This window comes from Ixodes scapularis, unplaced genomic scaffold, assembly GCF_016920785.2.
Source record: "Ixodes scapularis isolate PalLabHiFi unplaced genomic scaffold, ASM1692078v2 PGA_scaffold5__190_contigs__length_132052651, whole genome shotgun sequence".
NCBI classification, from domain to species: domain Eukaryota; kingdom Metazoa; phylum Arthropoda; class Arachnida; order Ixodida; family Ixodidae; genus Ixodes; species Ixodes scapularis.
Window position 1 is genome coordinate 33,989,035 of NW_024609880.1, and position 72,089 is coordinate 34,061,123.

The 72,089-nt window shown below is 46.5% G+C and overlaps 1 protein-coding gene and 1 pseudogene across 1 annotated transcript in view; one reads left to right on the forward strand and one right to left on the reverse strand.

Moving 5' to 3' along the window:
- The window catches only part of LOC8037764 (leucine-rich repeat-containing protein 4B), a 305,952-nt gene extending 305,373 nt beyond the window's left edge, over nucleotides 1-579 (forward strand). Inside the window, exon 4 of the mRNA XM_042294355.1 lies at nucleotides 1-579. This exon is cut by the window's left edge and continues 2,206 nt beyond it. The gene's annotated coding sequence lies outside the window, so the exon portion shown is untranslated.
- A 16,104-nt stretch (nucleotides 580-16,683) lies between these two features.
- Nucleotides 16,684-44,091, reverse strand: LOC115329130 (annotated as a pseudogene).
- Between the last annotated feature and the right edge of the window lie 27,998 nt (nucleotides 44,092-72,089).

Consider the following 72,089-nt stretch of genomic DNA (forward strand, 5'->3'; position numbering starts at 1 on the left):
TTTTATTTCTTTTTCACTTTCTCTTTTTTATTTTTAGATGGCCGAACTTGAGTGCAAAATGAGGTAGCTCGGTGATTGCCCCTTTTCTACCCATAAAGCTTTAGACTTTCACGAGAAAAGAATACCGCCACCGTACTGGGCTCTCATCTGTCTTTGTTCTATACCGTGGTGTCACTTTAATTTTTTTTTGTGCACTTCCATCGTACAAATGTCCACAGGAGGGATCGTTGCCAAAATTTAGCACTTCGGAAGAAACCGCTTGCCAACCTTGTACGAAACTTGCAAAAAGAACCTAGCAAGAACATTCCTTGACATGTTTTTACCCTGTGTGTACTTGTCGTCTTTTTTGTTTTTCTTTTTCGTAAATGTTGGTTTTATTTTAAATGCGCTTTCTTTGTAAGGCAGCTACTATTTCTTTCGCGTTTTTTTTTTTCCTCAAAGGAACTTTAGAGTCTATTGTTAATAAAGTACGCGAGTGTGAACTTTAGTTTGCGAGAACAAAACTCTCCCAACGAGTGTACTTTTTGTTGTTTCTTTTTCTTCGGAACGATATGCAATGAATAAATTTTTGAACGAAAATACTCGTTTGGAATTCTTCGCGTCTCCTGCGATCCTCTATGTTTAAAGACCAGGTTCTTCTTTTTTTCGTCTAATTCTGTTTGTGTCTATCGGCTCCTAATTTCTGTTTAAGTAATGTCGGTTTAATTGTCAATAATGTTTACCTTCGTTCTTTTTTATGCGTGCTTAGCATTTAAAACTGGGGCATTTTGAAGTATTTGGCTTCAAGTGGCATCTGGACCAAGTGTGAAGCCGTTTTGCCGCTAAACGTTGAGACCGACGTACAGTATAGCGTGCAAACGTGTTCGCCATCATCGCGTAATTCACTCCGCAAGTCAGGGTGGTCGTTAACATGACCGGCAGCGCCATCAGCTCCGCTTCATGAACGCCAGATCGTCAATTCATTTTTGTAATATTTAAAACAGCTGTACACGTAATTCATAACTGGTGACACTCAGTCGTCGAAAGCGGCAAAAATAAGTAGCCGACCTCTGCTACGTAAGCTCGTTTTAAAAATCCCTACTCGATTAGCATATTTCTTATTACTTATATCAAAGGTAGCCAATATGGGAGGTGATTTTTTTTTTTCTTTTTCTAAGAATGAAATTTGGGCTAGCACACGCAGATGCATGATGGGAAACCACTCTGTTGATAGCTTTTTCCCATCTATTCAACGAATTCAAAAGTCACATTACGGCACTTTGTAAGTTCGAGAAGTCGTAAACGCGTTCAACGAAGTGTCCTCACAACACGTGACCATCTGAGCCCCTCCTGGACATTTGGCTCATGTTCATGAGGAAACTAAGTACTTAATATCGTCCACGTAACTCATTACCAAATATCGTTCAAGCGTCTCATTCCTAGCTGAGTGATTCAGAAAGTGCGGCACCCTATTTCTTCATCCATATTAAAAATAGCACAAGAAAGACGGGACAAAAGGGCGAAGAAGCACACAGGACAAGCGCTATTTCTTCCTCTGTAATTTCAATGTATCGCGGCACTGCGGAAATTAAGCTTGTTTCGATCATTCTGATAAACATTTCGAGTACAGCATCTGTGGTACGTGCGGGACGCGTCAGTGAGGATCTGTCTTGCTTGTTTAGGGAAAACGTTGAATGTTTTCGAATGCGTTGCACACATGACACAACAAATACAAATTTTATAAGAACTATCAAGATGAGCGTGAATTCACTCGGCAGTTGCGCATGTGAGGAGTTATCCTTTCATGAGAAAGTTTCCATGGCTTCTTCTACCGACCGTGCGTGTAATGCCTTGAGTTATTAGCGCTCTTGAATTGCGAGCTTGTTAGCTGAAGTAGTCGCAAGGGGAATAAACCTATCTAAAGTCCGTGGATAAATTCACTTTTCGCGTTTCTTTCTCGTACCTTCAACCATTTTTGCGCGAACGCGCCGAACATGTGCCGGGAGCGAGTTCTGCGCCGCCCTCTTCTTCCAAGGGCCCCTCATTTCTGTGCTTTGCCTCCATTTGCTTCGAAGAAGTGCACGAGGCGGTGCCACCGCTTTTTGGCGCAATTGACGCTTCTTGCAAGACAGACACGAACATATCAAGAGTCTACATGAGTATCGTGCCCGCTACGCTATTTATTTGCTGTGTGAAGTCATGACGTCACAGGCCCTCTGAGCCAATATTATTAGATTAGGCCAGTTGTGGAACTCCCGTGGGGTAGAGTAACCCCCTCACTCACTTCAGTCTCCCTACCGTAAAGCCCCTTGATAAAGGCGTGTTTTACGAGCACCGCCAATCATTGTTGTGGAAACGCGCAAGACGCGTGCCACGAGCGCTTGCTCCGCCGCCATTTGCTCCCAAGGGCCGCTCGAGACTCGGGCCTCGTGCACTGGCGCGTTCGACATTACTTGGAAGGCAAACACACACACATCGTGGTGCTTTAACCTCCCGGAGAGCCGTATAGACCTTTTCCACAAGGGCGCCGCCATCTTGAATTGTCGTCACTTCCAGTATGGGCGACGAAAAAAAAGTAAAACGTTTCAACCTGTAACCAGTCAAAAAAATAGAGTGGAGCCAAAACGAGAATGTGTGACGGTTAGGCTTATATCCTAAATGTCTTCTATTGGCGTGGCAACGGCAAAGTTACGTTTTCGCCCATACTGGAAGTGACGTCAATTCAAGATGGCGGCGCCCTTGTGGAAAAGGTCTATATTGGGAGAGTTTTGGCCAAGAGGCAGAGTAAAGGTCGGCGCCAGCGCCGAATATTCTCCCCGCGGTTAGAGCGTTAACTAAATATGCGACAACGCGTCGACCAATCAGCGAACCGCGGCGCCGCAATATTGGAAACGACATTTAAATCGTGAAAGGGAATAGTTCTATCTCGGCGTCTCTGAAAATGCGTCGATAGCAAATCTGCAGCAATGACCGTTGGGTGACCAAGGCGTGGAGGCGTTGACTGTTGCTACCAAGGAACTATTCAAATCGAGCTAATAATTGAAACGATAATCCCGGTTCCGCGTTTTTTTTTTTTTTTTTTTTTTTTTTTTTTTTTTTTATGGTTAAAAACATGACTGGTGAGTGAGCGCCAATCGGATCGAAGAGAGAAGACCTCGGGATCTGCACTGACACAGAACGGCTCTGCGCTCACACCCGGTTTCGCAGAGCACAATGAAACAATATTCAGAATCCTCAAGTCACAGGTGTCATGCATTCCTGCGAGCACGAGCACACGGGTTCCTGCTCCACCTCTCGAGTGTTCGTACTGGGGAAGAATCTTTCGAAGCTACCAGCTCGCCCTTGTAGCCTCTGCGTTTAGCCCATGTTTGGTCGAAGTATAAATAGCACTTCCCCGTGTTCCGCGATTGTCTTGCTTGCCGAAGTGGCAAACGAAGGAACAGCGAGCTAGGAACCGTGCGAACTCTTTGGCTTGTGTGTGTGGCGCACGAGGAGATGTCTACCACGGAATTTGTTGGCGCACTGATGAGTGGTACCAGAAAGAGCCACATAAAGAGTCGGGCTCTAGTCGGGCTCTGCACCGCAACCACGCAGTTTGCTCTGGTTTGAAATGCGCATGCGCCAAGTTTTCAGACACCAAGACTTCAGGGACGCTAAAACGGCTTAAATTAGTCGTGTCGCATTTTTAGAGCTCACGGCCACAGCTAAGGGCTATTTCGCGGCCTGTGGTTGGCCACGAGATGCTTGCCCATTCAATCCAATTAATGACCAAACGCTCCCAATAAACCGCTCTGCCCTCCAGTCGTTTGAAACGCCATCTAGATTGTTTTTGCAAAAGGTGTGCCTTCGATGGAGTAACTGATCTAATCTAGTAACGTTGCGTTGAGCCAACTCGATTAGATTGGCTAAATTACGGCTCTGCCCGTAGAGGCTGCATCCGCAAGCAGTGCCCCCCTCTTCCCTCACGGATCACCTCCGGTCGTTCGACGCGCCACCGCTTTGGGAGCGACGACTGCGACGGTAACTGCAGTGTATCCTACGGAATGCGTATACTTCGAAGCGCAATGTCTAGATGGCATTTCACCGTACTCTATAATAGCGATCCTCGATATGCTCCCGCGAAGGGGGAGCAGAGTTGCTCATTTGTTTTCCCCACGCCGCCACGCCGCTATTCGCCAAGATCCATCACGTGAGGAGCAAAGCATCCACCGCTACGGTCGTTCCCTCGACGTTGCACGCGCACCGGCGTATGTTCCCCTGCTTTCGGCTCCTGCTCCTTTTCTGTTTTTCATGCGCGGCTGCGCGCGTGTCAGCGCTATTCGCCACATTCAGTCACGTGACGAGCAAAGCATCCACGACCGTGCAGGAAAGCCGGCTCAACGGCCATCCGCCGAGGCTGAGTGCGCAACTCTGCTACCGTAGGTAGCTAATAGCTATATACAGGAACTCTACACTGTGTAACACCCAGTTTCGGAACGAAAGTCTAGATTTCGATTCTAACGACGGGAGGCGGATTGAAGGGAGTAAGGAGTGTACACCCCTTCGGGAGAGTTCCTCAACTGAGGTAATCTTGTAACGTTGCGCTGAGCTACCCGTCAGTGCATTATGATCCGCCCCATGTCGACGCGAGATCACGTAGGGCGCTACGCTTCGTCATTAGGAAGTCATCTGCGAGTGCTAACGGTAACCTGCCACCGCAAGCGCCGTGAGACATCCTTGGTCCTTTCATTTCCTCACTGTAGCACCGAGCCAAGGCTGCAGATCACAAGGTCAGAAGTTTGTTTCCCGCTGAGCCGCGTGGTAAAGATCCCTTGTTACAAGCAAATTACGCCAAATTATGTTTACGCATGGTTATTAACGACTGAGAATATTTTCTGTGTGAATGAGTATGCATAGCCTGCTATGAGCCAAGTATGTTTATGTTTATTCTTATTTTCAGTGACCCACCAACAGCTTGACGCCTCCTTAGTGGTGCACTTATTCCTTCAGAAATGCAACGCTAAACAGGATAAAGCGAAACGTTAGGAAAAAAACAATAGCCTCAACACACTGTCGAAATTTACGCTTTTCATCAAATATACCAAGGCTAGCAGTCGCACAAATCTGTTCTAAATGGTTATAAGTCAGTTGTAGGCGTATCATGTGTGCAGCATAGTAAAAGTTGATAGGATAAAACAAAGTATAAACTCTACAAGACTGACCAGGAACGTGCAAATAGATTTGACTGAGTACCTCTGGGGAATCAATTATACCATTTACAATATTATACAAATATGTCAGTTCACGAATCGTTCTCCTGTTGTGCAACGAGTCTAACTTCACGAGGTCACAAATCCTCACATAACTATAGAAATAATTCGGTTGAAAATAACGATAAAAAAAAACACGAACAAACCTACGTTGAACACTCTCAAAAATAAAAATTTATGTTGCCTCGTTATGTGTGTAACGACTTGCCGTCACACAGGGACGTGACGCTTTTACCATGAAATTCAGCGCAGAAACACATTCCCTGTTGTAATCAAAGCAAATTGGTCATTAGTGTTTAGACAGCGTGAGGTTGGCTTGGCCGTTATGACGACACTGCTTGACGCTGTAGATAAGAAAATTAGCCAGTGCAGTACGACTGCTAATGTAAGGTCTTGCATCTCGCAATAGTGACACGCAACGAACTTTTTACAGCGGAGCTGTTAAGGGCTAGTTTCCCGAGGATCGTGTCCCCCACTAAGAAATGTCGACAAAAAACTGTGGTTGCCGCCGTCGCTCATAGATGGCTGTAGCTGTCCAGAGTGTTGTGTTTGCCGGTTGTCCGCTTGCCTCCGTCGCTCATAGACCGCGGCGACATTTCTTCGAGGGAAGAAGCGCGGGAACGGAATGAGCGGCGAAGTGCGCAGCAGCCCGAATGGTTTCGTAATTGCCGCGAGGCCGCTATCGCCTAAAGCTACACTGCGTCGAGCGCTTCATATTCCCTTGCGAAAGCGGAGCAGATCGCTCGCCTGGAAAGCCACCGCCGAGAACACGAGTTACAGCTCCGCTGCTCTTCCTTCTGCACCAAAATGGAAAGGCTAAAAAATTTTTTTAATGTTAATTCGGGAGGGAATCAGGAAAACATCGAGTATCGTGTTATCCTACTACGTTCTTAAGTTAAGATTAAACGCATCAAGAGCAGAAAACTAGTGATCGGCATCGAAAAAGACTATATCCTCTTCCCTTCTCTATCGTTTACCGAACCACTACGTGAGCTTAGCGCATTTGTTTTTTGGCGGAGCATATCGTACCGGCCTGCGATCGTTGAGCACCACTGCTTGCTGCAGGTTAAAGGGTAACTGCAAAGAAAAAAAGTTTTTTTTTAAACAGCCTAATTGGGACAAGCATGTCACAAAAAAAATCTTCCGCGCAAAAAATAAATAAATAAATTAGCGATATTTTCGCCACAAGTCACAACCTCTCCCCGTTTGAAACTTTTGCTCTATCAACCCGCGTGGACAGGTATGTCCAAGGAGCTTATAAGTACTTAATAAGTACTAGGAACGGGCACGTTGCAATATTAGTCAAGCCTAGTCATAAAAAGTTTAAACGATGTTGTGGCCAACGTGACCGTAGATCTCTCTGGCAATTGGTGCGCGTGGCATGTCACATGTGAGATGGATGTCTGATTGTTGAAGGATTTTTTGCAGGCTTGCGCGCGCTCCGTCCGGTAGGTTTTATCCGATCGAAGGCTAGACGAAGGCTAGCTGCGGTCACGTGATTTGGTCACGTTGACCTGGTAAGTGAGGAGTCGGAGGAGAGTGAGGAGGAAAATGAGAAAGAGGCGAGGCGTCAAGGGAGCATGGCTAGGGAGGCTACGCGGCTGACGTCATGCCCTCTCCTACCCTTCTATCCTCCTTAGGTACGCTCCGTCCTTCGCTCTTAGATTTGCTCTTGGATTGACATAACTGCGGAGTTGAACGACGTACGCAGCTTCTCGACTTCCGGTGTGTCTTCTCAAGCATACGCCGCGGAGGACAGCTGCATGCCAGCAACGAATACGGCGCACCGCCTAAGCCTCCCGAGCCTTAGGCGCGGTTGGACGACACCCTCTGGTAATTGAACTCTAGCTGTTCGTTAGCTGGGAAAAAGGACCGCGTCGCTGCTGCCTTTTCGCGCGAGACGCCGCACGCTTCGACGAATCGGCCACTGAATGGCTCGGGTGTTACCCAACTGTCTCGATTTATCAAGAGTGAAAGAAAGACGTTAGTGTACAGTTTCTATCGACTCTTGCGATATTATACATGCAACCAGGTGCCGCTGCGGCCGCTGCCAGGCAATGCCGACGGCCCGCGAGTGCGTCTGCTGCCTGGAGGTTCCGGAGGTCGCCTCCAAGACCGCTGCATCACGAATCACGCCGACTTTTTCGGTGGCATCCTAAACCCAGTCGTGCTCCGGATCGCCTACCGGATGAGGTTGATGGAGCTAAACGACATAGAGATTGCGTGAAACTTGTTTTATTGACAAAACTCAATAACTTAATAAGAGCAATCAGCTGATTCTTGTTTCTTGCTTATCCTTTGGAAACTAAGACTGCTTGGACGATTATATTGATTAGGCCAGTGATAACCTTGCTCAAGGAAAAAATTTGGCGACTTTGAGACTCGTGGTTGATATGTTTAGTTATCAACGAAAATAAAATCGCAGGCTTCATTCAATAGGAATTTCGCTTTTTCTTGGGGGTCGGATTTTTTTTTTTTTTTTGTAATACCCTGGCTGTGTTAGGCTCTCATTTTGGGCACTCAGGTGCTAGGCCGCCACCGTAACTTGACAAGAAACTTGTTATATTAAACAAAGGTGGCATCGGAGTAAAAGGTGGAAATTTCATTTTGCACCGTAACTCAATGGGAAAAAAGTTTGGACGTCGCAGGCTCTAGATAGAATATCACTCGTCGTGGGAGGTTGACACTTTACAGGTAGGAAGAAACCCGTACACTACACAATCAATTCAAACAATTTTACGCAAGATGATTCGGAAGCCAAAATTTGTCGGCTAACGCAGAATTGGGACGTCCGAAGGCTTTGCGGACAGCTGTCACGTGAAAATGTGGCTGTGCCAGCTTTTTTACGTCACAGCTGTGTCTCATTCGCGGACGTTCGGTGCACCTGGTGCGAATCTCGAAGGCCTCCGGAGCAAAATGGCGAGAACATACCCGGACAGGTTTATGGCTACGCGAACGCCCGATTGCCTCCAGCCAAATAGCATTCAGCTTGTCATCTTTCGGGCGACATGGCTGTTGGAAGACCCGCTGTCGCGATCATTTATCTAGCAGCACTTTACAGAGTAACAGCGCCGCTTTACACGAACCGACATCTCCAAAAAATCGGCATTTGCACGCGCAAGCAAAAAAAAAAAGAAAGCATGCTAATAACGCAAGGAGCAGCATTAAACTGCGCTACGAAAGCCAAAGCCCCGCGTCGCATTGCCATCACTAACACCTGCGACAGCTGCTAAACACCCGCTACTTCACTTCAGGAATTCTCACTCCAGCACCTGGGTCAACACGAAACACTGATCACTTCGGCGAAACGACCAGTCGAGGTAGGCGAGACAGGCGGGAGCAGAGACTTCGGCCGCCATGAAAAGAATGGCGAAGCTTTTGCTTGTTATGGGTATGAATCCAAACGGAAATGCCTGTCTTGTAAACCTTTTGTAAAGAATAATAACTTTCATTACATGGGTCATTCTTTAAACGTATAAATATGCCGCTCAAAAGGAAATTACAACATATCACAAAAGGTTTGAAAATCAAGGTCTAAGCTGCCAATCAATCTCTTAGCCAGTGAGAAGAGTTCCTAGCGCACGTCACTCCGTGACGTATAACAGCCAGTCCGTGAAGTATAATTCGAACTTTGTGGCGCGCGATTTAAAATGGACGAAATAGCCGCAAAGTAAAATCAGACTCGCGCTAAATTTTTTATTTTTTTTTCAAAATTTTTTTTCGCGGGAATCTTTTTTGTGACATTCTTGTTCCAATTAAGCTGTTAAAAAAAATATTTTTTTTTGCAGTTACCTTTTAAAGACCCCAGGCTAGCAGTCGCACTGGACTGGCTCAATCGATCATCTACAGTGGGTTACCATACTGTGGCAGACTAAACTCCAGGGTCGCTAAACTCGTGGAACGAGGGATTCTTTGCTTTCTGACGCAGCCGGAGGAGTGACCGAAAGAACGCCGCGAAGTTTCTTCCTCCCTGCGCGCGCTCAACTTCGCAACTTTTGAACTTGGAGGGACGGAAAATCCCCCGCGATCCCTAGGCGGTGCACGAGAGCACGAGACAGCGCGAGGGGACGAGCGTTCACGTCGCTCGCTCTGCGTTGTCTTGCGTTGTCTTTGGGCGCTGTATCGCCGTCGCGCCAAAATGCAATCCCGTCACGCCTCGCTCAGGCGCTCGGAGCGAGAGCAGGCGACGGGAGTTCGTCTGCTCCGATGCGGCATTCACACAGCGAAACTGAAAGGAAAAGTAGATTTTCTGCTAGAAATCGCGTCCTGCGGACCACCAACTTAAACGCGAGCTTCAATTGTAAGCGTCTGATATTTCACAAAAGAAAGAATCGACGACCCGTGCTTTATTTGCAAAATTTGAGTCGCTATTTGCCGTACGGACGCTGAAAACTACCAGAGAGCAATGAAGGGCTCACGACAAACACATCAGAGGCCGCGAGATCTCATATAATCCGTGTGCGGGTCAAAATTTGTGTGTGTATATTTATACAACAGGAAGTTAGTCTGCCTCAGTGGGCGTCTGGTGTCTCAGCTGTAGATGAGCAATTTAGCCAGTGCGGTACAACCGCTAACCTGGGGTATTTAACGTGCACCACGCAGTAGTGATACACGACCGCACGCCGGTACGATGCTCATCCAGATCGAAACGGGCAGGGGCGAGGATTGAACCCAGGATCCCTGGGTTCTGCAGCGCGAGCTTTCATGCCACGTACTCCGAGCTGGTGTGCGTCAGACCACTCGGCCATGACAGTTGGTGGGCCAATAGTTTGCACGTCCTAGCCGCTAATAGAGTTGCCAAAATTATATCGGCCACCGGCTGGAGAGGCCCTTCAAACTGGGCCATCAACCTCGACAACATTCGGGAACCACCCGAGCCCAGTCGATGAGCCGGATGACGAGGCTGGAGTCAAGTGTTTCTTTAAATGACCCTGAATTTGTTGGTATTAATTAGATATACAAACCGCGCATCTCTGAATTTGTTTCACAGTTTAATCTTAATTAGAGAACCTGATATGATAATTCGATAATAATTTTCCTTAACAGGGGTTCCCGGCCCAACTCGACGCCCAGTATGTGGTGCCTGTAGTCTCCGCTATCACCTTACCTGGTCCAGAGAGGAGTCAGGCGAGCTTCTCGTGGCCAGGCCGACCTAGTGACCCAGGTCACGCGGCTCGTTCAAGCGGTTCACCAGCAGGTCGAGGTAGTTACAAAGAAAATGCATTAAGTAAACCAGAAACTTTTAAGCTGCACGCAGCGAGTTTACTCAAGAATCAAGAACGTGCACCATTGGACCCACATCTTTATAAAGTGCAGATGCAGTTAATAATAAAGAAATTACACTTGTTTAAACATTGTCTGAAAGAAATGGAACAGTGGACAACCATAAAATGCAAATATTTAGTGACCACTTTCCACATTACGCATCCAGTGCAATAGGTTGGTCATATTTCTGACAATTGCAAACCACGTAGTACACATACTGCGTAAACCCTTGCGATGGATGTACCAAACCCATCTCCTTTCTATTAGCTAGGTGGCTCTAATCACTTATTTTATTGGGCAGATATGCTTCAATTTAGGCAAGCTTACCCCTTGGTTCCATTAACCTGGTCCTATGAGTACATATTTTTGTCACAAATAAATTAAATGTGAAGCTCCGATACATTATTATTTATTATCCTATTACCACAGAGCGGCAATCAGCATATTAGTGATACGCTGTGCAAAGCGGCAGTGGACAAGCAGGACATAGTTCCCCATTACATGTGCAACGTTTTAGCTGATAAGCTAGCCATTTGCAGTAGTTGCAAACAAAGAGGACGCAAGAAATTTATACAGATTTTGCATTAAATGTGATGGTGCTGTGTGCATTTGCTATAAATAAACATTTCTTTATATTTGTGTTACCCTGAGATATACAGTAATGTGAGTGATCCTTAGTGATATATGATGCATTGCTTTGTAAACATCTACTAAAAAGCATAAGGTGCTGCTCGACCCAAGTTGCGTTGCAAAGTCCTTGCTGTCGACCCTGCAACTTTGGAGGGAGTACGAGCATGTCAATGCTGAGTACGTGGACGATGAGCATGTCGACGATGAGTATGTCGATGCAGGAAAACCCTGCCACCAGTTAACGCAGCTGAACATTCACCACCGATCGATGCAGTCCAAAGCCGACAACCATTGACGACTTCAACAATGACATTCCTCTCGACAACCTAGAGGAAGCAAATAGCAATGGTAGCCGGAAAAATAAAACACCCGCGATCGACAACAACCTACCACACGAAACTCAAGCTGCTGTCACCGCCCCTGTGCCCCCAAACCACGTTATACCAACGGAACCGCCCGGCTTCGTTGTGGGCCTCACACAACGAAGAGTATCGTGCTATGAACTATAACCACGAGACTCTGAGCTGCACGGTGCTCTGAGTAAACACCTCGCGGGGGATAAATTAAAATCAGACGGCAATAGTTTTGATTGGGAGGATGGTGGAATGGTGCTTGCAAACTGAGAAGGATGAAGTACGACGGTTGAATGAAGAAAAAAAAGTCTTTGGCCCGTTAACATGTTACTAAGAGCACAATCTTAGGCAGTGATCAAAAGTTGTGTAAGAAAGTGTAATAAAATCATCAAATATTGCACTCTGTAGAATTATTTATTAAAGTTATACAAAAGCTTTTGTCTCAAACAGGTCACAAACGAGCTGGTACGTGTAGGCACGCAGGCCACGGGGCTCCTGTGTCTGACTGCCCTCCGGGCGATTCAACACCCAGAAGGTGGCCATGGACTTGATTAGGGACGCACCTGACTAATAACGACGTTGGTTTCCTTTCCTTCGGCACTTCTTTTAGCTCTTACGGTAAACCTTATACTTTCTGTTTACTTTTCAGGACAAGGACCTCTCGACCACAACAGGAAGAGCTGCGTGTATTTATAAACGTACCTTTTTACATGATTAAACTTCTAATTTATGATTGTCGGGATGTGCAAAACGTGTAAACAGTTTATTGCTCTCTTCGATTGATTTCCACACAGGTGACTGTGGATGGGAAATTGCCTGTAAATATTTTTGGCATCTTCCCCTGAACGACTTCCCCACATGAAGCCATGATTGAGAAAAGTCTTGTAAATACAGCAGAACGTCAAGCTGGGCCTGCAATGTTATGCTGGAAATGTCCACACACATCGCTAGTCAAGTATTATCTTGAATGCTATATAGGAAGTAAGTATATCACTAAACAAAATTCCGAACCACTGTTGTTGGGCACATTTGAAAAGATGTATCAAAATTCGTAATACCAGGACTATTGAGTATTTTTATTTGCTTACCCAGCAAAGCAATTAATGAAAATAGATTCACAACAAATTGTAGTGGCCAATAATCAGATAAATAGCAAAGCAGATAAATACGCACCTTATGCTTGATCAACGTATGTGGACGTCTCTAACAGGAGATTAAACGCAGCCCTGCCTTAAATAATATGGAAGTAGTTTTAGAAAATGTATTAGAGATGTATCACCCTACACATATACTATTCCTGCAATGGCTGATCAGTGTAGTGCAGCCAAATTTAACGTGCCTACCATTAAATCGTCCTTACAAAGCATTTATATGGATGTAGCATATGTATGGGGTTCAATAAAAAAGGATCCTGTCTCCTAGAGAGCTTCAACCACAGTCTTCCAATATGGCCTAGAGCACATGTGTTGTCAAACTAGCAGAGCTAGTATAAAATGTATCTCCTTGCACATCAGCATCTTCAAGATGGAAAAAATGGTGTAGGCACTAGCTACAGGGCAATAACTATAACAAAGCTTTTTATTAGGGCCCCTAACAGGGGCTTATTAAAAGGGTGCAGTATTTTCTAATTTAAAAATAATCCAGTGTAATAGAAGCCCAGACATATCTGAGGAACTGAATGTTTAGTGCGGCTGATTTACAGTTTAATTAAGCTTTTATATCTTCGTCATAGTCGTTCACAACTTCAGCCCAAAGTAGAAAGTGCAATAATAAATTGACTGCAAAATATCCAACTAAAATTGAACATTAACACTTGTGGGAACAGTTGTCACCATGTGAGCTATAGGAGCAAAGACTGATGGTTGGTCGAGCATGAGACAAATTATCCCGGATGTTGTAAATATAATAGGCCGTAATTATAACTAAGTTGAATGATGCCTGTCTCGAAATAAGTACAGGACACTCCCACTAATTCAAACTCCAGAAAGCCTCAAATTTTGTTTGAACTATCAAAACTTCATCTAAATATTATGCAAGATAAAATTATGATTAGTAATATGAATGGCTACACATAGAAAGCAGATATTTGATGATTTCCTCTACGTACCCTACTGTTTATAGGCAGGTATGCCACATATGAAACATTTTTGAAATGCATGGCATAAGTTTATTTATCGCTCAAAAATGTTGTTTATCATGGACAGTTTGACAGCAAATGACAACTGAAACAAAATGAAGTTCATCAGGCCAAGAGGGGGTCTAACGTGGACTGTTATGCAGGGGACACAGGAACGATGAGAACGGGCACCGCGCAGTAGTTTTCATAGCAACTTGTGCGGACGGTGTGACGTGAACCTATGCCATGCCGCCACGTCGCAACGTCTGCGCAAGTTGCTATGGAAATTTTTACGTGGTGCCCGTTTTCATACCTCACGAGCCCTGCATATCCGCGGATACCCGCAGTAAACTGGCGGATTCGGATAGAAATGTAGCAGATTTGGCGGATTGCGGATCGGATGCGGATGCCAAAGGATGCGGATGCGGATCGGATGCGGATATCCGCGAGTTCAGATATCCGCATCCGCAATGAGTGAGTGATAATATGAATTGTTTCATATAACGCATTAAAGGGGCAAACTACACTCTTAGATGAAATGTGCCAATCGGGGGGAAAATCGATATTTACGTCAATAAAGATTTGAGTCTCACTAAAGATTGCTTTAGAACTTTCTATCTCGCCAAAAATATTGTTCCTGAAAAAAAAACAAAGAATGCAGGAGTGTCAGTCGTCGCTAGTAGGATACCATCATTTTTTTTAAGTTTTAATAATGCTTGATTTTATTATGTATAATGAATGCGCGGATAGAGAGTCGGATACGGTTCCGAATTTTGCGGATGCAGTTCGGATACGGATACAAATTCTGCAGATGCGGATCGGATGCGGATACAATTATTTAAGAGCATTGCGGATGCGGATCGCATGCGGATACAAAGTCTGCGGATGCGGATCGGATGCGGATGGTCAAGCTGTTATCTGAGCAGGGCTCTACGCGGAGCGGAGTTACGTGTGCCCGCTCCAGCACCATTGAGTGCGCTTCTCACCAAGCACCGGTGCACTGCGGAAAAGCAACACTTACGCAAGTAAGCTTTGCGAGTGTTGCCTCTCTGCAGTGCACTGGTGCTCGAAAAGAAGCGCACTCAACGGTCCCGCGAAAACAAAAAGTATGACATTCATGAAAACGCCGTGCAGGGGAAGCGGCTTATGAAGATATTAGAAATATCGCGGGACAGCCGAAATTCTAAAGTTTGTTAGAATTAATCGGGAGTAAAAAAATCCGAGTCCGATTTATCACTAGCCTACTATATAAAAAAAAAAAAACGAAAAACTTGTAGAAGTGGTTTTGGTGTTACCATTTTTTTTCATTTGGCATGCTACTTGTTTGTTTACACGGAGAGGACATATTACAATCTATTGGTGCATATAAGTACACAAAAAACTTCACCATTCATTTCCAGAGTTCTTTGTGTACAATACCTCCATTCAATTTAAGTTGTTTTGCTTCATCTCTTGTGAGAACTGGGCAATCACTACAGCTGTGGCCAAGAAGCAAATAATAGTGATTAAGTGGTTTTGTCATTGGAGGAATTACACCACCACACTGAAGGAAGAAATCTAAGTCATGCTGACCGAGGTCCCCCCAAATACACTCACGGGTTTCCGAAGCTTTTAAATTTCCTTGCCGTTTTTAGCCTCCAAGTATTTTTTTTTCAGTTTAGGCTTGTAAAGTTCATGTCTTGTTTTCACGTGATGCGAAGTCCCTCATTGTCTTCGGGGTCTGTGCTGACGTTGTCGTCGCCGATTGCCTGCCAAGGATCTCTTCTCTCGGTTTTAAGTGATGCCGGGATCGTTAGACTTTAGGGTTTAAAACTTGGTTTAATATACACAAAAACTGCAACATAGTTCAAACTTCGCTCGTTCGCAAAACTCGATGGCCTCTGCCGTTTTACTAATAAAAGACACCTCTGCCCTTTTTCCACTCGATTCCTCCGCGTTGCCCTTGATAGGTCTTCGATCTCAACTCGTGTGCATCTCTCTCTAAACTCTCACTTCGTTCAAATCCTCCTGCATCGCTCTCGATGCGTCTCCTCCCAAATCTCTTAGTCGACTCCCGATATGTCTTCGATCTCAACTCGTGCGGATCTCTCTCTAAACTCCAACTCCGTTCCAATCCTTCTGCATCTCTCTCGATGCATCTCCTCTCGAATCCCTTAGTCGACCCCACCCCCCTTCTTCTCAATTGTCATGCTCTCAGCATAGCTACCCTCATCTCTTCCTCTCTCCCTCTAACATGCATTGTCATCTTCGAAGGATGCCGACACAGGTGCCGACAATCAAAGTCGAATAACAAGTCAAGTTGGCGCCACCTAAACAAACGGTATTCCGCCGCCGACACTATATACATTCCACTTATCGCTAGACTCCTGCGACTCTGAGGTTCCAGCATGTACAGGTTGCGTACAAAATTACACAACAAGGCACTATTCCAGAAGAATTCGGCTACTCACTGATTTATAGCTATAAACGGAGCACTCCCTGTATGCACACGATAGGTTACCAGGTGTGTAGGATGCTGCAATGCTTTATCGCATCAGTGACGAGACCGGGAGGGGTTCCTCAGCTGTCATTCAGGGCAGGCAGATATAGGTTCTGCTACGTTTGCATACATAATTTACTAGTTACGAAGTTGAACAGTGCCATTGCTTATTGGTAATTGCATTGTTTTCGTTTGTGCCACTGCCCACAACACTACATTAACCATGACCTGCAGCTATAACAATACTCCAAGGGACAGAAGACAGCAAGGAACTAGCTGTCAGACGAGATGTACATAATAGGTGCGTCGAAAACTCTGAGAACTCCGACAAAGAGCAGTATGTATGCCTCTCTACCTGCATCTTGCTGATCTGATATGGTAACTTCTTTCGGCTGAGACGGAACTTAGAAAAGTAAAGGCAGCACACTTTACAGGCCTTTTTTTTTAAAGTTTACATTGAATACACTAAACCACACACAGAAAGTTGCTTCCACAAAATATTGAATCTTTGCGTCCCTAGTGCTTAAATACAGTAAATTATATGAAAGGAAAAGGTAAATTGAAATACGAAGAAAGATAATTAAAAAAATAGTAACACAGACAGTTCGGTCGTTACTGTCCACGATATGAAGGCCGCTGTCGGGTTGGACGGGCCTGCCGTCGTCGTGCCTGAGGGAAGTGCGCGATTAGGGCGTTCCTCGTCGCGTAGATGTACCGCTCGTGTGGTGTAGCTACAGCAGCTCCGTCCTGTGAGTCACGACAAAATCGCTTTGTGCTAAAACCATAGATTGCATGGTCAAGAAGACATGTTGGTAACAGAGTGGCATGGCATCAAGAAACAATCCACTGTACACGGATTCATGCCTCGGATGCGTAAATACCTTGTGGGGATTGGAAAACACAACCAAGAAATGCCACACCGAGGACTTTCTTTATATAAAAACAAGAAATGAGGTGAGTGTGGGGGACAGAGTGAGCCTGCAAGGGTGCTGTATCGCCATGACAACATAGGTAGCCCAACGTCGCTTTAAGTAATTGGTACACTGACGACTTCTGCCTTCCGTCTGGGTGAGAGGTGAACTAGAATACAACCAACAGCACTGGTGGAATTGGTATAAGTCATTTTGGAGCACGTTTGGAGCAGAACAAACACTTTTGGACCATAAGCAAAACTTTCATTCTTATTCAATCGACTGCAAAATGCTATGTTAAGATTCATGTGTTGGCCTGCATAAATAAAATACAACGCTTTTGTGGCTCGTGCGCTGAAAAATATGACAAGCACGTAAGATTCAACGCGTTCGGTTCCGGCCAAGATTTGAAGCTGCTGGTCTTTCCTCACCTGAAACTTGTACACTTCTTTGTCTTTTTCCTTCTGTAGAGCCACTTCCTAGCATAAATAAATTTCAGAAATATATCTTACATGTAGAGACTCACTGTAGGGTAAAGAAAGCATGTGCAAAATAAATAACCATTTAAAAAGTTCAGCCTGTAGTTGTTGATGTTATTCCCGAGCATTCATTTAGCTGCCGACTATATCCACAAAAAGATCTGTGTTAACTAAACGTAAAAAAAGTGTTAACTAAACATGACAAATAAACCTGAAGAGCAGCCCGGCCACGTTTGGTGAATGTGAATGTTCAACCCTTTCCAGATACCCAAGTGTGAAGTATCCTCGCTTAAAATTTGAATTTGAACGAAAGAAAAAATACCCAAGTGTGAAGTATCCTCGCTTAAAATTTGAATTTGAACGAAAGAAAGAAACATGACTGTGACCAGCGATACGTGGAAGTTGTCATGATGCTCCGGTTTAGCAGATAAACTAATACCTCAGTTTAATTTTAAGAATTTTACTGCCGCATTAATGTTGTCAATCAGCATTCACCCGAAATTTTTTTTCCTTTTTTCTTTCATGCCCACACTTGACCTGCAGTTGAGAACCATTCCACCCTGAAGGGGTGTTTCATCCCTTAACTTCAGGCTGCACTGCAGCAAAGCAAGATTCTCGAAATTGCGATGTTCGCGCTGCAGGCGTAACACCTGCGCAGTGCATCACTGAACGGTGAGAGGTTACTGAATGGAGGTATTTAAACTGCCCAAGCACACCACGAACAATGAGCGATGTCCCGAAATTTCTGAGAACCAAGTCACGTTCGATACGAAAGTCGCATTAACCTACTCATTATTCTCAGCGATACCCAAAAGTTATGAAAATTCACGCATGCCTAACTTAACAATCTGGCAGTTAAGTGATGCATTAAGATACTTTCTAATTTGATAAAACGAAATGAGCTTTTGGATCATTGTTAGCACAACTTCTTCACATTAAGCTGAAAGTCAGCAGAATGTAGCAAGGTCAACACTTTTGCACAGTTGGGTGCAAAGGGTGCAGCAATCTTATCACTGCAACTGGCACCTCTGCATGCATCTTAAAGCTCTAAGCATGTCAATATACTGGCGAGACTAACAGTGAAAGAGTCTCCATATGAAGAGGGGAGATTTATCAAGATATGGCATAAAAATGACAGCAGCTATATATGGTCACTTTTCAATGTTCTCAATATGCACCCTGTGAAGCACAATATTCTCAGTGTGATTTGATTCTAGTGAAGATCTCTGAATAGGGTGTTATTGATGATTACATTAAACGGCCCAGAAGTTACTTGCCAGGGTGTTTAAACGTCGCCCACATTCGGGAGCCTTGTCGTCTCCGCAAACCTCCACCGTTTGGAGTCCTTTGGGGATCTAACGTTTGTCCTCTTTTGCTTAATATTTCTGCTAATGATCACTTTGACGGTGTTTAGTTCCCTCAATGGTCACAGTGTGCTGACGATGTAAATATACATCGCAAGGTTGAAGGAGACTGCATGGAACTGCAGTGGAATATTGCTGCAGTCAATGCATGCTGCTCCAATAATGGCCCAAGCTGAATTCGAGAAAGGCTAACGTCATCAAATTTAGTCTAAAAGAGAGTGTACACATGTCCTTCCACTCAACATATCCGAAGTAAACAAAATGTTATTCGTATATAATCCTGACATGTCATCGAACTCCGCATTTCGGATGGACTCGCACAATAATGATATGCTCGCTTCATTTCCGAGAATGCTTGGTATAGTTTCTAGAACTACCTGAGAGTTTTAAATACTCTCATCTGCTATCTCCACTCAAGTCTGGACTTCGCATCTACTGCCTAGATTTTAGTAAATTCTTCGAAACATAGTCAAGTTTAAAACATCCAGAGAAGTTACATTAGTTTTATTTATGACTGATGCATATGTTAGCATTACCATAACTGGCTATTAGGTGAACTGGGTACGGACACGCTTTCGGAAGAAGAGGACCTTCATGGTTTGTTATTTTGGCAGATTCTTTTAAATGGCATAGTGTCATGCCCAAGGCAAGAACTCGCCGTGAGCTTTTGTGTGCCTCATTCTTAAGGTGAGTGAAATTGTCCCATGTTGGTAAGTGCTTTAAGCTCTAGCCCATCACCTGAATGCGACTCATTTTATAGTGCTTTATTGTCTGTGACTAACATGTTTATGACCTTGAATAATTTAAGCAAACTTAGTGATGTTGACGCTGCCATAAAATATGTAGAAGTTTAATTTGTTAATTACATTTATGTGCATAGTGTTGTAATGTAAAATGCGTTTCTCTGTCTGTGTTTTTATGTATGTGCTGTGACAGACAACATGAGCTGACACAGTCCTTCACAATTCTTCGGCTTGCCTGCCTGTTTTTGACAGATTGATGGTGCAAACAAGGAATGGAATGCAACGTGGAGGTCCTATACTTCAAACTATTTGACAAGACTGGAGATAATAGAGTTTGTCGGGAGTGCATATGCAGAAAAAAGCCCAGGTCGGATCCTTCAGCTCGTATTGCCCACAGGGCTACTACCAGAAACGCATGTTGTTGCTGGCAGAATAGTGAACAAACCAACTGTGCAAGAGGTTGCAGTGTTCTCTGAACACTTAGTGATTTTACCCGTGGCGACCCAGTAGGCGGTTCTTGTGGCTCAGGCCCACTGTTGTCTGACTCGCCCTTTGCCTCGTCTCCTTCTTCATCTTCAGGTTCCAGCTCCCCCGCAGCGATGCAAACGTTGTGTAGAACTGCACAGGCTGGAATGATGGTGGCAGCGGTCTGCGGTTGGTGCTACAGGATCCGGTACTTGTGGAGGCAATGGAACCTCTTATTCAACAGGCCGATGCAGCGCTCCACCGCAAACCGCACGGAGGAGTGGGCCACGTTGAATCTCGCTTCCCGAGAGTTCGTCCGTAGCGCGCCGGGGGCTGGCGTAATCAGCCACGGGGCAAGGCCATGGCCACTGTCTCCTGCATGCCCAACAAGCATGCATGACATCAGACACTCAAAATAAATCAAGCGTGGTCAAATGAACCTCGGCCACCACTCACAAATGCATATATTAGGGCTGGCCAAATGCAAAACAAATGCATATATTAGGGCTGGCCGCGAGCCGCCCTTGGACCCGCGATGAGCCGCATGCGGCTCATCGCGGGTCCAAGGGCGGCTCGCGGCTTTCGGGTGAGCGTGCCCCCTTTCCCCTCCTGTGTTCCATAAACGAAACGACTTTTAGAATTTAGAAAAAAGATCACAGACTTGGAAGCCATGTACTACACTACGTATAGACAGCGGGACTGCTCTTTGACACATTTATGTGTCCAGTGAAACTGTTTCCTTTATTGTTCTAGAAAGAATTTCGAATTGTATACACGTAACGGGCGTCAGGGGCAGTGGCTCGCTCGCGAACCAGCCGATTTTTTATTTTATTTATTTATTTATTTATTTCAAAATACTGCCAATCCCCGAAGGGATTATTGCAGGCATTGGTACATAATAAAAGATACATGTGAGGCATTTAACAACGAATGAACAACACTTCTCGTCATTCAAAACACCCTATAATTACGAAAAAAGTTCATCTTCGACTGCATTGATAAATGATTCAACAGTGCTGTGACTGAACACGTGTGGATCAAGGCTATTCCAGATTCTAATGTTCATTAATGTTTGCTTGGCGGTTAAGGTAACGTTCTGCTGCTTGGTGTTATCTGTTGGAGTCAAGAATTATACTTGTCCCTTTAAAAAGCACTGTTTCCTCCATATCGTTTTTTTAAATAGCCTTCTCCCTCCTTTTTGTTTTCTTTTCCTGCGGCCCTTTGAACATTTGTTGTTTTGTCTGCGGCTCTAACCCCACGTCACTCCGGCCACCCCTGGCATATATTCTCGAGAGAACACACATCTTGCAGGCAGGGATGACAAAGGACCAATCTTCATAAAGTTTCCTATTTCGCCCCCAGATCCAGATACCTCCATCAACCTCAACCATACATGAACCATGCTAACACTTGCATAAACTGGAGCAATCCATTTATGGGACAAAAAAATATTATTTTACAATATAAAGGAAAGTTTTTACCTCAATTTTATGGCGTTTAATTTGCTGAATGTCCTTCTCAACTGGCCTATGAGGAGCTGATCACAGTAATTTGTAAAATACTCCTAGCAAATGATAAATTGCAGACCTCTTCGACAAAATTATGTTATCTGCACAGCCACTTGGAATGTTATGTTTGACCTGCATGGGATCATGTACCAGTGCATATCTCATTTTATAAGAAAAAATATTATTTTCTTTTTTTAGTTTGTCTTGTAAAAATCAAGAAAACCATCAATTCTATCGTGTTTTTTTTTTGCAATAGCTCATTTACTTCAATAATTAGAAATATGAAGAGTCGTACAGACGTACAAGGTACAGTTGTGTCACTGTTTCTCCACATACGTCCTGGTTGGCTGTTTTGGTAATTATTGCATAAGACAGAAGACCCTAATGACAAACAGTGCAGCCGCCTCATAATCCACCCCAGTGTCAAGCACAGTTGTGAAAAGTTAGTTAAATTTCATACCCAGCAGGAATTGACCAGACTGAAGGAGGCCGCTTTCCATTGCCCTTCGGAGGGATGACCGCTTCGGACATAGCTGTCATGGTCCCCATCAGGCATGCTGGGGTCTTTGTAGGTGACCGCAACACAAGTTTGTCAGATCACTCGCATGGAATTCCGACACACTGCTGTAATTAATAAAGAATCAGCAATCCATGGCTGAGCCCTTTACTTATGGTTAATTTTGCTACGCTTGGAGTAGGGAAAAATACATTTTTATTAGTGTAAGCATTGTCAGTCCATCTTAATATTCTACCTCTCACACTAAATGGCATGTGTCTTCGCCTGCATGTTTCTGCATCGCATTTGATTTGCTCTACTGTAAATGACTTCATTTTCGTGGGCTCAATATTTCGCAAATTTGGGGAACTGTGGCACTCAGGAATAGTCGGTGGGCATTAAATTTGGCAAATTGGGAGTTCTATGTATTTGTTATCACAGCGAAAAATGTTTTCAGAATCCCTATTATTTTCAATATTATTCAAGTCGCGAAGTACGCAAATATTAGGTCTCTGCAAAAATTAAGTCATTTCCAGAACTTGTTGAACAAACTTATCCTCTTAAAATGTATATCTGAGTTCAACAAGAAAGCTTCTTCGCGTCATTGTGTATAAAAATATTGAGACGACAAGTTATAAAGTACTCTGCATAGACTCAAGAACGAATGGTCTCCTTCTTGTCTGCTAGTAAAACTACAATCAGAAACGTGTTCGCAGACAAATGCAAGAACTTAAATGTACAGTTCTTCTCCAACTGACGCATAAAGAATTATATTAATGTTATCACTGCCATACACCAATCTTACCTCGACTAGCCAGAAGCCAAAACCAAAGGGATTCAGCTTCCTCTAACTGTCACTGAAGACACAAAAGATGCGCAGTACAAAATCGTTCACAAGTTTGCCTATCACACAGATGTTCAGAGAAGAATGCTTGTCCAAACTTACATAACATCGCTCTCGCGACGTAATTTATTCTCCAGTGTTCACTAGTCATACTCATAATAGGAGGACATGATCCGACACACAGTGCAGACGCATACAAGGCCGTTTTTCACTCACAAGCCGGTATTCGGGCGGCGACGACCTAGCCAAACACCACTTTTGTCGCGCCTCGAGATCGTGACTCGGTGAAATTTTTTTTTTGTATATTTTGCTATTTTAAAATGGAGTAATTGGTCCCTCAATGAACATGTGCTTGTACTGAGAACTTGACAGATAAAAGAAAAACAAATGCTGTGTCTAGAGTGCCGTCCGACGGCACTCTTGCAGAGCGTTCAAGTGCCGTCCGGAAGGAATTTGGACGGCGCGTGTATCACTGAGGAGCGCTCCGTCCGCAGAGTGATCATACCTTGCTACTCAAATCACTGCCGAATCACCGTATACACAGTTTATAAAGAAATGGGACAGCAAAAGAAATGCACAGCACTACTTACCACCATAACATTCAGTGTATAGTGGAGCTTTCGGCACCAGTAGACCGCCTTGGTGACGGTCTGCGTGTATTGCGGGCCCAGGATCATGACATCAGTCCTGTCCACTCATCCAACGACGCCGGCAAGCACGCCGTCGGCTCGGACAAAGCCGTCCTTGGTGGCGGCCTTGCCTTCTGCATGGAAGTTAATCCAACGGCTGCCGAGGCACTCGACGATGGCGGCTGCAACAACTCTGACAGCCCGGCTCACAGTCATCTGGGAGACTGATAGGTGATTTCAGTCTCCGTCATGCCTTGAAAGCTACCAGTTGCGAAGAACCGGAGCGCGCAGAGAACTTGCTCTTCCACGGTCATGGTAGACGCGATTGGCCGCCGCCTCCGGAGTCCGGGCGCCGAACGACGCTCGTCGCAGAGCCAGCGCACAACGGCTTTCGATAGCCGGTACTGTCGCCGAAAGTCGTCTTCGGGAAGTTGAGAGGCCTCCGGGTCGTCTCGGTAGCAACGCCGACGGTGGCCGAAGATAAGGTCGGCCGCAGCGTACGGCACCGCCATGTTAACAAAGTTTAGGTCCGCCTTGATCCGAAGCGAAGATTTTGGGCTTAAATCACGGCTCTCGCAAAGTTCTGAAACGTCACGTTGACGTCAGCGACAACTTCGACAAACGAGGTTTCTAATTATTTTTTTTACACAACCTTTGGAGAGATTTGGAGCGTCAACAGGTCGCCTAGGGACAATATACAACTCCTTAATTTGAGTGTGGCGTAGGGATGTAGGGACAAACGGGCGTACCGTCATTGGCACAGCCGTTTAATCAGCGCGCTCCTCGCGTCCTCCACGCGCGCCTCGGTAACTTTGCTACATTCTGCCGATGTCGAAGAAATGAGCCTTCTAGTGATCGACACTTCGCTCGGCGCGGTGTCAGCGTCGTGAGAGTCCAATTAGCGCGTTCCGCAAACTTCGGGAACAACTTCTGTTCGACAAGTTTAGCAAATTTTTTTTTCTGTTTTTTTTTAGCATTATTTAGAATAATCGAGGCATGCGAACACCCTTCTTCTCCATGCGACGCCGCCACAGACGGATGGCGCCAACTCGGCAATTGTACCCGAGCTTGATGCCGAGCGTCTTTCGACGCGCTGATTGGTTACGGGGTCCAACCGAACGCTGACGCAGCACTCGTGTCCAATCCGCGTCATTGCTCGACCTCTCTGGTGCGCAGGCTTTCATTATTCTTTTAGTCGACTTCCACCCCCCACTCCCCAGACACACAGACACACTTCGGCACAGCTTAGACAAAACAGTCGGTCAATAGACCTATTGCTAAATTAGCCAAGCATCAAGGAGAATGCAGGGATTGGTATTCCACGCGCTGCACGTGCTGGCCTCAGCAGAAGTAACTTTTCTAAAGCAAATACCTAAAACAAATGGCATCTTGCACGCCCGTTCGTCAACGCTTTATTTTGGTTATTTACTTCGAATCTTTTATACGGGAAGGCGTGCGCGCGGAACACCAATCCCTGGATTCCCTTTGATGCTTGGATAATTTAGCCATAGGTCTATTCTTTTGTCAGGCTGAGTGCGTTAGGAAGTCTTGAGAGGCTGAATAGCCATCAAGCAATCTCACAATTTACAATTTCTAAGTGAGAGCACATAAAAAAATAAAAAAAGTCTCTCAATCTGCACCGCCAAATGGCATAACAGGTTTAAAACAATCAAAAATAAATAAATAGGGTCGAATGACCCAAAAAAAAAAAAACTTGCTATTAAAGCTAATTGTATATGAAAAAAAAAACAAAAAAACTGGGGCATCAAAACCACGGGATTGGTAACGGACCCAAAAACTCATTCAGGCATGTATTATAAATTATTTAAATTGTCGCTGTTTTAGAGTCTATTGCTTTAAATATTGATTTTCTGTCATTCTTGGTCTGTGCCCTTCGGTAATCTTGGAAGAGGACGACCAGGAGGACCCTTATTTTTCCTTGGAAGTGCCCTGTTTAGGAGAAAATAATATGGAGTTAGACATTAATAATTGTTACATTTATATGATGTTTTACCGTGTTGAATATTAATATGTGAACTATGTATTTACGTAATTTTTATAGCTTATTAAATTAGGAAGGCCGAGCACCGCAATACCCAGTGAGATGTGTATGGATTCCAGGTGTACTTCGCTATCTCTATTTTCCATTTATTATAGTTTATCGTGTTTAAATTGTATACATTTTTGGTAACTAGAGATGATGTATTCCTTTATTATAAAAAAAAAAACACCTCATACTTAAACTTAGATCTAGAATTTCTCAGCCTCGGTAATCTCAGCTAGTGTATGTATGCGTACTGATATCATGATCTGATTTTTGAGTAAGGATTCAAATTTTAACTGATCGGAATATGTAAGGTCTAGAAAGGCAGTTGTATTGGTGTTAAACAAGATAGGTTAGAACAATGTTATTAATTGCAAGTTTATTGGTGTTTTATAAAGATAGCTTAAAGCCTCCTAAGAGCCATTAAGCAATCTGACAATTTACAATTTCTAAGTGAGAGCATAAAAAAACGGGTATATTCCTTTGTCATGCTTGAGTGCGCTTAGAAGCCTTGACAGGCTGAATAGCCATCAAGCAATCTGACAGTATAAAACGTACGAAACGCGTACCCGTGCCGACAAGGCGTCGAGGAAGCTTGGCGCTGTTCCATAACTTGACTACACGTACCGGCCAACTCGAATTAAATTGACCAGCGAAGGTTACAGCAACCCACGCCCTTGGAGGCACGAATACACAAACCCTCTTTGTCGTCGGCTCAGAACGCGGGCGGCCGAACATGTGTCAGATTTCGAGCGGGACGCCAGCCGTAGACAACACGGCGGCCGCGTTCGTCGACGTCCTCACCATATTGAAATTTGAAAAATCGCGAATCTCCCGGGGTTTGTAGTCGACCAGGTTTAATTTTTCCAAACTTTTAAAACAAAGTTGGAATAACTTCAAGGACTAACATTTGACTTTAACAAAAAGCTAAAAAAATCTAAAAACAAACAAACAAAAAAACAAGTAAGAGGTGAATTTTGCAGTGTTTTTATCCCGTGAATCTGAATACCACTTTAGTTTTTCCCGGAAATGTAAATAAGCGCGAGAAAACAAAATTCCTCCGACCAGTGGTTACGTCGTGCACAGATATTTCGGCCGCCAAGCGTGTCTCGCTTGTGACGACAGGGCGTGCGATTGCCAGCTTGCACTGACACCGGTCCTGACGTCTTTCTTTGGCCTTTTCGAAAATGGCAAGAGTGGGCTTACATAGCTTTTACCGCTCATTCACACTGGAGGCGGATCTGCGTCGGCAAAGCGGTAGCGTACGCGGTTGTATAAAGATTCAGTAAAATGTCACGTGTACTTGATGTCATCGAGTGCGTGTGCAATTGTACTGGATCTTTATACAACCGCGTACGCAACCGCTTTGCAAGCGCGGATCCGCTTCCAGTGTGAATGAGCGGTTATAGGCGCTGAAAATGCGCGAGCGCGGAGATTCCGAAAACTCATAATTCGCCTCAAGATTTGATCGATACGGCTGACGTGGTGAAGAGAAGAACTACGCTTTGTTTTACACTTACTTGGACCAAAACGAATGCTAGGCACGGGAGGCCGAAGCCATGGAAGGCGCCAATGCAGCGCTCACGCTCTGGAATCACCAGCTATGAGCTCGTGCTCTGTACCCCTGCCCTCATTGCCGGTAATGTCGATGCTTTGTCTCCACCCGCATGGTGGACAGCTGGAATCATCGCGTGCTTCATAGAGAACCCTAGGTAAACAAGAGCACGCTTCCACACAATTCAATTGGGTTCTCGAGGCCAAAACGACGTCACGCTCCGGGAAGGGGTACTTTGAAAAATATTTTCTGCAGCCTCCATGCACCAAACTGGGAAAATAATCTCGATATACGTGATCCTGGGGGCCAAACAAAAACGCTTTAAGTTTTTCTATTTTCCCGCAAATTTAGAACCGTTTTAGCTTTCGTCTAAAGCCCATGCGCTAAAAGCAAAAAACAAGGGCCCGACGCCATTGGGGGGAATAAAAGTTTTATATTTGTTCAGTAATATTGCTTGACTGATTCATATTAATAAACTAACTAACGCCTTAAGCATGCCCACTTATATCTTCATATTAGTTTAAACATTGATAATCATTTCAGAAAATATTAAGCAAACTACTTAACAAAATATTTCATCTTTTTTTTTCCTTTTTAATTCAAAATGCTCGCGTACAAGCCGGGAAACAATCACCATAAATCGAATATTGTCAAATTGTGTCGCAAATTCGCTAAAAGAGACGAACCACGAGGATTCGACAAAAGTTCGTCACATCTCTAATCGAAACCAGCCTTCCCCGCGAACTCCTGGCGTGCACTTCCGGCATGCCTTCCTTTCTTCTTCGGTTCGACGTAAGCCAATTATGCAACCGCTCGCGGCGCCAGTTTAGACAACAAACCCTAGGCCCTCTAACAAACTGCACCGTAGGCTATCCATAAGTGGCAGTAGATCGATCTACCCTCGGATGAGTCGCTTCTGAAGCCCTTACATGGAGGAGGCGTCCTCTTCGTCCCATGTCGCTGTGGCCCCCTTGACAAGGCAGCGAACCTAATTAGTGTACCGTTCTGCACTGTGTACCTGATGCGTGCGCCAACCGATCAAGCAAGCACACACTCCCGCGCTAATGGCTACGGATCCGGAAAGGAGCCCAATTAGGCCGTTTCACAAAATGAGCACCTACGAATCACATGAAGAAGTTGGAATGAAAATGGCGCGAATGAAGAAAGCAAAAAAAGAAATAGCTGAATGTGTTTAAACAAAGCACTCGCTGGCTAACGAAGCTCGCTCAAAAGGCAATCAGCGCCGTCAACAGGAAAGACCTCCTAATTTTCTCCTTTGAAATTAAGCTCAAATCTGTACCTTTCTTTTCAACTTTTTTGTTTAAGTTACGTTATTAGCCATGTCCTTGTTTCTTGCGAGTTGACCAATCACTAGGGCTCAGTTCGCAGATTTCTAAATATCTTGCTCTGGATCCCTGCCAAAAGATCTGGACGCGACTTGATGGAAACGAAGAGAACTGAGCAATTCGTATCATAATGTTATAAAATGGCCTCCATTTACTCTTTGGTGAGTTAAAAGTTCTCTCTGGAGGTAGGGTGAGTCCAGCGATAACTGCATTTTATGAGACGCAAATCAGGACATTGAAAACTAAGCAGGGAGACAGAATTTAAAACGAAACATTCTTTCCGCTTGCTGCCAACGGAACGTTCGATCTGATGGCATTACTGTACACCATGGGTGATTTAATGTTTAGATTCGACTGTGTTAGCGCCATCCAAAGTATTCCCCCACCAGCTCAATTTGCGTGAATGTTTGTTGTAATTTTTCTATTTAAGAGGTCAGACGTTTTTAATGTTTGTCACCACAAGTAAGTTCAAGTCATTGTAAACGGTTAAGGTAAGTGTAAAAAAATGAAGGAAGTGGAGTTTTTTATACAAATATATTCACGTGCACTATTTCCACGTTTAGCAAAATTAGCTCGGTTTGTGCATTAATAACAGAGCGACATAATGGCTAAGCATTATTTTATTATTTATTCGTAAAATGAATTTAAAGGTGATAACTTTTATATATTTTGGGTTGTTTTAAACGTTTTTTGGTAAATAATTGGTGAATCTGTCTCCACAACGTGTTTATATTACGTGTTTCGTAATTTTTTTTAAATAAAATTGTTTATTGTTGTTTTTAATATGTCTGTACAGGTCGTCAACCTTTCAATAAATGAGTAGAACAACTTATTAGTACGTGCATGCTTCGGTAAGAATAGGCGTTGTGCCAAGTATTATAGCGGAATCTTAGCAATATCCACGCCTCAAGCATCGAAATGTCACGTCTTCGGAAAAAAATAATAATTAGCTACGGCTTTGTACATAGCTGAAGGCTCCTTGCAAAAACGTGGCTATAACATATAGTTGTTACGTAACTATACAATTATGACCCGGACCATCATTGCACGATCTGACGTGGAAACACCATATTTTCAATATTCTTGAAATATGTGAGCGCATCACTGCCGGCGACTATAAAATCATCTGAGAATGCTAAGGAGAGTATCTGTGACATCTTTGCCTTTCAGTTGCGCACCAGGCTTAAATATCGTTAAAGGGGCCATGAAACGATTTTTTACACTTTCGATAAAGACTACTTAGAATCACCCCTTAACGTTAATAACCAAATACACTTTCCTTGATTTTTCTATCTAGTCAATGACAGTCGCCAAAAAACTTCGAGAATTAATGAGTATCGTTCATCCCCTCAACTCGGAGCCAGAACAAGCGGCCATGTGGCCTGGTGCCTATCCTATGCCGCCAACGTTAATCGTATCCACGCGCTGGCGTTCGCAAAGTAGAAAACGCGTGCTGAGCTCTAGACGTTGTTAGAGTTCGGCTATTCCGATCACGGCAGTGGTCGGACACGAGCCGCTACCCGCGAGTGCCCGCCAAGGCTTTGATTGTTACGAGCCTAAGTCGAATGATCACGCAGTTCTCGTGGCCAACCCATGAGCCGCGCTCGACTGTCGTCAAGCGGGTGGTTTCGATCTCACAAATCTGTCATCAAACTTTGCGAAGGCATGACTGCAAGAAATAGTTCCCTTTATCCTCGCAATTTTACAGCGACAAAGAAGCTTCTTAATGAATGGTGTTCTGAGCAAGTATACTTGGGCCCAAACTAGGACCAGCACGCCTCTTCAAAGACATGAACGTTCCCACCCGCTCTCGTTTCATGATCCCTTTAAAGGCCAGTTCAGACACTTGCGTTTGAGTGCGTTCGACTGCGTTGCGTCGAGAACCGAAAGCGAGTCACCGGCACATCTGTGCTTCGTGTGAATCGTGGAATCCAATTTAAGGAATCATCTTGGCACGCGATATAAGCAACAGGGATGTCCTGGTTTCTCGCAGCCGCACCGCAGTCAAACGCAGTCAAACACAACTGTCGGAACCAGGCTTAAGGAGGCGTTGGTCGCATTTACCATCCCTTTATTTGGGCAAATGATTTGCAACAAATGCGTTATTGATGGTATGCTTCACGCTCAAAGCAGCCTGTGTTCTTGTGTTGTCGGTACCAAATTCGCTCATTCACCGAACCGGGCAACACCCGTTGTCCAACGCAAGTGGCTGCTGTTTTTTGTTGCCGAAAGCTGTCACACGAAGGCAACACTGTCCATGTAGTCCATGTTTGCGCCGATGTTTCCACAATGTGACAGGTTTGTTGTGCAACAGAGCCAGCAACCAACCTATCTGTACCTCGGCATCCAGGAAGTTGGGTTTCATTAAAAGAAAGTTGAATGACGCTCCGACTCAGGTTAAGCTACATGCGCATTCTTCATTAGTCAGATCCAAGTTTGAGTATGCAAATATCGTTTGGGATCCAATCATTCAGAAAGATATCCGGAAGTTGGAGATGGTGCAACGTCGAGCGGTTCGGTTTATTTACGGAAAATATAGAAGGCTGGATTCACCATCTCAACTTATGCAGGCTAACGGAATACAGACTCCTCGGGCCAGAAGGAGACTAGCGCGGTTGAAATTCTTGTTTCATCTTCAGCAAGGACAGACTCACATAGACCCATTGGAATATATTTCCCCTTTAGCGTCAAGAGCTACGCGGCACAGACATCAGTTTTCACTAACACCCATTTTTGCGCGTACTAATATGTTTAAGTTTAGCTTTTTCCCTCGCACTATTAGCGACTGGAACGGTTTACCTCTCGAACTATTTATCGACACCAACTTTGTAAAAGGTCTGAGCGTCTTGATAACTAGCATGTTTTGCTTTGTACATTGCTGCACCTTCATCTTTTTCACATGGACATTAGGATTGTATAAACCTTCATACTACATCTGGATAGGTAATTTTGTATTAGTGCATGATAGAATTACATACTGCTTGATGCTTACTTTCCCCCCTCCCCTCCCCTTTTTTTAAAATAATATATCCTGTATATTTGCTAGTTAGTTGTAAACATTTTAAGGTCGTGTTATTTGCTTTCGATGTATGTGTGAATGTATATGTTGTATCCCACACCTACTTGGGCCTTCAATGGCTTGTAGTATCCTCTAAATAATAAATAAATAAACATGTTTCCCGACTGTCAATCAACAGGTTGCGTTGATATCGCCCACGTGTTTCCTGAATGAGACGGGCCTTAATAGGGCCAGCCCTAGCACTTTCGTGTCCACGGATGCAGCTAAATGTTGCCTTGACAGTGTGTGCAGCGTGGAGCGTGAAGCGTGCAGTCGGCGACTGACTGTTCCACGGAACGGAGACGTTTCTCCGTTTGCTCTCGGCGGCCACAATGCCGACTTCCCGATCCGTACTTGAAGGCTCTTTCTTGCGAGGTTTGTGAGCAACCAAAGCGGTACAGGAGCGGCAATTGCGGGGGATGGAATACGAAGGGGCAGGAGGAAATTACTCGGCTGCAAAACGAGAGTGACGAGACCAGCCGCAGCAGGGGCCCTAAACTTGTCGACCACAAAGTTGGGGCCGAAGTTCTCCGAGCACGCCGATTGGACTTTCGCGACGATGACGCAGCGCTCTTGTCGCACAAGACCAATGAACCTAGAGAGGAGGCGACCACCTCTCCAGTGTTAGCTCTGCTAAAGTGTAAAGAGGTGGGAGGAGCTTCCACTTCCTTCTTGACCTGTTACCGTCTATAGATACGGCTCCCCCAAACTCGCCTTTGTCTCCATCGTGCGTAATCTTCTGCCCCAAAGTCGACACAAAGAAACCACCTTCTCTCTGTGCTCGGCCAGAAGAAAGAGAAAGAGGGCACTAGAACCATTTACTCTCGAACCGATGTTTCTACAAAAGGCCCGAACTTTCGGGTCCATCTTTGTGTTGAACAAGTTTAGAGCACCAGGAAGCCAGTTGCCGCAATGACCGATCGCTAGTTCGAAAGTTCCAGTTCACGGGCATTCCGTTCGGTCTGGTGTGGTTCATTGGAGACAAGAGCAAAAGTGTTCTTAAGGCTAGTCACCTTTGGAAAAAAGCCAAAGATAGAACTACACTTTTTTTACTTATCGAAAGTGCGCGTGTCGTTTTAAAGCTCGTTCCGCCTCGTAAGTAATCTAAAGACTTACCAAACACTGCTGGCCATATTTCTTCAGTGAATAAATAACTGTAATCGTCGTTCCCCTTTGCTAAACAAATTAGAATTATGGCATAACATCTTACCGTTATCGCCATACATTTTTATTCTGCATTTTTTTCGCAATGGATTGTAGGCTCATGTGCATCGCTGTAAGCAGACGTCACTTGGCGAACTGCTTTTGCCCTGTGCAATCTTAAAAGGGGAACATGGGTGGTTATGTGCTGCATTCTTCCGTGTCTCTCTCAGGTGAGAAACGAAGTATAATGGCACGAGATAATGCATAATAAAGAAATGTACAGCCCGAATGGCCCTGCGTTCGAGGTGGCGCTTCGGTCGCGCAAGTTCTGCGCAAAACATCGTGGAGGCTGCACAATGTACGGCGTTACGGCGGGTGCTAAATATATACAAGTGCCGAATGTTTGAAACTCTGCATTAAGAAGGCGTATTTTTCCACGTTCCTGTCTCATTCCAAAAGCTGCTGAAGCTGCTGATGCTGCTGAAGCCACTTTGGACTAGTTCACGTGAGTGCTCAGCTGGGAGAGCCACGTTTACTCTGAGGTGGTTTCACGTGACATAATTCCTGTTCAAATTTCTCGTCCGATGCCATGCTGATACATATGCACCCCGTGTTTTCCTATGCACCCCCCCCCCCCCCCCCCCCCGCAACCAGAAGCAGTGTTTTCCAGACCGCTCGCACACTTTGGCGTCATGACAAGTCCATCCGTCGACTGCAAAATGGCCGCGGTAGACGTCGTCGAAAAGACCCCCGAAAGGAGAAAAAATAAAATAAAAAGGAGCCAAGTAAGCATGAGTTTATGCGGCCCAATTACGTCCTCGTACGTACTTACCGAGTTTTGTCGTCGACCAAATCACTCGCTCTGCTTTCGCTTTTCACCACCACCGAAAAGGTAAGCTAACGGGGAAAGTGGCGGATGGTGTTCATCATAATGGCGCAACGCTTTTCACCGGAAGTGAAAATGCGCTTCGTGAACCCGCCCCATGTGTGCCAGATAAAGAAAAAATACACATGGTTGCTCGTTCTGACGAATACAAGAAACGACATCAGCGGTTCTCTGGTGTATTCTTCGTGAGTGCACGCACTTTGTTCTCGCGGAAGAGAGCGGTTTGTGAAGCGCGTGATCCCTTGAGAGTCCTAAACTTTGGCGGACGACATAACATCGCTCGTCAAAGCTCAAGCGTACTCTCCTTGGCTATTACGACAACACAGTTGCGGAAAAGTGGCGTTTTGTTTCCTGGAGAGGATTGCCTCATTATTCACTGTCTCTGTCGAAGTCCCCGAGCTCACGAAGAGCTTGCCGGTAGTTCAAGAAAGAAGGCGACGGGAGCGCACCACCGTGACAGGAGCCCGCGTATCTAGGTCGTCGACGTTGTCGTTTCACGCGACTGACAGCGCCACCTGACGACGGCCCGACGTGTCACTCGAGTTGACACGGCCTGCGTGTCAAGTTTGTAATGATAGCCCAAGGCAGGCAGGGCCGACGCGCGGAGATGGTTGTGGCCGATACCGCCAGCCGCTGATGGGCGTCTTGCGAGGGCGTCTCGTTCGGGAATCAGCGCGGCGAAAGACAGCTGCGATGGCCGACGAGAGGTATGTAGCAGCATGCTGTACGTCGGCCGAGAAATTAAAGGGATGGGCTTTTCAGTCTAAGGAATAGGGGCGTGTCTGAACAAGCAGCTAAGGTTTGCAAGCAGAGGAAGGGCACCTGGAGGCTAGCGGAGGCATATTATTTGGTGGAAAATATATCATGCATTGGCATTTTCCATTCTTCGTTCAACCGTGCATACAGAGAAGATTGCAAGCACGGGCTAATAAGCCGGGTGGGAGTTTTTATATTACAGTGTCCACCAGGGGTTGTAAATTACCTAGGTAAAAGTAACTGCATATCAGTATCTAGGTACTTTTGTGGTACTTGAGGTACAAACGTAGGTACTTTCATTTCTCGGTATTTGTAACTGTATCTTAGGCACATTTTCCATCAACTTCTAACTAAGTGAATTTACTTTTTAGACATACTTTTTTATTTACTTTCGTAAAAATGGTAGAATATATATATTTGGAAGTGTTAACACACTAACATGTGCCGTTATTAACGTTGAGTTGGGTACGACCTGGGAGCCTAGGAGGCACTGACTTGATCGAGCGACGTTTTAGCGAACGAAGCCCCGCCCATGATGTTTTGAACGAACGACACTTTGGCGAATGGTAGGGTTCATTTCAGCGAACGGTGGATTAGCGACGTCGTTTAGCGACACCAATTTATCGAATCGCTTCGGAACTCCGTTTAGGAAAGTAGCGGCCTGCTTCCTTCATCTCAAACCGAAATCGACTTCACTGCGTGTTTGAAGCTCCTCTGAGAGCTATACAACAGGAGGATCTAACTTGAAAGATGTGCCCACTTTCTGTTGCCTGTATGCGGTCCTGGTTGTGGCTTTCTTCTGCCATAAATGCTACATAGAATTTGATTGAAAATGAAATATAATTACAATCATAAAGTAATGTAACATCACGGATACAGTTTCCACTTAATAAATCGGACTGAAATTTTGCAGTTGTCAAAACTAAGGAATATCCGAAAGAAAAAAAGCAACTTTTTCTTACGACTAACGAAAAAAAAAAAAAAAATGGAAGCTTGAAGCCGTTCATTCGTCGTCGCGAAGGTTTAGTGCATGTGCACTCGACTCATGCGTTTCTTTATGCGGCCGACGTCTTCAGCACCGGTCAACGTCAGCACCGGCTCTGAGGGCAAGAACGTCAACAAGCGAGTTTCGGCGGTTTCCACGTGACATGCTAAACAGTGGAAGCTGTGGCCTCGGTGAACCAATCGGAGCGTGGGGATAAGGCACGTGAGGACTCCACTCCGATGTGAACATTGCATTGACATCAATAAAGCGCCTTTATCGAACTCGATTTTGTGTGTATCCTTAGTATAAAGATTGACTTCCAATATATTCCGACAAATTTGGGGAAATTAATGAAGAGAGTATCTCTGAAGCTACTGTACCTGTACTTAGGTACATTTTTAGGCGAGTACTTACGAACGTACCTAGGTACCTTTTTTGTGAGTAACTACTGTATCTTAGGTACATTTTGGAAGTAACTTTTACAACCCTGGTGTCCAGCAATATAAAAGGCCCACCCCGAGCGCGAGACCGAGACGTTAGCAGGAGGGGCGAACCGGGCGTTGAGGGCAGTTCCATATTGCTCCAATGGGCGCGAAACCTGAGAACGCGTCCAAACTGAATCAGCCTGAACTGACGAAACGCCTTCCCTTTCCCTCGGAGGGACACAAGGAGCGCCGCCACCAGCCGATGTCTCGCCCACGCAGTTCGAGTTAGTCTTTCGTATTGGTACAGACTGTACAATGTACGTGTACTAGACTGTTAAATATAACGCGGGAGCGGTGGCCCGAGAGACTGCATGCGTCATCTACCTGCTCCCTCTTGCAGCTTATGCCGCTGTTGTTTTCTGGAGTACCACTCCCAGCTCTGAAACAATCACCGATAAATGACTCGGCAATAAAAAAATAAAAAAAATGTCGCTCTTTGATTTTGTTTTTGTTGTTTAACAAAGATGGCCTTTATCGGAGAAACTGCAAAATCACCGAGATATGGTAGCCCCGCATGGTAAATGCGTAGGTGTGACTAAACAGAGTGGCAAAAGCAAACAAATAAAACTTTAAAGCGTGGGTGATACAGAGAAACGACGAGGTCATGCAATAATTGTATCGGGGAGTGGCGACAATCCCAAGAAGAGCCGCCTGATTCTCTGCCGCTGCATTGATTTCATCGCTAGACAGCTCTGATATCAGTTTTAGCCACCGCTCCCGCGTTATATTTAACAGTTGAGCACACTCCTCATACGATAACGTAGTGTGGAGCACGAGAAAGAACGCGCAGCACAGCAGTTTTATCTGCGCTCTTAGAGGGGATCGGTGGCCAAGTGGGCTAGCGCTCACAAGGTGCCTCAATGTCCTTGTGTTTAGAGTGATGCCACCTTTTGCAGTACTTGAGGCCGACAGCACGCGCTGACATGTAAAATAAAAATAATCGGCGTTAACAAAATGTCGCCATAGGGAAGAAGAGGCCACCGATATGATCGGACGTGTTTTCTTAAGCTCTTGACTTTTTCGAAATTGTTCTACGCTAAGCTCAGCCCGAGCTGCCAAGCTCGGACCCCCCTTTTGGATCTTCGAGGGATTGTCTCTCAATGAAACCGGAAGATGCGGCCAGTACTTCGCGCAACACATCCAGCAGCCACGGTCAACCAGAGGCCATGGACACGATGAATGCGAGCAACGCCGGTCCCGCCGCTACCACAACGGGAGCAGCACCTGCTCCAGCCTCGATACTAAACAAATCAACGATGGGGTGCTCTTGCTCATCTACAGATGAGAAGCGAGTCGCCTGTTTAGGCAGACTAACTTCAGGCGGTATAAACATAAACACCAATTTTTTAGGGGCGAAGCTCCTTAAGGTGTATCCACACGACGGACCAAAATGCTGTTTTGGTCCGCGGGCCGCGCATCACGTGATCTTACGTCACCGCTTTTCGAGGTCCGCCGGCGGTCCGCGGCCCGCGCTTGTGAGAAATGCCAAGCGCTTTTTTCGCCCGGACCTTGGCGGCGGACCGAGGCGTTTTTAGTATAATTGAAGTGCTAAGTCTGGCAACAAGCTGACTTTTGTTGTTTGGATTGGAATCCAAATCCAAAGTCGTTTTCTTTTGGCGCCAACTGTTGAAGACGAAGAAGACAAACCTTTCGTTGTGCGACGATGGAACTTTTTACTTCATCGCGCTCGTGGAGCAATTCCCCGCTCTGTGGGACAATATTCGCGACGACTACTCAAATAATCATCTAAAGATGTCCCCGTGCCTTTTTTGCTTCACTTAAGTCCTCCTCGTTCTCAAGAGTCAACGCCAGGGCCACCGCGGCCAAACGTCTCTTTCGTTCAACCTCTATCTTGGTTCCTTACAAATAGCCTCAAAGCAGCTCGCTGCATGCGTTGGGCGGAGCTGTGAGGTCGAGGGTTAGACCGGCCCGTTCACTCTGTCGTCTGCTCTTTTGGTCCGCCGTGTGGATGCTCATTGCAGCCGGGCGGCCCGCGGGCCGCGCATCACGTGATCAATCGGACCGCGGCCCGGTCCGTCGTGTGGATACACCTTTAGGGGCTAGCCATGTCCGTATGTCCGTCCGATGTCCGGCGTGGGATGCTCGTGCTCACGAGTACGTGAGCACGTGCTCCCCGTGCTCGTGTAGGGCAAAAAAAAAAAAAAAAAAAAAAAAAAAACGCATCTCCGGGTGGTGAATGATGTTGATTGGGGCGAAGCTCTGGTGGTGCTTGTCTGCGTAGACGGTGAGCCGCAGCATGCCGAGCCTTTCGTTCGTTTTCATCCATGTCAGAAAGAGAATGTGTGGTATGGAACGTGGTTATATACGCATTTGAGCATCAGACCGCAGCCTCCCGCGAAATGTCGAATCTGTACTTGGAGAGGTCATGCAAAGGATCCTTGCCGCAAGTCACCGTCCGTGCAAGTTCGTGAAAACAGCAAAAACAACAAAAACTCTGGCTTGGGACATATGGTGTTCGTGTCGCCATCTCGTTGAACCAATTGAAAATAAATCTAGCGAAAACTGCCTTGTCAAATTTATTTACATAAATAAACAATACTAAGAGTCTTCACGTCAGGGTGTTAAAATTAAGATGGAAGGATGTTTTAGTACGTACCGCAACTGGTTGTTTTTTCACTTTTATCTTTGAAGTAATTTTAATTTCAAAATTGCCTCAAAACGCGCTCAAAACAATCAAAATGGTCATACTTCTGAACTTTTTTTAAATATCTCTAGTGCTCTCAGGGGAACATCCAAGGGTCGCGTAACCTTCATTACCTTTTATTAATGAAGCTCAAAAAGAATTAATACTGTGGTGCACTTCTGAAACTCAGGTTTGTGTAGCGAAATTCGCCCATTGAGTGACGAGCGGGTGAATCGTGGCCCAGTGGGCTGGTGATGACCAGCCCACTGGGCCAGGATGCTGGCGCCGCGTAACGTTTCCGCCATGTTGGGGTGTGCTAGAGGCACGTCAGTGAAGTGCGCGAATCTTGACTAATCAGGAAATGTAGTAAAAGCCTTGACGAGTTCTGTGACGGGTGCTTCGCGGAAGAGAAAAGTTGTCGTGGCTAAAGGCGCTCGAGGGCTGGGCCCTGCCATTCGCTGTGAGAAGCTCGCCTAGGGGCGCTTCTTTTTTCCTCACTCTGCGTAGTGCAAGCACAAACTACGCGGTTATGCTTTAATTTTCATAGAGCAAAATGCTTTTCATTGAACGTGCTTGCGCCACCAAATGAAGTTGAAGTATCCTTTGGGTTGTGAAAAAGGTTTGTGAAAAAGTTCCACCAGGCGGCGATACCCGGACTTCTCGTCTTATGTCACAATTTTTTTTTGTAAAAAAATAAAATTATTTTTGCTGATATCACGTTCTCTACTTCTGGAATTTCCGTGTCTTATGTGTGTGTGCAGCCTGTCTTGTACTTCTTGCGGGTAAGCAGTATGCATTGTTCCCCATTGACGTCAACTAGACATGCGCCTTGATAGCGGACAGGCACGTAGTCAGGGAGGGGTCCCTTTGCCCCCCCCCCCCCCCACGCTTTTTCCGAAATAAAATTCAGTTGCGTAATCACCCCCCTAAAAAAATTAAAAATAAGTAAGTAAAATGCACGTGAGTGGCCCACTCCAACGGGCTAATCTTCGTCCTACACCACGGTGCCCAAGAGAACGTCCGGAGGATTGTAGCGTGCATCCTAGAATGTAGCACAAAAGATGCAAGTCCAAAGTTACGAAATTCCGGCTCCCCAAAACAAGCTCTATTTTGTTATACGATCCCCCATGGGCCTTTTTTGTAAATGGCGCCGCGCAGTCTGTGGGGCAAGGGCGCGCACGTGTGCTTGAAGGTCACCAACATGATTCTTCATTACATTCAAGACGAGATGAGTCGCTAATCCTTCTTCCTCATAATCTTCTATCCCTCTTGTGAGACTCGTGTCAATTTCACAAATAGACTCTTCTTCCAAACCAGCAAACTTCCAAAGTGAGTGGTGCAGCAATCTTGGCTAGGGTGCCTTCACGTGGCTACGATATGTTCCGCGGAGTAAAGTGAAACGTTGCAACAAGAGTGCCATGTACGAAGACAGAGCCAGCAACGGCCCGAGGGCCTGCAAACGAGAAGAATCACACTGAAGTTGACAAGCTGCATGTCGAAAGTGCCAAAGATACGCGCGGAAGAATCGTGGATTTGGGTGTTTCTGGTTGTTATGATTTGATCCGTGGTTTATCATTGGTCGAATGGGGAAACTGGGAAGTCGTGAGTATAAAAAGGCAACTTTTTTTACAGTTAACAGGTGCACTTATTGGAGAGGCACTTACATCACAATGAAGCATACTGGATCGTAGGATCAGTTCAGTCCTCTTGTACTTTCAATGGAGAAGAATCGAAAAGTATCGTTTTTTTTTATTGTTTTCGCATTACAAGGTAAGTATTAGGATATATATGAATGATCTCACATCGTATCATAAATTTTGCAGAAACACTTCAATGATGAAAACTGGACCTAATAATGTTTGAATACAGTGCATACATTTTACATTTGGGCGGGCAGAGAGCACATCAGTGTAAGAAATTACCTGCCCCGACACCCATCCCCTCTCCTTCCTCCCCCCCCCCCCCCCCTCTCTAAAAAAAATTAAAAAAAATCATAGCTACGTGTTTGGTAGCGGACTATTTGCCATTTCGGTGGAACACTGACTGGTGGCAATGAAAGCTCATTCGTAAATGTTCTTTGAGACTTTATATATTTTTCAAATTTGTGTGGTTTGCTAGTTGTTTGGGTGCTTTATTTATTGTTTGAGCTCTCCAGCGTGAAGACCGCGCAACAGGACCAACAATCGCCCAAACCCCCAAATCTATCTTTGGTATTTTAGAAGTCAAAAACTTTAAAACTAGAAATACCTCGCAGAAACGGTTTTCAGTTTAGTACATGTGAAGAATGCCCTACATATATATTATGAGGCAGAGTCAAGAAGTAACCGCAATTTAGCTGTGAGAAAATCAAATATAGTGATAGACTGGTGCGCTGCGAATATGTTTTGACCTACCACAAGAGACAACTTGTGCACTCCGGCCTGGCGACTTGATGGGAAATGTCACGTGACCATAGCACTTTCAGTATGGCCGCCCCCTTGTTAGCATGCACCAAGGAGGATCAGCGTTCGGTCATCCGAATTTGGGGCTCAGAGGTCGAAAAACCTGCGGATATTAACCGCAGGATGCTGAAGCAGTACGGAGACGCCTGTTTATTACTTCGGCAGGTGTACGGGTGACACAAAAACGTTTCGATGTGGAGCGTCCAGAATGACGGTCGCATTGCGCTCCGGCCGGGCACACACTTCAACGACACCGGGCGCAATCTCTGCTGTGGAACGGCTCATGCACGGGAACCGGCTTGTCGCTATCGTTGAAGTGGCTAAAGATTTGAATATTAGTCACGGCTCGACGCACCATATCATTCATGATATTCTGCAGCACCACAAAGTATCCGCCAGGGGGGTACCAAAACGGACCTTAAGGAGCGGCGTGTGGATGCTTGTAAGACGCTACTGCGACGCTACGAAGCCGAGGTAGATCATTTTTTTCGACGCATTTTCACCGGTGATGAATGCTGCGTACACTACTCCCAGCCAGAGACAAAGCGAGCAAGCAAGGAGTGGCCACAAACAACGTCAGTTACGTCACCAAGGTCGAACAAGTTCAAGACGGCGCCAGCGATGGGCAAGCAATGCTCACGGTATTTTGGGACCATGATGGCTCTATAGTTGACATGACGTGCCCAAGGGACTCACTGCGAACATACGTCATAATGCGACCTGCTTGAGAACCACCTGAAGCCTGCAATCAGGACAAAGCGTCGCGGATTGCTCAGCTCAGGGGTGTTGCTGCAGCACGACAATACGTGCCCTCACACGGCACGTACGACAGCGGAAGAAATCAAAGGACTGCGGTTCCGGTGTGTTCTGTACGCACCACACACGCCAGACCTCGCACCGAGTGATTTTTACCTATTCAGACCCCTCAAAGGATATCTCGGCGGAAAGTAGTTTGAAACAGAAGATGACCTGAAAGCGGCGGTGCATTCCTGGCTCCGGTGTCAACCACAAGATTTATTTTTTCGCGGCATCGATGCTTTGGTGAAGCGTTAACACACATGTGTCGATCGAGGAGGTGACTATGTTGAAAAGTATTAAAGGGGGTTTAGGGATATCTATACTACTACGCAAATAAAAAATAAATGGGGGTTACTTTTTGACTCTGCCTCATATGTATATATGCATTGTAACGAAGACGCAGGGGCAGTGGCGTGTCTGACCATAAAGTGCAAAGCTCCGCGCGCACGGCTCGTCCTCTATAAACTCTTTCTGTCTCATTGAGTGGATGCGTCAATGTAATTTGCGGCCGGCCGCACATTTTCGTAACCACGTGTTCGTAACTATATATATATATATATATATATATATATATATATATACATATATATATATATATATATATATATATATATATATATATATATATATATATATATATATATATATACATAAGCTTTGAACTGAAATCGCCCTGAGATATGTTGTATTTCGTTGCGTCAATCGAGCGCTGTGATTGCTCTGCGACCTTAAAGGCCGACAGAAAGAATCGTCTCCTGCCGGAAAGAAATTCGCTTCCCAGTTTTGCAATCATCATTTTCTCTCGCCCTCTTCTCCCCCTCCTCTCCACAGAGGAGCGGATCTCTGAGCTGCTTTCCGCAGAAAGGAGGGTGGTCCCCCTCATTCTCAAATAGAAAGAAAGAATTAAAGGATAATTTTCTCCTTTCTGGCCGCTTGTCGGTCTCTAAGGCGCACTCGCGCCGCTCAAGCACCATACGAAAGACGCGTTTGCTTGTCAGAATTATCTTCGGATATGCCTCGAGCTTGACCGAAGCACGTTGGCTTCGTACATATCTGTAGGGTTCGAACATGTTGCCTGTAGACAAATCTGACAGGACCATCGCACAAGGCAGAAACGCGCCTCGAACGGCGTCTACAGTCTATCTTATCTTTTGTGTATTTGCAGTGTGCGACCGCGGCTCGACGCCTTTTTTTGCACCGCGTGTTCGCGTTTATGTGTATCCTAGCCTTTGACTGCACACTGCCGAACGGTAAAACCAAGCGTATTAGCGGCGCCGCGCTTGCAGCACTCCGCACCCCTCCACGAACAAACAAATAGGCTCAGGATTCAGCCCCCCCCCCCCCCCCCCCCAAAAAAAAAAAGAAAAAAAGCCCGACGTGTGTTTTGCTATACAGAGGTAGTGCACCGCGGTCCTGCGGGCAGCGAGCCTTCCGAACGCGTCGCAGCCACTGACTGACCTCCGCCGCCTCCGCAGCGTGTTCTTCGCGAAGGTCACTGCGTTGTCGCGGCTTGCCTAATGGCTGTCGTAAAAACGCTCACTCCACCTCCCCCAACTCGGCGCCCGTTTGCAATGCCTCCGGTCGGGCTAATGGCCAAGTTGGCATTCGGCGAGTTTCTCCTCTTCCTAAATGGTTGTTGTCACCGCAGGATTTCACCTAATACTTCGCCGAAAGCCGGAGGCGGAAAGGGGTTCCCACTGACTCCCATTCCTTGGACCGCACCCGACGCTACGAGCCAAAGCAGCCAATCCTATGCCGCGTGAGCGTCACTTGATCTTTTGAGACGGGCAGTGCGAACGCATGGAGCGCGGAGTCGTCTGATGTGCTCACAGCTCTCGATTGGCTGGAATGGCTCAAGGCGTTCGCTGCGCTCCATCGGAATTGGGGAGACGGAACGTAGACTCTCTTTTCAGTTTTTCGAGTGCCCCAGGGGTGCGGGGATGTCTTCACTCGGGGAGAGACAGTGCGTCGGGCGAACATGCTCGTTGCCCGATGCAGTGTTTGGGGCAGTGGTCCTTGCGCGCACCATTAGCGGACTCGTTTCTCGGCGTTACAATGACGATGCAGCACTTTCGCTTCCCCTTATCCTTATTTTCCCTTCTCTTCTCCAGAGTAGTGCTCGGAGTCGCGCAACGCCGCGAGTTGGCAGGGGGGGGGGGGGGGGGGGGGGGGACCATTCCAAAACAAAATGAGAACTAATCGACGCCCTGACGGTTGGCGGCGTTTGCCGGGAAGTGAGAGGATCGATGCTGCGTTTTGGCTTTGAGAGCACTCCGATAATTGAATCAGTTCGAGAAAAGCGGGGGAAACGTTTGCTTGGGTTTCAAAATGCGACAGCCAGTTCGAGTGCCCTTTTGGGAAAGAAGCGAAGAATAGAAAACAAAACAACAAAAAAAAAAATATGAAGACCTTCTAAACGCCGGTCTCACCGGGGTGTCATTTTCTCAATACCTAGAGAAGCTTGGAAATCCTTAGTTTTAGAGCCTTTCATGAATTTCAGTGACCGTATTGGCGACGTGCGCGACCGAAAGCGTCGCTGTGGTCGGCCTTCCACGATTGGCCGAACGCTGACTATGACGTCTGAAAGGGGATTTACCATTGACCAAATAAGAGGAACGAAAGAACTTTAATTTTGACGGTGTTGGCAATGTTCCTTTGAGAGTGCAATGATTTCACGCTTCCACCATGCTATTTACAAACACCATCGAACTTGTTGTTCGCAAGGTAATGACGTCACAAAGGGGAACCATAGGAGGGCGCCACCAAAACATCTCGCCGCTAATAGGAGTATTCAGTGCGGCCATAGCTGAGTCCGCGGCTGCTAAAGCGCGCGCTGACGGCGAGGTTTCACAGCTCTTTCAAAACGTGCATTCCACACCAGCAAGATTGTCAGTCTTAGCTAGCTGTGCGGAGAGCAAGTCGGCTACCTCTTGCGCAGGAGTTGCGGTGACGTCAGAACAACGCCGAACTCTAATTGACTGATTAAAGAATGGTGGATAGACCTCAATGCTAGAGACCTTGAGGTCTACTCACTATGTTTTCCAATCAGCCACTAAGAGCTAGACGTTCTGAAATCTTCGCAACGCCTGTACAAGAAGCAGACGAACTTGCGGTCCGCAAAAATGTTAGCTGATTGTGAGCGTGCGCAGAGGACAGCGCGCTCAAACATGGTGTCCTGTGAATACCTTCCATATAATTAACACTCTCGGCGTTCTTCCTTCCTATCATGCGGAATTCATCCACGACGCTTGGATGGTCCACCGATGCCAGACATGTACGCGTTACTTAAATAATGTAGCTAAACTCCCTTACCCGTTACTTACTAAAAAAATAACTAGATTCGTTGACAGTTTCAACCCCGGAGAGTGTGGAAAAACGGGAAAGGACATCACGAATCTAAGTACAATTACTCGTTAGTGCGATCAAAAAAAGAACGCGCTGCATCAACTTGAGAGTGACCGGTTATTTTTTTTGTCACTTCGAATATTTCGTTTTATTGAAGCAGTAGCCGCTTCCAATATTTGTCGTCGTTAATAATAGCTTCTGAACGCGCTCACTGAGAGATAATTGTAGCTATACTGACATACCTTGGACAAATATTTTTATCGTTTATCTGGAGTTTTCCGTCGTCCAAACCACAAGCGTAAGCTGTGGTGAGTGAGAGCTCAGTTGGACGCTTGTGTTGCAAACGCGCCCCACCAGAAGTGACTAAATACAGTCACTCGTGACTTCCCCAAAATGTAACGACACTACAGCGCTTATTTCTTCTCTTAAAGTTTAACGAGGTGATAACTCCGTTACTGATAAGAGTAACTAGTGACTAGTAACGCGCTACGTGTAACGTGTTGCGTACACACCTGACCGATACCACGATACCGACATCGCTGCGTACTGCAGCCGACTGTGATATGCCCCTTACACTTTCCCAGAAAAAGAAAGAACAAAAAAAAAAAACATAGAAATTTGATGCATATTGTTGGCCAAGTCGTTAAAATATGTATGTACTTTTTTAAGGTAGGCTCAAAAAAGGTGTTGGAGTAGGGCCGAGCAACAGATCGGGACTTCTTGCCCCATCGGGAGTCCCGTTTATTTGTGAGGTAGAAAACTACACGGGGGGTCGTTTCATGCCAAAGGAGACGCAGCAATTGTCTCATGTCAGGGCGAAAAAAAAAAGAAAGAACTTAAATAAAGAAACCTCCAAACTCCAAATTGTTTTTATCTTTTTCTTTTTTGTGAAAAAAATAAAATTAATTTTTGCTGATATCACGTTTTATATTTCTGGAATTTGCATAACACCCATGCAGTATAGTAAAACATGTAAAAATACGGTTTCGTACTACACGCATTTAGAAAGACGCCTAATTACTTAATAAAAGGCTCGAGGTACATTTAAGCACTTCTTACGAGTTGTGAATGCGAAAGCATGCACGTCATTCTTCCGCTCCCTTATATCGTCTGCGGCGTATTTGCGTCGACGGCAGTGTGCCGGCTTTCCTCGCCGCTCTGACCTTGGACGTTTCGTGTTAGGCCTCATTCTCACAGCCGTTTTTTCTCCCGGCCCGGAGAAAACGCCGGCCGTCTTTTGCGCCGGGGGAGAGGGTGTTGGGACCGGTTTCCGGCCGAAATCGGGGCGCCGGACCCGAAAAGGGCCCTACGAGGATGTTAAACGTCCCCGGCACCGGCGAGAGACCGGGAACGCCAGCGCCCCGCCCCATCGAGGGACGGCCATTCACAAAATAGGAAACTTTCGCTGAATCTGGCGGATTCGCAAAAGTTGGGTGACCATGGGCACCGCCGCGGGAGGGAGAGTTGACCGTACTGTTCCCTAACGCCCTAACGACGAAGCCACTGAGATCAGTGGACGAAGCCAACAAAGCTCTTTTCGGGAAGGATGGAGGCCAGCGAGACGACGGGCGCATTGTGTGATGTTTACGGCTCTTGAACAACGGGCATACAGAGATTTGAATTTACCGCTGAGCTGCTGCTCGAAGTGGTGAGACCACATCGGTTCCTTTGCGATAGACGTAAATGTGATTTTAAGGAAGAACAGCCGGAGAGAAAAAAAATAGGTCGTCGATCATCGGGGACGAAATGCGGCGCAAGGAGTGATTGATGTGAAACGTGCTCGCGGTGGGTCTTGTCGTTTTTGTTTCGAAACGCGGAGACAAATAAAATGTTTTGAAACACACAAGATCGTTATCGGCGACCCAAACGCAAGCTCCGAGGATGAAAACAGTTGGGTCGCCCGTCGACGCCGATCGTCCGCTACATTTGGTGGTCCACGCCGCCACAAAGCAGCCACAAATACGGGATTACGAGATTGGTAATAGCGATCCAGGGAAGTGTGTAATTCCGCACGAAATAATAGGTTATATCGGTTATACAGTTTTACGGGATAAAAACGTTCGAAGCAGAATTTGAAAGGTGCACAAAGATTTCTAAACTAGGTGACGCAAGCTGCCGCCCAATATAAGGGGGCACAGCCGCCAGCATCTCCGGCAGCTCCGCCGCCGCTGGTTCGAACACTACTCCGTCCCCGCACCGTCCCATTTTCGGCACGGCGCCCACGGCGCTTTCGGCGGGACGGGGCGAGACGCCGGCTGTGAGAATGAGGCCTTACCGGCGCGCTGACGGCGCGGACACGCAGCGCCATGGGGTGGCTGTCATTGAAACTGACGCGCAGCGGCCAATGGGAGCATTGTTCCTTGAAACTGTGACAGGCGCCAGCCACTGGGGCTGAAGCCGAAATCCATCAGCTTCATTCCGCTCCTTTGGGATAGGGGGAAACTAGGTGCCTTTTTGGCTAGGCTTTTCGCGTGGTTTCAAAGCTGGGAGCCGGTTTCACTCGGAGAAAGGTGCCGCTTGGCGCGGCTTCAAAGCTGATGACGTCGGCTCGCTCCATGGGACAGTTAATGGTTTCACATGAATACTCCCTAGCTTACACTAAAATGCGAACATTGAAAGAAACCAGTCTGAGTCCAAATAGGAGCTCCAAAAAAAAGCTACTTTAAGCTTTCTTCTTTTTCTTTCCTTGTCTGGCAGCTGGTCGCGCGTCGACCAGCCGGCGTTGGCTGCCTCTCGCAGCCCGACAGCTTTCGCAGTGACGAATATTCGAGCGGTGTCTCGTGCAGCAAAGTTAGGGCAGATCGTTGACTGGGTACACCTCACAATTTGGTGCCGTATCGATACTGTAACCGACGCAGCAGGGCCCCCTTGCGGGTTGCGCCTCTCCCTCATTTGCTGATCTAAGCAGTAATGGGACCAAAGTGAACCAATAGCGCTCTCGTCAAAAATAGCTGTACACGTCTCGGTGCGTAAAAGATTACGCCGAGATTTACGGACCAAAAAGCGCAGCCTGCGTATGACGATTTTGTCAGGTATGTGCAAGTACTGTCCACATTTTAGAGCGCAGCTCTTAGGGGCCCGTTTCCAGCCTGAGCGGCGTCGGCGTCGCCGTTGGCGTCGCCGTCGGCGTCGCCGTCGCCGTCGGCGTAACCGCGCCCCTCCCTCTCCTCCTCCTCCCCTCCTCCTCCTCCTTCCCCTCCTTCTCCTCCTCCTCCCCTCATTGTGTAGTATGGTCCGGGCGGGTCACGTGACCTCGGGGGGAGGGGGTCACATGACCCGTTTCCAGCCTGTGCGGCGTCGGCGTCGGCGTCGCCCCTCCCCCTCCTCCTCCTCCCCCTCCTCTCCTCCTCCTCCCCCCTCCCCCCCCCAAGGTCACGTGACCCCGGGGGGTGACTCCCCTCCCCCCGCCGAAGTCACGTGACGGCCCGCCCAAGGTCATGTGATCCCGTCCCCTCGAGGTCACGTGACCCCCCGGACCTCTGCCCTCCTCCTCCTCCCCTCATTGTCTAGTATGGTCCGGGGGGGTCACGTGACCTCGGGGGGGGGGGTTAAAGGAGAGGGAGGGGGAGCAGGAGGGGAGGAGGACTAGCAGGCATGATCACGAGGAAGGAGGAGGAATATACCCTCCACTCCTCCTCCTCAAGAGCTGCGCTCCAAATCGGCGTTACAGGAAGTTGTAAACGGCTTTCACATTTTTATAATGCCGATTTCGTGGGTTATTTCAAGTCAAGTTAGTCCTTGAAACATCGATGTTGTTGGCGAGCATGTTCACGTGGTAAACTTCTCGTAAAGCGTATCTGTCGTCGTTAGATTTGCATTTTTTTTTTTGTGGCCAGCGTGGACACTTTACTCACTTTTAAGGAGACACTGACACGCAAAAAAAATTGCTTTATTTTTTGACAGGCGATTTATTATGGTGTCAGGACACTACACCATCAATATTCTTATTCAGAGTCACGTATCTTTTAATAAAGCTAGAAACATCCGAAACCAAAACCGAAACATGAGCACGGAGATTCATGGCCGATTACGCGTACATACCGAGGAGGAAGGGGAAATGTGAAGCAGTAGGGAGTTGCCTCCACTTTTTTGGTGTGTGAAACATACGACGATGAGAAGGTTGCGTGCACCGTTTGTCATGCGATTGTTTCGCACTTATATCCATTCTGCTTGCTGTTCTGCGCTCCAAGATCGATTGAACGGCAACACGAACGACAGTTTCATAGTAGAGTGCCTTCATGTTTGCTTTGCCTAGATTGGTGCCATCCTTTGTAATACCGCTTGCCGACAAACCAATGTTGTAAGACTGGTTAGACCGCTGTTTCGTCAGCCATTTTGCAACCGGGATAATCCCCGTTAGGGCTATCTTCTTGGTTAGCAAAATGCGATCCTCGCTTATGCGAGCTTTATAGGCGCAATGCCAGCATGCTACATTCCGTTTTGTCGCGGAAGTTCCAGACATGATGCGAAGTTATACCGTTTCCCAACGCAGCCGGGACGGAGGACGGCGCGGATGTCTCGGAGCAGGAGTAGGAGCCACCTCTGCGAACGGACGAGTACCTCGCTGGTCTGCAATGTAAGTACAAATATTGCCGGTCCCGAGTGCGCGCAGTGTCGCGAAGTGATGAAAATATACTTCGTCTCAGCTTAGCATGGACCAGAGCCTTTTATTGAGAGAGTTTGGCCATACATTGGTTCGAATAGACGAGCATCTCGGGGCCAACCACAGGCCGCGAAACAGCCCCTAGCGGTGGTCGTGTGCTCTAAGAATGTGACACGACTAATCTGAGCCTTTTAAGCGTCGCTAGAGTGAAAAGGTTTAGCTCTCGGCGCCAAAAGGTGCAGTCGTAACTACGTCACCACCTGATCATGACTTATTACCCAACATAGAATCCACACCAGAGAGCATGCCAGCACGAGCAGGGAACCTCTGTTGCCTTTAGCTAAAGAAAACCATGAGTGATATTACCAAGAAGTACAAGAACCTCCAACTACATCATGAAGCTGCAAAGAAAGAAATCCGCGCCCTGAAGAAGGAACCAAAGAGCGTAGAGCAGCAACCTCGCATGCTTGGTTAGGATCCGCAGTTCCTGGCTGATGACCAGAGAAAGGTACTCGCCAGGAAAACCAGCAGGGGGAATGCAACTGTCTATGTTGACCGTGAAGCAAGCTTTCCAAGTTAAGTTTGCCTGTGGCACGACATCCACGAGCTGCTCCGAACCATCGGCTATCCACTTCCCAGCACCAGAACTCTCATGAAGATAATGCAGAGTTTTGTCATTCTGCCTGGGATTCTTCAAGAGGTTTTCAATGTTTTGAAGAAGGCTGACACAATGCACAAAAGTGAACGAGGCTGCGTTTCGTTCCTAGATGAAATGGAGATTGACGAAGGCATTCAACACGACCAAGCTCAGGACTGTTTCCTCGGGTCCATCACACTTCCACCAAAACATAATGCCGCAAATCGCGCTTTGGTGTTTGTTGGGAGGAGTAACAAGTCGGTGGAAGCAGGTAGTGGCCTACCATTTCACGGGGCGGTCGCTTGGTGGCAAGCTTCTCAAAGTCTTTGTTCTGAAGCTCGTGCAGTTGGCTTCTGAAGCGGGGTTGAACAAACTTGTGGTCATTTGTAACATGGTGCGGCGAACCGGGCTATGTGGCGAGAGCTAAAACCTTTGAGCACAAGAAACGCGGATACAGTGATGAGCATTCCCCACCCGTCCCCTCAAGGAAGCCACCTTTATTTTATGGCGGATGTGGCTCACTTGCTGAAGAACATTCGATGCCAGTTTTAGCGCTCTATTCCTTTTTTTAGCAAGGAAATCGTCAAAGAAAATGGCCTTCCCAGCGACACCATCAAGCTCAAGTACATAGAAACGTCGCTCGATATGGACAAAGAGAACAACCTTAAGGTTGCCCCTGGCTTATCGGATGTTCACTTAAGTCAGGCGCACTTCACCAAAAATGAAGGTGAATATCGCTGTTCAGTTTTCTTGAGCCGCACCAGCTGCCATTCGGTACAGGGTGGACCAAGGCTACTTACACCCGAGGCACAAAGCACCGCTTGGTTCTGCGAGCTGGTTTCCAGATGGTTCACTTTGATGTCGTCAAGACGTCCTGTCGTGGCCTTCAGTCACCTTAACATTCAGCAGCATCAGACTACCATTCGCACGCCTGGTCTGACTGCCCGGACATTCAGGCAAATGAAGATGGGCGTCACGGCCCACTGGAAGGCTTCGCAAGCAGGTGTCACATCTTTAACAACAGTTGTATATGAACTCCAAGAAGATCTGGTCACCGACCATGGCTATGCGTACCTGCTCACGGGTCGGATGACTCATGACTGCTTTGAGAACGTGTTCTCTGTCGTTCGCCTGAAGAAACTTGTGCCAAGTGCATTGTGCGCTCTTCGCATGATCTCTGTTAGTCAGTTCGTCCACAGGACCAAAACGTATGGCTACACAGTAGATGACGGGGAATATCTTGCAGACCTGTTTTCACCAAGTAGAAAAGCTCCACTGCAAGAACCTGCAGCTGTGGAAGAGGATATCATGGACGACTTCCTCGTCATGACGATAAAGGGGGAAGGTCACATCTTGGCATTTGTAGGCGGATTTCTCGTCCGTGCCGTGATGAGAACCCTAAACTGCGACACTTGCGAGGAAGCCCTCACGTCAGACTCCAACGTTGAATACAGCAACCTCATCAGACTGAAGGAGTATGTGCGAGGAAGTGGGAACTTGACCTACCCCAGCCATGCAGTCATGCAGTTTCTCACTGCATGCGAAGAGCAGCTCAAGGGCCTCACGTACACGACAGAAATCTTGAGCTCTGCTCCACCATTCAAGACCATTGCGGCTGTTCTTAGGAAAAACAGCTCACTTGTGTGCAAAGCGTGCTGTGCACACCAGGGCAACGTGGAGAGGCTACTTCTTGACAAGTACCTGCACTTACGTCAGAAAATTTACCGAAAACAGATTCGCCTCGAAAAACGTGCAAGTGGCCACTCTAGCAAGACCTGCGCTGGAGTCAACCGGTCGTAAAGCCCACCGCCGAGCAGAGTACTTGCTAAAAGGCAACTCGGTTAACGCAATGTCTGATTACGTTATCAAATACACTGTAAATAATTAAAGATACACTGTTTTTGGTTCGGAAATTGCTATGATGTCAAAAAAGCCTCTGTAACAGATGTAAACACTTAAGAGTCAGTAAGGAACTAGATTGTTGCGGCATGTGACTATATGTAAGGGTTTGTCACATAGACAATAAAGAAAAAGCTCAGAAGTAAAGATTCCTGTGCTTATTTACTGATAGGACTGAAAGCACAAATTTGTTTGGAGAGCTTGTTCTCTGTTGCCTGCATCAAGAAACCATTACCGAACACGTGATTTCAAGTGGGCTCTCCGCAGTGATCTGCGTAGACCAGCTCCTCCACATTGCTAAAACGTTTGGCAATGTTGATGACACACAACACTTTCACCAGACATTAAAATTTTGTAGGCACCTTTTTTTAACAGGAATGAAGGGTGAGGAGCAGCAGGTACCACGGAAACCATAAACGAAAATGAAGTAACTAAAGGTGACAAAAAATCTTGACAAGTACGAATAAACACACAAGAAAACGCACAGGCAGTGCTTCTGCAGTCATTGGTTTCGAGCTTTTTCAGAAGTCAAAAGTGTGCTTTTTTTTTTTCCTGTAAGATAATCTGAGTCGTTTCATTGTTAATATGCACTGTGAATAGGCATTGAGTATCTGCCAAACTCGGCAGTCGTGGTCCCAAAAGCAAAATATATTTCCATGTGCAGCTTCTCCCACTTTCCTGGTTTGTCGTTCGCAAGTGAGTGCATATTTGCACGGACGAGAGTTTGGGCACTGATCTTTCGAAACTGTGTGCTAATCATTCAATATAGAGCACAGCAGTGCGGAACTGCACGAAGAACACGCGCTCAAGGAGCATGCAGGGAACGTAGTTATACGCGCTGGGCGTGCTCGACTTACCTGTATTAATGATTCGAAATACATCACAATAAAAAGGCATTTTCGGACGCAGCTGCGAGGTGCCACATTATATTTTTGCGCTAAAACCTGGCTGCTGCCAACGCCGGAACGCGCAGCGCGTGTAACTACGTTCCGGTATGATCCTTGATGCTTGGGAAATTTTGCGAGAGTTCTATTGACGTACGCTGAGGCACACGTTGGGGCACGCACGAGAGAAGATGAAGCACCCACACTGTGGAGCACACATCGAACGACATCGGACGAGCCGATCCCCGTCGAACTATTACGAGTCGCCGATCAGATGAGTCTAAAGCCGACGAACGTTGCTGATCGTTAACTGTGCACGTAATCCATACATTGGGAGGCACACGTTGTGGCATGCACGAGAAAGGACGAAGCAGACACGTTGAGGAGCACACGTTGAACGACACCGGGCGAGCGAAGCCAAAGGTGTTGGCGAAGCGAGCTCGAAGCTGATTACTGTGCAAGAGGCATCACTTTAGACCAGTCACCAGTACGGGCTTGTGCTTCGTTGGAAGCAACGGAAGCAATCCACACTTGCCTTGCCAGCCTTGCCGCATTAAAGCGCGAAGTGACCGAGTAAACGATGTAAACAACGCGACGCACATCAGCAACGGTAGCCACGGCCACGACATCCATTTTCACATCCGCTGGTCCAGGATGGGTGGACGAATAGTAGAGCGTCTATTCTTCGTATTGGTAGTAGGTTGCACTATCTAGCGAGCGAAGTTTACTGTCCGTTCGCGAAAGGGGCTACCCAGCGTTGTCTGCACCTCAGGCACAGACAACACTGGGTAGCTGGGACACTGCAACACTGCGAGCAACATCGTACACTGTCGATGTTTATTAAAATACGACGACCAACCAATCCCTAAATCAGGGGCCCAACGTTTCGAAATCGGTTGGGCTTCTTCTTCAGGGGCGACTATGGAGGAAACGAGCCACCTCCATAGTCGCCCCTGAAGAAGAAGCCGAACCGGCTTCGAAACTTTGGGCCCCTGATTTAGGGATTGGTTGGTCGTCGTATTTTAATAATCATTTCCCCAACCAGACAGACTTCCGCCTAATGTTTACTGTCGATGTTGCTCGCACGTTTCAGGGGAAATGTAGCGGTTACAAAATGGCTTCGGGAGAGGATATGGGAGAGAGGAACCAGAAGTTGGCACCAACCTTAGCGAAGCGGGACATGAAGGCACCCTATTCCAAAGTATAGCGGTTCCACGTCCGTCGCAACTTTTGTCCCTCGTGCGCCGCCATCGCGTCGTCCAGCCCCGGTACGTCGCCATATTGATAAAAACGAAGTACATGTACTTCCTCTGACCTGTGCAACGTTTGTTTTTCTATCTTTGTATTTCCAGTTTTTTGGATGCCACAAAAAGTGGAGTTCTTTCCTATTTTTAATATTAAACGTGCGCCTTACATAACACATTATTTTGAATATATTTAGTGCACTACATTTTGAACGCCACGTGACCATAGAAAAGGGAGTGAGAGTGCTTGACACAGGCCAGTTCTCGACCGGTGGTTTTCGTGCGGACCGGTCGAAGTCATGTTTAATCAAATAAACACCTCGGCGAACATAATTACCCTGTCAGTGTCCCTTTAACCCCGAACTACGATGAAAGTAACTATAGAATTGCTCCAATAAAGTTTGGCTTGACAAATCGCCCTATCTAGTGTGAAACAGCTACAACTTTGAGATGTAGTACTGTATCGTTTATCGCACCCGAATCCGACCGCCCGGGTGTGTTTGTAAGTTGTGACAGAACTCTCGTGTCCAAATGTTGGGAGATTGGCACGGTCTAAAGTTGCACATTTTGCCCGGTCCTAACTAGCAGCCTACCATGGCGCCTCATGTTGACTGCAGGCTGCTTATACACGCTGATAACATATCCGAATAGATTTATTTCTAAATTACGCGCATGAGTGTTTTATTTTTGTTGTTTCATTTGATGATTAGTTACTTCAAGTGTTTTTAGTGCAAACAAAAATCAAGTTTGTTTTGCCTAGTTTTGCCCATTCACAGTTGACTACGGAGTGCAGAGTCATTCGATGCTCATTACAAACACCATCCAACTTGTTGCTCGCAAGGTATTGACGTCACGAGACGAAACCATAGGAGGGCGCCACCAAAACATCCCGCCTAATCCCGCCGCTGATAGGCCCCTTCAAAACGTACGCCTTTTTACGGCCGATCTGAACATACTGCAAAGTGGCGTGCTCGAAAGACACCATAAAAATGGCAAGTCTACCAATTGCATACAGTCTCTTGCGAGGGAGTATTATATCAGTTATAGACTTGCCAGCTTGTCGGTGTTTTTTGCGCATGACACTTTGCAGTATTTTCGGGTCCACCGTAAGAACGTGTAATGAGGCCTAGATGGTTAAAGCCCCTCTATCCTGAGAAAAGTGGCACCATTCATTTTTGTGGAAATGCTCGAGACACGTGTCGCGCACCACTTCTGGGAAGAACATGGCGTCTGAAATCCAGCTCAGTGCTGCGCTGTGCCGCCATGATCCTCCCAAGGGCTGCACGTTGCATGTATACCTCGTGCATCAGCGCACCTTGCGCTACGTATGAAACATGAAGGGGCTTTATTGATGGCACGGGCGACTTGCCTTTCTGCGGCGTCGCGGCTCTGCTGAGCTGAAATAAATATAAATATCATTATCAATACCAATATACGCTTTCCGTGCTCGCCTGATGCCGCTCTGCTGACCTTCTCTTTAGGGTGCCTACATGTCTGTCTGTCTCAGGGTGAAGACATCCATTGTTGCCCTGAATGTGCCAGCGGGTGACGCTCTCGCGCACTTGGTGCGTGACTTGGGCGCTAAAATGTCGTCTATGCATTAGCCAAAGCTACGCGCTCGTGCTGAGTGACACCGGATTGCGCGCACTTCAAAATGCATAGAAAGAACGATTGGGCGGAAAAATGGCCGAGATGTCACCACTCAAGCAAAAGCGCGCGTGTGTATGAAGGCACTCTACTTCTCTTGTCTTACCCAGATGCCGACCCTGTGAAGTGATCTTTGACGAGTCTTCACAAAGGCAGATGCTGGTCAGAAGGGCACTGTAAAATCTAAAATGGCCGTAACGTGCCATGCTGTGGCCATGATGCAGTGAAGAAGCGTAATTAGAGGAAACAAAGTTTAAGGTCAGTTATTACGGCGCCCATGTACAGCTGCTGCAAAGTGTTTATAGGAGGCGCTGCGTGGAACTACGAAAACTGATCGTTCATACAACTCCAGAAAAAAAAGTAGAATATGTAATAATCTCTGTATATATCCGCGAGCTAGAATATGGTAATCGCTGTATATATCCGCGAGGCCATCCATCATCAACGAATTCGGGGGCATTTCGCAGGGATCTTTCGAGCAGCCATCTGTAAAAAGATATCATGCTCTGTTTATAAAGTGTTTATTGCATTCTGCATCTTGCCCGGCGTTACTTTGCAGAGATGTAACAGTAATGGCTCTCAACGGGAGCTTCTTAGGCTAAATCTTGCCCAAGTGCACAGGCGGCTATGTGCGGTTGGTGCTTTATAACGGCGTTCACACAATAAGTCAAAGACGGTAAACCAAAAGGGGGGGGGGGGGGGTATTTTATAAAACTGGAAGGCACGTTTAATGGCTGTGCACACTGTTATCAACTAGGCAGGAAAAAGACTCGCAAAGATCCTTGTATATGGAAAACAAACAAACAGAAATTGCTTTTTGCAGAAAAAAAATAGCTCCCATAGAAGAGAAAGAGCCCCGGGAGCACGCTCTCGGTTCGATGTCGGTAATGTCGCTGTCTCGCTGGGCGCCATTTTATCCGCCCTTGGAGCGCCTATAGTTGACCTGACTGACCATCGGCTTGAGGACCGCGTCACAAGGGCACAATGGACTCCGGCGTGCTGGGAATCGCGAACCCAAACTACTCCCTGGAAGAAGATGAGGCTGCACCACGCACAAGGGACGCCTCCACGATGACCCCCCGCGACACTTCGACAAAAGGGACGCTTGAAAACGGTCAGTTCGAGCTGTACCAGGCGCCCGCAGGAAGAGACTTCAACATCGGCAAGCTTCTGGGGAGGATAAAGTCTTCAGCGGCCGTCAAGTCGGACGTGTCAGAGACCTTCCTCAAGAAGCCTGGCGCGATGTACAACGCGACGGCGACGCTTGTTGGGAAGCTGACGGCATGGATGGACAGGAAGGCGCCCACCAAGAGAAAAGCTGCCACGGCATCGCGCGAAGCCGACACGCAGACGTATCAGCAGGAGGAACCGGGACCTCCATTCGAAGACGTGCCCCTCTGAACAGCGCCGCTTCGCGTTGGATCAACGTCGGCTGTTCCTGGTGCGTTTGTATTGGAGGGTAGGCGAATGTTGCGAGCCTTAACTGCTTCTGGTACTTCCTTTTTCTGAATTTTCTTTTCTATAACACAGGGTCATGTGTGGTTTGCTTTTGAAATAAACGGATGTCCAGGTGATACATGCTTTGAGTAAAACTGACTACCGGGGAAGCTCACTCGATATAGTATATGTTGCGTTATATCAAGTCTTATTTCTTTTTCCATTAATTTTTTATAAGCAGATATAATAAAGAAATCGATCTGGCAGTTGGTAGATCTTAAACTCAAAATTTTGCAAAAATATTTACTGGACGTGTATTTAAATTAATATTTTTACTTGGTACTTACCGTCTGCGTAGTATCCCAAAGCTATGGTGTGTCATGCGTAGGACTGATGCATCAATAACGCCTAACGGCGTGACCATTGCTATCCTGGAATACACCATCACAAGAAGCCGGGGATTTCGCTACATTCTAATCTAATTTTCCAGATGACGTCACGTAATTACGAAACGATGCCCTTTCTTTTATATAGACGCTTTGCAGCAGCTGTGCATGGACGCCGCCATAACTGACCTTCAGTTTTTGTTTTCTCTTGTTTCGTTTATTTCACTACTTTTATTACCATAGCAGGCCAGGTTACTGCCACATTAGATTCAACTGTGTCCTTTTCTAAAGCATCGGCCTTTGTAGAGGATCGTCAACTACCGTTTCAGTTGCTCGGCATCTCGGTAAGACAAGAGAAGGTCAGCAATGGCGGCTGTAATTTGGCGCGTGTGTAAAGCGTCTATACCATCCAGACACTCTTGGCGACGTGATGTTCCGGCGCCAACACGTATAGGCCCGTAGCTCTCAAGTTTTGAGCAGCGCTCCAGTCGAGCAAAAATAGAATGTTTGGCTCGGGTGTCAAACATGCGTCAGTACGCTTCCCCACTAGAGTTTTTTTCTACTCCGTTCCATTCTAAGTGCCAGCGTAGCAGAGGCTACAAGAGCGAGCTGCGAGCTTTCAGCGTTCCTGTCAAGCACGCGCTCGAGCAGTGCGAGCATCTTTCAGGAGGACGTGCTTTTGCGAGTAGCTTCCGCTTCGCTGTCACGTAAGTGAAACATACGTGCTCGCGGAAGCTATGAAAGAAGGCAAAGATTAGAGGAATGTTTAATAGGACTCTGCGGCCGTGACCTGCAGAATTCTTTTTTTTTTATTTTATTTTTTTAGAGGTGTTGTTATCGCGCATCTTCAGATGCTTGCATTCGAACGTGGCACGTGCAAAATCGAACGTTACAGAGCCACCTGGATGGTTCAGCCATCATAACATGGTCACATCTTGTGGATGCACTCGCGCCCCCTGCCCCAAAGCAACGGGTCTATAGGGAGTATTCACTTGCGGCCATAGCTGCGTGCGCGAATGCTGAGCGCGTGCTGATGGCGAGGTTCCACGGTTCTTTTGCAACACGCATTCCGCACCATCAAGAGTGCCGGTCTTAGCAGCCTATTGGTGTGAGCTCGTTCTGAGCATGCGCGCTAAACACACCAACGCTGTCTATTTGCCTATTTATTTATTTATTTATTTATTTTACCCTCAGGGCCAAAGGCGTTACAGAGGGGAGTGGGTTTAAAAAAACACAGAAAAAATACACAACAGCAAAACGGCAGAAGGACTATATGACATGATGAACAGAACAGCGCACACAAAGACAAGGACAGAGAAAAGGAACATGCAGGACACACAAGCGCTGACTCGCCACTGAATTTATGCACAAAGGAAAGAAGAAGAAAACGTTCTGAAAGACACGCAGGGCACGCAATGCTTGTGACACGCGACACAACACCAACTAACTACAATGACTTCGACCGAAAGTCCGATCTAAAAACAAGGTTTCATTGTTTAGTAGTGTCACTGAAGGGTGGCTGACGCAACAGTCCCCCAGGCTGTTGATGCAATGTGCTTCTAAGATTTCGCGAGTCGTCTTGTCTCGATAGTGTCCAATTATTGTTGCGCCTTTTAGAATCGGAGCACACGAGCGGGAATTGCAATGAACGGGAAGGTGACCACCCACCGTAGATTTTAGTGAACGATCATGCTCGAGAAGGCGATCGTTTGGGCACCGTCCAGTTTGGCCCACATAGCTTCTATTATACTTCGTCTCACCCTAGCATGAACTAACTGCGAAGGCTGTGCTAGCGCGAGCGGCCAACCTTGGCAGCCTTGGCTAGAGCATTTGCTGCACAAGCGCTCGTGCAGCCGCCGCGGCTTCATTGAAAGCAACTAGCTCGCGCTTTTAGCACGCGCGGCTAACAATAGTCCATAGTAAGGTGAGACGAAGTATAGTGGGATTTTGTACACCACGCCAATTGAACACGGCACATGAGGGTGGCTGTGGCATTTCTGGCAATTGTCTTTGTTGAGGTTTTCCGCTATCGAGCGAACCTTTGAACAGATTTGCGCCATTCTTTTAGGAGCCGAAAGCACCACAGGCAGATCGTACCGTTGGGCTGCTCTTTTTAAATTATGAGAGGTTTTGTGAATGTATGGTACAACAACCTTTCGTTTCTGTGGATCTCGAGATTTCTTTCGCTAAATCCCTTTAGTCTTACGTACTAAGACCGCCACCACCTCGTTTAAGACCTGTGACGGAAAGCCCGACTTTTGGAGTCTCTCAACTTGAGCATTAAAACTTGTGGTCGGTTTGCCTTGCTGCATACCCGACCCGGAGGAATAACACGGAGCCAACGGTTTCAAGAACAAGAAACTACATTTAATTGGACATGGACAAGACGGTTAACATTGCTACCGGCGCTGCCTGAGTCCAGGCAGCGACTATCCGTGCAACGCCTCTGATCTGCCTTATCAAGGCGGCGCATCCGATGTGCGCGTGGCTGGCGTGACGTCGCCGCCACGCGGGAAAAGTTCGGCACCTTTGCCTCGCAGTCGGGCAACTTGGCTGAGGAGCCGCCAGGGTGCCCACACTTCCCCTCCCTCAAGCTTCGTCCGGCATGTCGATGACGGAGACGTTGTGGGCGTCAGGGGTGGATGGCGCTGTTGGGCGGACTGACTTGTAAGTCCGGCCGGCGCCTGCTGGACGAGCGCGGCGGCTGCTGACGAGCGTGGCGGCTCGGTCAGCTCCAGCTTGTCGCTTGAGCTTGTTCGGGATCAGGGCTCCACCAGGTGGCTGCTTTGCACGTGGTCCTTGATCCGAGCCAGCTGCCGCTCCATCCCGTAGAGGGTGGCGGCGGTCTATAGTTCTCTGGGCCGCCCCTGGCGCGCCGACGTCCTTGGTGGCCCGGTCCACCATGAGACCGGTCGCCGTGTCATTCCGATGGCGGCTGTGGTGACGGTGTTGTCCATGAGCCAGCTCCACAGAAAAAACAAGGAAGCAGACGACATGGAGCTCAGTTGAGGGTTGAGCCTGACGTTATCTTCGCACCCCTTCCAGAAAGTTTGAAATAACGGATCTGAGGTGGGCACACAATCTTCTCCCCCCTCTCTTGAAAAGGAGGCAGATCCGTGGAAGTAGAAAACTACCCCCAAAATGCGAGAGAGGCGAAGCCGAGTAAAAACAAAGGTTCTTCTCTCTTTGGTGTCACCGACGTCGTAGGTTATACCGCCGCCTCGGTGGAGACAAGGGGGTTTCCAGAACGGACAAGGGGTTGTCGTTCCGGTCCTGCGAGGAATCTTCGTCTTCTGCTTGAAAAAATCGTTTAAGGTCGGTGACATGAACAGGTCCGGTTCCCTCACTAGAGTCACAGTGAACTAGTTTGTAAGTGAGCGGTGAGCACTTTTCATGCACGCGAAACGGACCTTCCCACCTGTTGGCGAGGGAGGCTGCGAAGCCTCGAGCGGCGTCACTCAATGGGTGAGTACGCCGGAGTACAAAATCTCCCACCTCGAACTGCAAGTCACGTCGCCCCTGATTGTACTGTTCTGCCTGCTGTACTCGGGCGACGTCGAGATTTCCTCGGGCTTCTCGGAGGTTATCGGAGAAGCGCTTTCGCAGGTCCTCTGCGAACTTCACGGAGGGGCGAAGCCTTCCCCCAGACTCTGTAGAAAGGTGACTGTTAAAAAGCGGGAACGCAAGCTCCTTGACGAAATTCAATTGAGCAGGAGTGAGACCCGTTGACCGATTATTGCTCGTACAGGTTGCGAATGCCAGCTCGGGCAGTTTCGCGTCCCAGTCCTTGTGGCGCTCGGTGTAGGCCACTAGCATCATCTTAAGGTTCCGATTTATCCTTTCCGTGATGTTTGCTTGTGGGTGGTAGGGGGAAGTTATTTTGTGCTTAATTCCCAGCACCGCGCATGCGTCCACAAACACCTTACTCGTGAGATAGGAGGCATTATCGCTTACAAGCTCTGCAGCAAAGCCGAACCTAGCGAATGTTTCGAGTAGAGACTCCCAGATTTTTTGCGAATCTAGCTTCCGCAAAGGGAATAACTCGACCCACTTCGTGAAGTGATCGGTTACCACGAATAGGTACTGATTGCCACGGGTACTACGTGGGAAGGGGCCCATGACGTCACAGCAACAAATCTGCCAAGGGCTCTGACTCGCGATTGGTTGTATGAGACCGGGGGGCTGACCAGCACGTGGTTTTGCCTTCTGGCACACCGAGTAGCTACGAGCACATCCTGCCTCATGCCTGGCCAGGTAGCAATTTGCGATAACTTTTCGTAAGTCTTGCTCCCACTGCTGTGTCCTGCCTAGGCAGAGTCATGCATGTATCGGATGAAAAGCTTACGTAGCTTGCGGTGTATCACGGTCCGGAACGCCGAGCCACCCGGATCGTCGTCGGCCTGGGGGATGTAGCGCAGCAGGAGGCCGTCGTCGCTCATCAAGTAGGAGTCGAACTCCTCGTCACTTCGACGGTCGACTGGAACTCTTGCTGCCAGCCAAGCGGACACGCGTTGGCAGAGTCCGTCATCCAGCTGCGCCTTGCGAAGCTCCTCGCGGCTCACCAATGTACTCCACCGTGAATCTGGGGATCCTCGTGTCGTGGCCGCGACGGTCACCAAGCCATGGGTATCCTGCGAGTGTCCCTCGGGAAGTGGAGCACGAGAAAGTGCATCAGCAACTTTGTTAATTGACCCCGGGCGGTACACAATGGAGTAGTCGTACTGTTGTAGCGTAAACGTCCAACGAGCAAGACGTCCAGCTGGATTCTTAAGTCCCCTTAGCCATGATAGCGCTAAGTGATCAGATTGAATCTGGAACGTTGCGCCATCTAGGTACATATCGAAGCGCTTCAAAGCATGAATAATGGCAATACATTCACGTTCTGCGACACTCTAGTTGCGCTCGGCTGGAGTTAGCGTGTGGCTCGTTGAAGCAACTGGCCGAAGCACACCGCCATACTCCTGCAGCAATACAGCACCCAGGCCACAGTCGCTTGCATCTGTCTGCAGAAGGAACGGCTTGTTCAAGTCTGGGAGCTGTAAACAAGCATTGTCAGTCACGGCTTTGGAAAGGGCTGCGAATGCGCATTGTTGTTGTTCGGCCCAACACCACTTGACGTCCTTTTTTAGAAGGTGATTGAGCGGTTGCGATATCTCGGAACAGTGTGGAATGAAATCCCGGTAGAACGCAGTCATTCCGAGGTATCTTTGTAGGCTCTTCACGTCATGTGGGCTTGGGTATTCCGTTAGCGCGCGCAACTTATCTTCGTTGGGGCGGAGCGTGCCGTTATCCACAACGAATCCAACACTCTTAAAAAAAAGGGTGCGCAAAGGGACCAATCGCCATCTTTCATCCCCGCGACCCTAGCGCGCCCTATTCAGAAGCGGTAACTCGAGCAGTTCGTCCCGCGGGCATTTCGTTGCTCCCGTCTGGAGTTGATCCCCTAACGAATACTTTAGTCCCCTCGTCAATAATGGCTGCCGCAGGCCTTCGATGAAGTGGACGAAGCATCACTCGAGTAGCTATTTTGGAAAGAAGCCTTGGCAAAACAAGATTTTGGCCCCGGGATTTAGAAATTGTGACTACACGCACATATTCGGTGAATGTTTCCGACCGCGAAAAACATGAGAAAGGAATCCGAGCGACGCGGAGGCGCCGGTTTTGAGGCTATCTACTCTCCGACTGCCGCGCGCGCGCCCGAGTTTGAACTGGAGGTGACAGTTGACCCAGTTGACCTGTGGCGGTGCGGTGGAAGCCTCGTCGGATGCAGTCGGAGTGGCGACCGATTGAACGGTGAGTTTTGATTGCTTTGGCTACTTGTAGAGCAGCAGAAATGTTATAGTCATTTCAGAACGTACTTCATAAAGTCGCAGGGTTACCCTGTACGAAAGGCGCTCGCTCTCTGACGCGGTCGGGCGCGTACTCGTCCATGTTAGCGTGCAAACGAGGCCTAGCACTTCATAACTAGACCCGGCTGCAATCAGTTCATCAAACAAACGATGTTACACCGGCAGATGGTTTCGTCGACGCGGCAGGGTTTTATTGCCACTTAGGTTCATCGAAAAGTACCCGTGTTCGTTTCATCGACCAGCCTTGCGACGCTTCATCGGAAGCGTCTTTGCGCACATATCGCCTCGGTCGGCGACCAAGGCGATGCGAGCTTGACAAAACCGTTGCGGTTCGCATGAGGCCTGGTGCGAGTTCGCGCGTCGAGAGTAAAGTTTCGCGCTTACGCTCTTAGGCGAAAGGTATGGTCGTATCTGGTATGCGTAAATAAACATGTTTTCGATCAATATTAAAGTGTCCCCGAGCGGAGCGAAGGGTTTCAGCGCGTAGTGCGGACGGTATGAAAGCGGCGATCACCAATTCATTTGTGGCGTATCAGAGTCGCATGGGCAAGTCCGCTTTAGTTGAGGTAGGCTTGCGGCGAACGAAATTAAACCAATAATGCAATCCCCGTGGTGAAAAAAACAAAACAAAGTCGACGAAACTTTGTAGGAGCACGTATCGACGAAATTGAGCGGTGCCGTGAAGTCGTGCACGCGCGCGTTTAGTGAAGCATTATTTCATGTTTTTACTTTCTCTGCGGGTTTCCGAGTGTCTTTCGGCCCATGTTTCGGCCAATGCTGGTCGGCTCCGCGGCACAGTTTATAGTTTCAACCATGGTCGGGAATCACCAAATTAGAATTGAACTTGAACGCTGTAACGATGCACTTGTTTATAGAGCCCAGCGTGGAGGTGTTTTGTCTTGTAATACTTCTGCTTTTGCGATCCTCACTTCGGAGTTTGGTTTCGCCGTGTGTAACTTGTGCTCGTGGCTTCGAAATGTGTTTTGTATTCTTCAAAGCTGCTCTTGTAATCTTCGTTCAAAAGTTTTTTTTTTTTTTATTCTTGTTACTGATAGCTGTGTTTCCTTTTTGCTCTGAGCATTTTCATTGCTTTGGACTCTGAGCATTTTCAAACAGTCTGGTTAGGACACGCGTCTCAAAAAATTAATTTTACGCGAATAAACAAAAAAAAATAATTTTAGAGCAATATTTATTTATTTATTTATTGAAAGTACCCGCAGGGGCCCGAAGGCATTACAGAGGGGGAGAGGCACATACATAAAATAAAGATAGTAATATAGTAACAAGTGAACAATATTAAATATGCAACAAACAAAGAAAAACAACAGGTCATGGGTTACTGCTAAAATAGTTAGTGATTGCGCGAGACGCGACTTAGTCGGTAATAACCTCCTTTCCACTTCTTTTCTTTCGGGTGCGGGGAGGAGAGGTGGATTGCCTTGGCCATCGCGTTGAGGTGGAGAAATGGTATGCCAAACTTATTGAGGGGGAAATTGCGTATTACCATTCCGTGACGTCATGGAAATAATAGAAAATTAATCTTGCGCCGTCAATATTGCTAAAAAATGTTTTTGCGCAAAATTAATTTTTTTTGGCACTTGGGTCCCTTACAAACTGTTTAAAAGAATTGTTTTTTCATGGCTCCTTTAGGATGCAATTTTCCCGTCTTGACTGTCATTCGATTTCGCATTAATAAATTCTGGTTATGACAGACACTATGCTTTATGACAGTATCTGACATAAAGCATAGGGTAATACCACATAGCATCGTCATTTTGGAACAGAAGTAGCCGCAATGAAAAATAAAAAATCACGGAAAAATAAATTTGCACATGCCATGAACAGTTGTTATCACGACACAAAATGTTTCTATAGCTTCATTTAAAGGACACTTTAATTTTGAGTTGGCCTAGCACCTCCTAAATACCATACCTTAGCCCTTAATTTTCTTTCTCAATTATCATATTTCAGTGCAGGTTATATAGTGGACAGTGCTATGTTAGTATTGGCCTAGAACTCGTGTTCAGTTGATGAGAATACGTGTTCCAGCTGAATGCAAATGCAGCACTTTTTCCAGTCTGCCTTGCGATGACCTATGAGAGGGGGTAGAACCCAGCAGCACTAACGCCTTGCGATCTAGGAGGCATTGAACTAACTGAGTAATCTCTGATTATTGAGCTCCTAAACTATTGATTTCGGCCTTGTAGGCTTCTTTGTCTCTTGAATGTTATTAGAAAAATACTTTTGATGTAGCAAAAAAATTCGACCGCAGGTGGAGAACAGACAAATGGAAAAGGGTTGATTTATGAGGAGAGGTTTGGGGCGAAAACGAGCTGGTGCTAGTTAGTTAAGACTGTGTCTGCCTGTCCTTTCTTTTTCGAAATCTCTGAGTGTTTTTACTATGTTCAAGGTTGGTTTACTTCGTTCCTTCTAATTTTAGGAAGCTGCAAGCATCCTCGCCCACGACTGAAGATTGAAATTTCATAGCCGGCCACATGGACGCAATGAGAAGAGAAAGGAAGGGAGCGACTACGATGGTAAAAGATACCATGGAGAGGACTTTTGGGGCAAAGAGGGTACATTAGCATACACCCTACAATCTTCAACATCGTAGACGACTATCCAGCCCTAAAGCTCACAGACCAGGTAATATGTTGCTTACTAACGATGTTGCTCATGCTTTTAGGAGCAGTAAGTTCCCTGATATGACACGACCACCCACCTTATGGTGCATTCGCGCCGCTAGCGAATGGAAGCTCCTGCAGGGAGATCTCACTGACTCGGTGATGCGGTTGGGGAAAATGTTCCCCAACGCGCAGATCTGCTTTGCGGTTCCCACTCCAGTCCTTGCATAAATGCGCCGTTAGTCCTGTCATGGGGAAGTCTGGCACCGTGATGGGTCTCCTTTTTTATCCCACTTACATCAATTACGATTTTGTTACAACAAATAAGTCATGATTTTTTATCGCTTTTTCTTTTAAAAAGAGCAGTTTACAAATATCTTCAAGTAGACTGAAGATGTGAAAATAATTTTTCTTGCAGATCTTTGCAGTGTCTTTTTGTATTAGTACTGGCGCCAAGGCAAAGGAGCGATTTATGAATGTTGCCTCAGAAAACCTGCCAACTGTTCTCATGGTGACTGAGGGAAAACTAAGACCGACCCTGTTCTGCGAGATCATCGTAAGGCTTCATGATGCAGAAAATATAAAATAATGTGCACTTTACCCTTTGTTGTATTACACTTTTCTTTTTCAGCACATTTGCAGTAAATGAAGCCGTTGGTCGTCTTTTGCTATTAATTTCCTTCCAAGGGCTCAGCTTACGGGTTGGGAGAAACTATGGGCTCTCTGGACAAGTATTTCGTTACCTGACCCTGCCCTCATGCACATGAGTATGTGCAGAAAGCATGGTCACCAGTTTTATGATCGAGAGCTGGCTGGATCTGAGAGCATACCCAATGTGATAACAAGGTTTAAAATGGCACTGCCCTGCCAACCTGTTGGAAGTTTTCAAGAGAGCATGCACACTGTCTTTGCCCTGTGGTACTCAATTCAGTGGGAATTATTCAAGTTCAACATGCCTTTCAAAAAAATTCTCCTCATAGGCCAGTTCTTGCTTGCCTTTTTTATAGCAGCATTATAAGAAAATACTTGCGTTTTAGTTATATTTTTGTAGGGCTAGAAAACCGGGCAAATAGCTTTATATTTTGGGAGGTTCCTCGTGCTGAGCGAGATTTGGTGCAGCTGAGATGCATCTGATCGAAGCTGGCCAACCAAAAACACTGCGCATTCTGAATTAGTTGGCTTATGTGGAAAATTGGGGTACCTCATACTTGTTTTTATTCCTTGGTTTATTTTAAAGTAAGTATTAACAACATTTCTCAAAGGACGGGCAAAACTAATTGTGATCACAAGCATAATGAGATGTGCTTGGAACGAATTACTTTCAGAAAACTGATAACAACACCATAGCCTTATTAACTGGCACTTCCTCCATGGCAAAAGCAAGCACCACGGGTCTTTTATTATCCCACTGACATCTTTGCAATTACGATTCTGTTTCTCATAATAAATTGGGAATCTTTTTTTCTTATCACCTGCTTTTCTACAGGGTAGTTTACGATTTATTGGCTCACTAAAGATCAGCTATTTTTATTTCAGATTTTTGCTGAGTTTCATCGCATCGCAAGCATCGATGCCGAGCAACGCTCTTTTTAAATTGCCTCAGGAAACCTGGCGACCGACCTTGAACTGACAGAGGGCAAGACAAAGCCGGCCATTTTCTACCAGACTGTTGAAAGGATGGATGATGTTAAAGAATCGGAGAAACAAGGTATACCTGCTTTAAAATTTAGCCTTCATTGACTGTTAGCGGAAGTCCCAATCCAGCTAGCTTTCTATTGCAACCGAATTGGTGCCGACTCAGTTCATGTGATAGGTGGGTGCAAACTATATAAATTAAATTCGAGATATCTAAGAGTGAGCTGTACGGCATCTGAAATTCCAAATGCTTCTGTACATTAATTTTAAATTGTGAGTGACCGTCTGGTGATGAGTAACATTTAGAAAAATTGGTGAATGGCTGCATTTAAAAAGAAATATAAATTTGCATTACTGAAGTGATGCTTAAACACAGCCTTCATATTTTGTGTTGAATTGCCGTGACACTTGGCAGTGAACACAATTGAATGGATTAGTTTAAAAAACAATCTACTAGCATGGGTGATTAATTTGTTATTAACTGTGTGCAAAAGAGGAAACAAAATCAGGCCCTTATTTCTCACCTGGTAGGATTTGGCTGCATGGTATTACCATTTCACCCTATGTCCGGATGCAGCGGATGCTAAGAGCAATCCCAGCCAATCGTGATCTTTGAACATAGCACATAACACGTGTCGCCGCGCCCGCTCTCTAAGGACACAGGACACTCGCACGGCTTTGGATTTGCTCTGATGGCTCGCAGCATCCGTTGCGCCCTGACTAAGATGATACAGAGTATGGTGTAGATGGTGGTTGGACAAAAAAATCCTGAAGTTTCTGTGCTATGGGGTGTGAAAATATTTTAAAGGGATACTTAACAAAATTTGAAATATACCCGTCGTGTGCAGAAATAGGCCGAATATGATCAACAATTTCCGTAAATGACAATCTTACGTTTGGATTTTGAGCCCGAAGGCTGAATTTTTCGTTATAAACGAAATACCTTTCTGGCTTTAATGCAAGGCATTAGATGCATCCGTGTTAAGAGCCTTTGCACATACATCAACCGCATCAAGGAGTTTTAGATATCGCAGTGCTCCCGAAACTTACTGTTGACCGGAGATGGTCCATCTTTTGCGTTGTTTGTGCTACTCCTTGGCTCACCAGTCGAACAACGTGGTGAAGTCTGGGTACCCGATGACAGACTTGGACGTAGTTCAACTACTCTACTCAAACTACTGTAGTTTAACTACTTTTTCGAGTAACTTGGTAACTTTCAATTACAACTTGATTTGGGTAATTAGTAGTTTAATTTAACTACTCTTTTCATTTAACTTCTACTCAAATTACTAACTACTTTCCAAATTATATAGGGCTAATTTTGCCCATTACGAAAGTTTGAGCGCAGAAATGAATAAGACGCCGGCAGATGAAGTGGCATTCCCGAACAAGGGGCCCCCTTGTTCGGGAAGGCGTCCTTGGACCAAGGTGACGACGAGCAGCCAAGACATAACACCGGCACGCACGAACGAGGGAAGAGATGCTTAACAAGCCTCGGTCGGGTATTGACCTAATCCGGTAATGCACGCAGGCGCCGCGTTCCCAGCTGCAACCGTGAAAGAAGGGTACACTCTGAGAGTTGTTGTTTTCGTGTTGTCTGTCTTTAGTGAGTTCTGACTCAAGTGGTACGTTCCACGGGAGGCGCCACTGGAATGACCTCGCAGCTGGGCGCCTGTTCCCATGGTCGCCTTGTCGTCAGCGCATACGCCTTTGCAAAGCCGGACTCCCCCGCGCACAAACGCAGACACGGATAATCCGTTCATGGGAGCACGTTTCCGCTTCCAGCTGCAACTTCATACGAGCGACGATGCTTGTTCACATAATTCTTCGCGTCCTTTCGAGCATCCTAGAGTTCCTGTATAGGCTCCCTACGTAGGTAGCTATACAGGAACTCTAGAGCATCCATGCCTGGGAGACCTCTTTGTTAAAAACGATTCAGGCGTGTCAGAATATTGTAGTCGCCGGCGAGGATTGCGAGTTACCCTTGGGAGATCTTTTTGTTAGGCCCAGCGTCAGCGGCAAAGTATACTTCGGTTCATCTTCTGCTAAACCAAAACAATTTTTTTTTCAGTAGCGTAGCACTAGCACTACAACGGAACGCGCAGTCGTCCGGATGATCTCATCGTCGTTGCGCGAGACTTGTACCCTTGACTGTCTGGTGCACTCGCTCAGCGTACTCTCAGAACGCCGTCGGAATAAAGAGGGGCCAGTTATAACAATCTCAACTTGACGAAGAAAAAAGAAAAAAAGGAGGAAAGTGTGTTATAAAAGACCCTCTACCCGAGGCAAACCTCACATGTTTCGTCATGGACACCTAAGATACCGACACTCGCTTACCCGACCCTGCACAGCCTGTTTCTGAAATTCAAAGCTGCCGTTCCATCCAGCCCGTCGGTGGAACGTCTATTTAGCTTGGCTGGGGACGTCTTTAGACGGAAAAGAGGAAAACTCTTCTATCAAGAACTTTGAAAGTCAATTCCTTTTGCGAGCGAATGAACTATTTTGGCGAAAACGCAAGCCATAAATAGACTGTATTTATTTTAGGCTCGCAGGGTTTTTCATTGATCAGAACTGCTGCTCATTTTGCTACCACAAAATTATAAAAAAGTAACTTCGAAACTAACTTCAAAGTAATTCGCTACTTTTTACAGTAGTTAGTAGTTTACTCAATTACTATTACGAATGCGTAATTTCTACTCTACTCCAATTACTTTTGGCGTCGATACTCAGCAACTTAACTTAACTACCGTTTTTGAGTAATTTGTACATGTCGATGATGACCTAGCCTGAAGAAGATATTCCAGCTGCTCCAATGACCAATTTAGCTTTGATATGCCAAGAGCAATATTAGGGTAACTGGTGTGGGGTGTTAGGTTTAGCGAGTATGTACTGAACCTGTTTCAGCTAGTCTATCATCAGTTACCTTCATCTGCTTATCATCAGTTACTTGTATCTGCTCTAAGGGCAGGCCTCTCTTTTTGTTAGAAAGCCTTCGATTTTATGATTTGTTTTAATTCCCAACCTTTGTTTCAGACGTCCCCCGCAGTCTATTCCACAGCAGTGTGTCCCAGGACTACGACAAAGCGCTGCAGTGTGCTTTTTGTAAATCAGGCTTATGAGTCAGAGGGCCCTCTGGAAGCTGTGGCACTTAGTTTCTGCCTGGCATGGGTTTTCGACCTTCAGTATTTCGTTAAATATTGTCGCACATTTCTTTGTTTTGAGAGACTTGTAGGTCTCAAACATTCAAAGCTGGGCTGCATGGGCACAAGGCGGCTGACCAGCCTAAATAAAAAAAAAAAAAGTTTTTTTCCAGACATGTTAAAAGATGTTGTTCTGGGCTTGTGTAAAGCATTAAAGGAATGCATTCGCATTTAAGTGAACATTATTTTTACTTTCTTGAACAAATGTATTCCTGAAGGTCTAAAACCCATGCCAAAGTTTTCGTTCTTTTTTTTTTTTTAATTTATAAATATAGGGTGACCCAAGTCACCGGGCTCGATCAAAAATGGACCGTAAAAATCATCGCCTTCACGTCGTAGACCGTGGCAAGTTTATTCGCCCTATTATTTACAGAAAAAGAGCTACGCTTTGTAATTAAAAAAAAAACTACCTGTGAAATACACCTTTGACGAAAAATTTAGATCGCTACGTACAGGCGTCAATTTTTACGGTCCATTTGAGGTCGAGCCTGGTGACTTGAGTCATCTTATATACTAGTAATTTCTTGAGCAGCTATGTTCCCACAGGCCAAAAACCCTTCCCAGGTTTTTTATTTTTTTTAATTTATAAATATACTAGTAATTTTACCGCCTCACATTTTATGATTGGGAGCTCTTTTACTAGGGTGTTTGATTTTTTATAGCCATTTTCATCATAGAAGGGAACAAACGACGTTGAAAAGAGCTGTCTCTTGGTAGCTTTTTTTTCTCTACAAGTTTTCTTATTCTTGAATTGATATTAGGGTGTCTACAATATGTTTTAGTGCTGTGAAACGAGCCAGAACAATTAGATCCTGCACGTAGAAAGCTCAATTAAGATTTAACCGAATGTGAATTTTTCCTGCAGAAATTTCAAAGCTTAGCTCCCTTCACATGAAAGATAAGACTAACAAACTGGCCAGTGTCAATAGCAGTCATGCCTGCAGATGATGGAGTTAGCGATGGTTGTAACTCCCGGTAGGCACAACGAGCAGATGAGATCGCCTTCTGCTTCCTGTGCTTAGAACAAAATGACGTCGCTGTTTACAAG